General features: G+C 31.2%; 2 protein-coding genes across 4 annotated transcripts in view; one reads left to right on the top strand and one right to left on the bottom strand.

Moving 5' to 3' along the window:
• The window catches only part of LOC111613210 (regulator of microtubule dynamics protein 2-like), a 34238-nt gene extending 8103 nt beyond the window's left edge, over window positions 1–26135 (top strand). Inside the window, exons 3-9 of one of the 2 annotated variants that reach the window (XM_023354560.1) lie at window positions 900–1011; window positions 7580–7716; window positions 11093–11170; window positions 11250–11348; window positions 13164–13214; window positions 25123–25203; window positions 25274–26135. In XM_023354560.1, the coding sequence (XP_023210328.1) occupies window positions 900–1011; window positions 7580–7716; window positions 11093–11170; window positions 11250–11348; window positions 13164–13214; window positions 25123–25203; window positions 25274–25336 (621 nt within the window). In that variant the 3' untranslated portion in view covers window positions 25337–26135. Of the gene's footprint in view, window positions 1–899; window positions 1012–7579; window positions 7717–11092; window positions 11171–11249; window positions 11349–13163; window positions 13215–15972; window positions 16695–25122; window positions 25204–25273 lie in introns of those variants that run through there. The other variant, XM_023354561.1, reaches the window with a different exon arrangement.
• A 2342-nt stretch (window positions 26136–28477) lies between these two features.
• Window positions 28478–69915, bottom strand: LOC111613208 (crossover junction endonuclease MUS81-like). 2 transcript variants are annotated; one of them, XM_023354557.1, is made up of 18 exons: window positions 69782–69915; window positions 65737–65796; window positions 56954–57066; window positions 55771–55866; window positions 55651–55731; window positions 52453–52541; window positions 50959–51126; window positions 45405–45478; window positions 45211–45298; window positions 44120–44202; window positions 43928–44045; window positions 38345–38570; window positions 38107–38223; window positions 34494–34589; window positions 31939–32046; window positions 29124–29227; window positions 28981–29055; window positions 28478–28920 (listed from the first exon to the last, which is right to left on the bottom strand). In XM_023354557.1, exons 2-18 carry the CDS (start codon window positions 65777–65779, stop codon window positions 28791–28793), a joined length of 1809 nt encoding a protein of 602 aa, XP_023210325.1. In that variant the 5' UTR covers window positions 65780–65796; window positions 69782–69915; the 3' UTR covers window positions 28478–28790. The 2 variants fall into 2 exon arrangements, with proteins under 2 accessions (XP_023210325.1, XP_023210326.1); XM_023354558.1 differs by lacking the exon at window positions 28478–28920 and having other exon boundaries at window positions 29124–29229; window positions 31940–32046.
• Window positions 69916–72089: the final 2174 nt, after the last annotated feature.

Here is a 72089-nt window from a genome sequence, read left to right as displayed (position 1 = left end):
ACAGCGCACCGGAAGTGACTTACTCAAAGACGGGTTAACGTAACAACTATTTAATTGGTAACTATAGGCCATACAGGATATAAAATATATCAATTTGAAATATGCTAGCTGTTAGAGATCTCTGCTACAATTGATATTAGATATAGATAATAGACACTAAAATAGATCTAAGATTTTGGTTACAGTTCCACGGTTCTTGAGAGAGAGTTTACAGAAGTTGTGTGGCGATAAATACCTTGAGTTTTAGTGAGTTGCTAGTAGGTCTTGACAACGAAGTTAGTCCAGTTAGGCAATCAAGTATTTTGGGTCGATGTTAATCCAGAGAATAGGCACTTAAATAAGTCCGATGGTCCAGTGAAAAGCACAACGCACACGGAAAAAGATACAGAACTTGAGACTGATCTCTTTGAGGACAGGGCGACGACTGCATTACTCTGTTGTTCTGTTTTAATGTTGTACTGTTGAAATCGAGATAGTAGGTCAAAAGGTGATGAGAAAGCGTGGTTATTAGGCCTGAGAACTTAACAGATGTTTTTCTCCCAGGTGTGAAAGTTGACAGTTATTTATCAAGTTTATAGTTATGATGTGACGTTATGAACAAATGATGTAAACACACGGAAAGTCTGGATTCGGATCCTCACATAAGTCATTATTGATTCTAAGATGCATTTCTACTTCTAACAAGTAAAAAATAAGTTCAGAAAAGTACATCTAGATATACTTAAAATTAGAGATTCTAAACATTGGACTAAAAAATTGTTATATGTAAAATTTATTTTATCTTCTAGTGCATTTAAAACTATTCAATTTATCATTTTGCCAAATTGAATAGTGCTCAAAAAATTAGTTATTCTCTTATACGGCAAAAATGCATTGCTTAAAAAGCCAAACTCTTTCAGAATTCCGAAAATGACGAATATTTATGGCGGCTGGCTAAAGCAACTCATCTGCAGGGAATTATGGCACAGAAACAGGATGATTTTGAAAAGAAAAAAGAGTTAGCTTTCGAAGGTAAAATTTTTATATTATTTGAAGATGATATAGCATTATTTAAATTAATTTTTAAAAATTTAATAAAATTTATTTGAAATTTAGATTTCTAATTTTTTTGCTAATTAGTCCCAAATTACTATTTCAAAATATTTTTGTTCTCTGTCATAAAATAAATTTGAAAGCGATGCATATTATTGCTTAAAAGTAGTAAACTAATGTCAGATAAAAAGCTTAAAGCATGAAATATGTACACTGAGAGTAAATAAGAAAACCATATCTAAAAATGATAAATATTGAAAAAATGAAATTAATATGTTTACTTTAGCATTTCATAAACAGAGAGATGTATTGATTATTTATTCTTTTGAGAGAATAGACGACACGATAAAATATTAATCAAAGATTTTAACGATAAAGTTAACTATGTGTTTCAGTGTACCGAAATATATCAAAACATTTTATAAGAGGAATCTTATATAGAAATTTGGATACTTTTCAAAATTTTCTGCCTACAGGCACTAAGAAGGTCTTCCCCTTTGTGGGCATGTCTGGGCTAATGGTTAGATGGTTTTCAACACCCATATGCTGCTTGTGAAAATTTCCAAGCCGGCCAGGATACAAATCTTGTTCTCTAGAATTATGGACTGATGCATTTGGTGCTTTGCCATATGATCATCTCAGATGATTGGAGAAAACTTATATTTCAAGAGCAAATAATTTTTAAAATTAGCTGTTTTGGTACCATTAGTTATGCAAATTTCATACTTTTAAAATTATGTAAGAAATCACAGTGAATTGAGTTTATTTGTAACTTTTTTCATTTTTTGACTCTGTTTGCCTTGTGGGCTTTAAAAGAGCCTTTTAATCTTGCTGGTTTGCCGGGTCGGGCTCATGATAGGATGGCCAACTGGTAAGACATAGGGTTTGACATAGCCCGGTTAATCCACTCCTGAAAAATTTGAAGTGATTTAGACTGGAAACTATGACTTGGATTTTAGTCTGGGTTGGACAAATAGATAAACATCTTTGGCCCTCTGGTCACCTATGACCATTGCTTTGAGCATCTGGTCATCTCTGTAACTAAAACTGTGTTGTCAGCACCCTCTTAAACAAACAGCTTTTATATAAAGTAAAGGTATCATTGATGTTTACATGCTCCTGTCCAGAATAACCATTATTTGTTGCCAAAAGAAGTTTTGTAATAATTGATTTTACTCTGTGTGTATTTCTGAATTGCATGAATATGCATCATAGTGTTCCAATATATTATTTGGCATAAATTATCTTTTTTTCAGGAAATGATGAAGAACTTTGCATTCTGTTAACTTCACTCGAAATAGTAATCTCAACTACACCTGCAGCATTGGATAAAGTCAAGATTACCATTTTGGATGATTGTATAGCAATAATACTATACTACAAACTAAATGAACACTAATGACTAAAATTTGGGTTGACACATTTATGTCAAAACAGTATCCATTGACTATGAAAATAACTAATTTGCATATTTATGTATTAATGATATCTTGGAACTCGAATGTCCTAGAGCAGGGATGGCGAACCTTTTTGAGTCTGCGTGCCACATAGTAAGCATACTTTTCTTTAAAAATGATTATGCATGCAGAAGTTTTAGATTTCTAGTAACTATATTTAAATTTGGCGGAATGGCTGAGTGGTCAAAGTGATAGCTTATCGTTCTTGTGGACCCGAGATCTAAACCACAGAAAATTTTCATGTGGTGATTCGACTGTTCCATTTGGAGTTAGCTAAATAAAAAAGCCCTCTTAGTGCCCACAGGGCAAAAAGAGTTTTAAAAAACTATAATTAAATAAATAAAATAATATGCTGTAATTAGAGTAAATGTAAAGAACCTGATTGAAAAAGATAATAAACTGATATCGTATAATACGTTACTTGCTGGATGATTTCTTTGATGTGCCAATTTGGGCACGCGTGCCATAGGTTCGCCACCTCTGCCCTAGAGGTTGAACAACTTTGAATCTGAACACTTTTTTTTTTGAGGAAATTTTACCCTGACAGTTGAACTTGAAATAAATAAAAATGGTCATACTGTATGGTGTGTGTTATCTGTATGGGTATGCATGATTTGTCAGCATTTCCAGATTAGATTAATTTTTATTTTTGGCTACAACAATGAAAATCTGTTATTTTTCTAAATGCACGTTGCCCAGAAATACAATCCTGCACATAGTGGCCTAGGTTATGTACGGTAACTATAACACCATTGATACAAATTTGGGACACATACTGAACAGGTGGACTGACATTCTGAAAGCATCCTTGCATAAATTGGTTTCTTACTTGCTGTAATTTTGGTGCTTTTTTTTAAATAACACCCTGTGCATTTACCTAAGAAGAGTGTTGAGACTATGAAACCTCAGAGAAAGCTTGAAAGAGTGATAATTAAAGTAAAAAAAGAACTCATCACTAAGCATGAGAGTGGTGTGTCTGATCATGTGATTATGTATGGGATGCCAAAGTCAACTGTATATGTGCTGCATTGTTAACTTTTTCATTGTCTTGATCTATTTGTTTTCTGCATTAATTAGAGCATTTACTTGTGTTATGCTATTTTAGCTTAAATTATATTTTAGAATTAAAGTGGGCATTTTTGGGTTTTGGAATGGACTAATTCAACTTATAACTATAATAAACCTTATAAATAAACAAATGTTTTAGACATTTAAGATGTCGTCATCAGGTTTAGATAGAATGGAATTCAAAACAGAAGATAGAATACAATTTGAAAATTAAAGGTTATCTGATTGAATGAAACCTAAAATGTCATAGATGAGGTTGTTGCATTCAAAGGAAAATACCATGTGTTGAACTAAAAGGATTGATTTATCTACTTATTTTCGATTACAATAGGAAAAGCCTTGTGTCAATAGATTTCCTCCCACAAATTAACAGTAGATATTTTGAATAGAGTGAAATACCATGTGCTGGAAAAGGTCTCAGCCTTGCTATGGTTGATTGCAGGGTTGTTTGTATTACATCCAGTTCTAAGTTAATTGTGTTTCACTGTACATTATTCCTTACAGGAAAAATTACTTTGCAACTTGAATACCCTCTAGGAATGAATTGAATTCGAGATCCAAGGTGCCACTGTTTTTTTCGATGATTGCTTTCATAAACCAGTTGAAACTATTATGTTAATCAGAAGTTTACATTACTTTGATAATTTGTTAAATTGGAACATTATTATATCAAGATGTATAATACGAGAAATTGGCAGGGAATCAAAAATAAATTTATTTTACCAACAGTTTCATTTGTACTGGTGTTTGTTACAATGACATTTTATGGTAACAATGTGAAAACAAATGCTCACAATTACTTTTAGTAAACATTGTTGGGTTTCATTGAAATTTAAGTGTATGCGTGTACATGTCACAATAAAATAAAAGTTACATATACTAAAATATTTAAAAACTGATAATTAAACATAATCTGATATTAACATTATTCATGATATAATAAGTTTGCACTTTACGCCGACGTATACTATTATTAGAACACTTACATGCAGTGGCGTTACAGGAGTGGAATTCCTGATCCGGAAATTATCTGACTTTTGGAGAAAGGTTTTCCGCTGGCACTTTCAGTAGTGTAAAACTACCATCATCAGGCGGTATATAGAATTCGATAGTTTAAGCTTTCTGAACGATGTTCCGACGGTTTTTAAAAAAATTTTTTTCAATATCGAATATTTCGAACAATATTTCTGATGGTTCGGCTGATTTTGGTTTTTGAATATTATTTAAAGGTTCTTATGTCATAGCGCGTAGAAATGATGATAAATAAATATTAACGTGAGAAATGTCTGTTAATGAACATAGTTCGTTCAAGTATGCGCACCAATGCAAAATAAACATATAAGCAACGAAGGAGTATTTTTATCTTGAGTTGAGTTGTTTGAACGCTGTTATCCAAATTTGTAGGAGCTCAAGAGTTGGGGAGTTGCATGGTATTCAATTTCGCCTGAAGATGACGGTTGTAAACTGTCGAAAGTACTAGCGAGCACGTCTGGAATTTAACAAATCGCTGTCAATAACGCCACAACATGGAAGTGTCAAATTTTTAACATGGTATAGTAGTAGAAATATAGTGTGTCTCCCAAATAAATAGCTCTTTTTGTTCGTTGCAGCATTTTAGTAATTTTGTTTCATTCCATAGAAACTGGTAGTTGTGGTCGAGTACTTTCTTTGCTAATTCTGTGACTGGCCTATTATTTTTAATGTCTTCTTGATGTTCATGGATTCGTGAACTTAATTTTCTAGCAGTAGCTCCTATATAATTAATCTCTTCACCAGTTAGTGTGTGCTTTAGCAGGATTTGGTGGATACCGGATTTTTCATTCAACTGGTACTTATCCCTATCGTTACATAGCAGTCTTCTTAGATTTGGTTGCGGTGTAATTGGTAGAATATAACCATTACTTCTAAAAAGATGTGCAATTTTTAAGGAGATAGGGCCTAAGTAGGGTATCGGGGGTGCACTATTTTTAAGTCTTCCTTATTGGAAAGGAAAGATTGTGGAAATAAACTGTTTTTTACACGATTTTTTAGAAAAATGAATTTTGAATGTGAGTAACCTGCTTTTAACATGGTAGATTGAATAATGGATAATTCATTTTCAACTAGCACCTGCGTAGAAGGGAGAAAGTAAGCTCTCCGTATTAGCGAAGATATAGCTGAGTTTTTGTAATGTGGTGGTTGGTAAGTGGCGGCTGGAATGATTTGTGGAGTATTATTATTTGGATGATGGACGGAAAATATAAGCTCCGGAGATGTATGTATATCTAAGTCCAGGAAAGATATTCTATTATTTTCTTGCTCTTTGACAGTAAAATTAATTGTAGGATAAATAGAAGCTAATATTTGAGTAAATTAAAGCAAGTCCTCATTGGAACTATCCCACGCAATTAGCACATCATCAACGTACTGTAGATACATGAGAGGATATTGGATTGTTAAAGGGGCATTGAAAACCCGATGTTCTATATTTCTCACGACCAGTTTGGCTAGAATAGGAGATAATGGGGAGCCCATTGGTACGCCTTGTGTTTGTTTATATATATGTTCATTAACAGACATTTCTCACGTTAATATTTATTTATCATCATTTCTACGCACTATGATGTAAGAACCTTTAAATAATATTCGAAAACCAAAATCAGCCAAACTGTCAGAAATATCGTTTGAAATATTTGATATTGAAAAAAATTTTTTAAAAAACCGTTGGAACATCGTTCGGAAAGCTTAAACTATCGAATTCTATGTACCGCCTGATGATGGTAGTTTTACACTACTGAAAGTGCTAGCGGAAAAACCTTTCTCCAAAAGTCGGATAAATTTCCGGATCGGGAATTCCACTCCTGTAATGCCACTGCACGTAAGTGTTCTAATAATAACATTATTCATTTGTGAGCTTTTTCATGTATTCATAATTTTGCATATACTGGACAAGGAGTTTGCATTTTATAGGTTGATATGGTTGCCCATATATTTTTGTTTGACAATATCTTTTCTCTGCTCACAATTAGCTGAATGTGGATTTTGAATTGCTCATGATTGATATTCATGGCTTAGTCCCTTGGTCTTTTGTAAACATTTACATCTCAAAAACCTTTTTCCATTTCTTAAAAGAATTTCTTTTGTATCTTCATAATTCATTTTGTGTTTATGGCATCAAAATTAAGCAGTTTTTCTGTATTTTTAGATGTTAACATACTTTTGACTCTAAAGTTAAAACACCATCCTATCATCATAAAATTGTTGTGCAAAAATGGTTTTATTACTGCTTGTGCAATTGTGTGTTCTGTTTTAACCTCCTTTTGTTTTATTCTTTGTATTTATATGCCCATAAATATGTAAATTTTATTGTACGATACAATCATACCTATATGTAATTTTATACACTTAATGTTTGTTACATTGTACTAGGTAAGAGTGCATTTAATAATAAATAAGCAATTCCAAGTGTTACAAGTATGATTTTTTTTGTGATTGGCTCCAAGCTGGCCAGTGGCAAATAATGAACACTACATGGTGTATAAAGCATAGAGGAGAAAGTGTGTATTTTGCTGCTTTTAAGTTTTAACAACTTGGATACAATAGCAATGAAAAAACTTCATTTAATATGATTTTCCTTAACTTTTAAGATAGTATTGCCCCACATATTTATGCAGGCATCTGTATTGCATGTTATATTTTTATCATCCAAATGATCATGCCCTGTTTTAATATTGTTCAGTAGTTTTACAGTATCATTTTCTTTGGTTTATTCCTTATTCACAATGCCTAATACTAATAAATCCCTTTTTATGAGTATACTTCTAAGAAAATGCATCATTCATTTAGTATTGTACTTTTTTGCCATTTGTTCTCTTTTGTTGTTCTGTAATTCTCACTGTCTTACTAATATATTAATATAATTATTACTAAATAAGTATATTTATATTGAAATGCTTGTTTAATAAATAATTAAATATTATTCTTACTTGTTTTTATTGGCAAGTACCGATTTCACTAACCGATAGTCTCTTTATTGTATTTAGCATTTAAGTATGCCGAAAAGGCTCTCAAACAAAATAGCATAAATCCCGAAGTGCATAAATGGTATGCCATTACGATCGGGTCTTTAGCGGAATATGTTGGTGTTCAAGAAAAAATTCAAAATGGTTATACTTTTAAGGTGAATATTTTTATATTATTTCTTATTCTTCATTCACACAAAGTTTATCCTGGAAATGTTAATGCTGATCATTTTATATATATATATTATATAAACTGCTGCTATTATCTCTCTTCTGTAAGGAGAATAATGGCATCTAGTCAGTGATCCAACAAAGGGACTACTTGCTTACTATATTGACATGTAATATTTTATTGACTGTTGACTAAAATTTTGATCTTTTTTAATTTTCTGTTATAATAATAATTTAAATGTTTCTGTAACAATATGTTCCCTTAATACTATAATATCATTATTACAACAAAATGCTCAATTGTGCATCCCATTTGATCCCTAGATGAGAGGAAAAGTGGATGGATAAAACTGAATACTGGGTTTGTGTCTGGCCAACAGGCTAGCCACATGAAGTTTTCTTCACGTTTGTAACACCTAAATAGGGAATGGTTTCCTATAGAAAGTTTTCCTGGGAGGCAGCCCCCTCAGCAGATCACCCACATGTCACATTGCCATATACAAATCAAACTAAATGTATGCATCTTTTATTGATACAATTTAAAACTGAAATGAAGTATATTATATGGGTTGTTTGTTTGTTTAATAATTACTTAGTCTTTTACAGATTAATTTTACATAAAAACATGACAATACATCTTATTTTCAGAACAAAATACAGAAAGATATGACTAAACTTGAAATCATTTTCAATGCGACATGAATGCCTCTCCCCGTACATCAGAATGATCTGGATTCATTCCTCATGCATTAGATGCACTCAGCATTGATTTGACACATCCGATAAAGGAGAAACTGGTTAGATTCATTTCTTCAAAACCTTCTACAAATTAAAATTAGGTACAGAAAAATTGCACCATATCATTTTGAAATTCTGTTTTCATTTCACATATCGCACAACTCGATTCCCATTTAAATATTTTGAGGTAAATTAGAGATTGTGTCCGTCCAACCTACTTGCACAAAGACCGTTGCCCTAGGCATAACATATTTATATCGTGTCAAAATTTCCTCCATCCAACTCTGATTTACGTGTGTGTTAAATGACTTTTGACTCGCCCTGTATAACAAACGATTATATAAGTAAAAATCACAAATAAACTATACAGTATTTTAAAAATAAACTTTTTAATAGCTTCATCACACACACAATCTAACACCATAATATTGCAGTCTTTCGTTACTTTTCTGCTTAAACTGGAGCAGAAGCAAATGGAAGAATTTAGATCCTTTGAATTGAATGAGTGTCGAAAGTTACCCAACATGCTATTCTAGAATGCAGAGAATTGGTTTAACTTTAAATCATGGCAGACGTATTCCAAACAACATTAGGAATTCGAAAAGTTCGTTTTGGTATTGGGGCTCAAGAGACAAATGAAGAAAGTCAAAAAGTGGTTAGTCATTTTGGTGGTGGTTTGTTTCTACAGACGCAAGTTTAAATAGAAAGGTAACAAAATAACTTTGTCCCATTTTGCATTCATATTAAAAAGAAAATACTTTATTCACTGTAATAGAAATGTTATATATATATATATTACACATATATACAGTAATTACCTGTATGTAGAAAACAGCCCAAACCTTAATTAGCCAAGTTATAGCCCAATAATAAATTTGATAATTAAGTATAACATAAAACAAGCTACTTATGATTGGTGAACATCAGATAAATGATGTCAAAGCACATGATTTTTGAATCAAAGTAGATTTACTTTTATAAACATCAATTTTTTTTGTACTAAAATATCTAAAGAATATCCTTGCCAAGTAGCCAATTACTTACCTTTTTATATTGAAATAAATCCTTGTCTATTGAGTTTAAAAACACATGTAAGTCTTATAAGAACTTTATCAAATTAGAAAAATATAATTAAGATTGAAATGAGAGTCAAACCGATAAATTTAGTCTTTCTTAATGAATGCTCTATTTGATTCATTAGTGAGGTTGAGGTTGTGTACGTTGTATGTTCAATGCCACTTTCCTGTAAGCCTAGAAGTTTGACAATGGTGTTTGGAATGTCGAGCATGATTCCACTGACTATCCAAACATCATTGTCAAACTTCCTAGGCTTACAAGAAAGTGGAGCTGAACGTCCGACATAAACGTTTTCACGTTTAAAACTTCAGCCTCAACCTCGCTTTTTATATGTTTGGTCTACTTGTAATCGGACATTTTTGTTGATAATTATGAAAATCTCTACTATAAAATGTGGAAACTTTGTTGTTCAACCTCCATATTTTGTTGTCTTCTTATCCACTGTAATGAATGAGTGTCATGTGACTGGACGTGCTGGAATTTTGTTTACCACTTTTGAGATTTTTAATTGTACATTTGATATTGTAAAATGTTTCATGTCTAAGAAGGATAGAAAATAACAGCATGTGGATTATAGACTAAATTATTTATCAAAAAAGACAAACTTTATATTATTCATGGATAAAATATTAATACATTTTTGTATTAATATTTTTATAATGTTAGCATTTTGAGTTTCCTATTTTATTTCAAACTTCTGTGTTAAACATTGAAGGTTATGGAAGTGGTGATGAGTTGAAGGATTTTTTTCATTAACTTATGTACAGTAGCCTCCACTTATTGTAATCGTGGATCATAAGTTCTTTTCGTGCTATCGGCCTGTGTCCTAACAACATGCAATTGTTATCAATCTTAACAACATTGTTTTAATTGTTACTTCTTGCCATACGTAACAATACGATAGTGTAACAGTAGCAATTTAAGCTATTGTTAAAGTTAGTACTAATGTACAATACCAGTCAGATTAGATATTAATTAATAAATCTCCAAGCTGTATAGTTTTAATTGTTTTAGCAAGCCCTTTCTAATGTTAGAGTTAGTGAAATCAGAATAATCTGTAATTGTAGTATTACTTATTGGTTCAGGCAAGTCCCAGACTAAATAACATTAAGCAAAGTGATTATAAACACAGTAGATTCTGCTTATTGTAATGTTTATAGTTGTTCATCATGTGACATTATTTGAGGATTTTCATTTGTTCTTTCTGGAAAAACATTTTTTGCAAGAATGGATTTACAAATTCAGATCAAGACTTTAATGTTTGGCCAAAGATTTTTTGGATGGTGCTAAATTAGAATAATTCAATATTACAGACAGATAATACTACAAATCAATGTATTACTAAATAATAAATAAAATTATTTGGTTATAAATTTGATTTTTGAAATGTTTATTTTACTAAGTTAATGCCGTAACATGCTTGTGTCAAATTTTAGTTTCTGTTAAATTAAATTGGATAAACTTTATCTTAATTTCCACGAATGAATAAAATGTATTTTAATGCCGATAACTTTGCCGTATCATCACACGAATGTTTGTATTTTGTAGAAACACGTCGATGAAGCACTAAGATTAAAGCCATTGGATCCCACTCTCCACCATATGTTAGGAAGATGGTGCTATGAGGAATTTTAACATTTCTTTAAAATTCTTACTAATTCTTACAAAGTAATTTTAATTAGTAATTAAAGATTATTTACTACAGGTAGCGATGCTGACGTGGATAGAAAGAAAGATAGCTTCAACATTGTTTTCTACGCCTCCTGAAGCAACTCTTTCCGAAGCCAGGCAGCATCTCATTAACGTAAGTTTGTTAATTAATTATTACTTAAATATCTTAAGTTAAAAATACATTTGGAACATTATAAAAGTATTCAAATTTACTAATACTTTTGAAATGTACAAGTTTGATATTAAAATTTTTTGAAAGGAAGCAAGTATATTCATATATAAAACTCGTAGCAATTCAAACAACAAAATACTTTAATGGAATAATAAACACATTTAAACACACAAAATTGATAAGCACTTCCATATCGTAACTCATTTTGGACTGAATTTGTTGTCATTATGCATTGTTTATGTGAGGATCCATGGCCATTATTTTTTATAATTTGAGGAATTATAAAATTCCTCAAATTATCAACTAAGCTAGGAATTGTAAATTTAAACAGGAAAGATTTTCTCTCTGATTTCATCTCTGTCAAATATGACACATCTTCCCGAGATTGCTACTAATCAGGGAAACTGTTTAAAATGAAATTGGTCACATGACACCTCGGTTGCATTAGCATAAAGCTGTTTTAAGAAACTACAAACTCAAGTTTGTTTTTAACCATTTCTGAAAAATTCTTAAAAAGTCTGTTTCAAGATTTTTTGTCAACCAAGGCTTAGCTTCAGTTGCTACTAAACCTCAGTAGCATAATCATGTGTTATTTTGAAAATTAGGAACCAGAAATTCAGTTTTAAAGGTGAGCTGTGAAGTGATTTTATTATTCCATTAAAGCACTTTATTGTATAAAATTTTGTATTTTGAATTTCTGCATGTTTAACACATTAATTCTTAACATTTTATGATTAAAATTAGCAATAGTTTATTCTTCAAATATTTTCATAGGAATAATTACTTAACTGATTTACAATTGACATAGAATGTAAGTTTTTAATAATCATTTAATGTGCACATAGTAAAACTGCTATTGCATTTCTTAAATACTATTCTATTAGAAATGGGTGTTAAAAAAAAATCACACAAATATGTGAAACACATTTAATTGTGCTTCCAGTACTCTCACTTCTTACATTGTTCCATTCCATTCTCAACTTTTATAAGACTGCAAACTTCTTTAGGAATTTTAAAAGAACATTTCTTAATGGAAGGCAGTGGATGACAGTTTGTTCCATTCCATTTTGACTCCTGAAGAAGTTTACGATGTAATGAGCAAGGTACTTGAAGTCTGATTAAATCTGTCCATTCACATTTGTCAGATTTCCTTTTATGCATTTCTTATGTATTAATTACAGAAATCAGCGGAGACATACACCACAAACTACTTGTTTCATATGGGCGTTCCTAAAAATGTGTATAAGTCGAGCAGTTGAGCTAGAAATAAATATTTACTGTAAAAACATGAGACACTTTTATAAATTATTTTAAATGTTCTTAAGAAGAAAAAGATTTAAAGAGAAATATTTTACAAGTAGATGAAACAGACTAATTTTATAATTCCTGCAAAAATCATAAAAGCAAACATAATTTTTATTCACAAGTGCATCTTTAAAGTCTTCTGGACTCTTAACTTCTTTTTATAACTAACAAACCCTTACTTCATTCAAAATAATTGTATTAAGGATTCATTAATTCCTTATTTTAAAAATCTTAATTTTCTGATTCCCTATTGTTAACATTGGCAAAATTTTTTTTGATAAAATTAAAATCTTTATTTGTAGTTTCTCTTAGCTTTGTATGAAACATTTCATTCGGTCTAGGAAATCAAGTTAGAGAGATATTTCATCATATAAAAATTTTATTTGCTGACCATTTTATTGATTTATTTAAAATATTTTTAGATTTAAGAAATGAATGATAAATTTTTACATTGTACAAATTTAATTTCAGGCAGATAATATAAAATCAGATTGGAAAGAAAACATTCTTTTTATTGCTAAAGTAAGTTACTTTGTATTTTTGTTTTAGATATTACATAATTATTGAAATAAATATCTGAATGAAGAATAACATTAAGTTTAATTTTATAATTGATTCACCATTAATCTTGATTACTTTGAGCAAGTGTTAATTTACTATTATATAAATTTCCAATAATTACCAATTATGTGGTTGAGTCTTTTGAGAGCCGTGGATGTGCAATGTCCTAGTTTGGCATGGCAATCCCATTTGAATATTAACAAATTGTTGTAACCCTAGCATTGAACTTTGGAGTTCAATTTTTCCTTCAAAAAATAACACAATTATTTTGGATCTGAATTGTTGTCTGATAGCTTTAACATATCAGTGAAATTGCATGCTGAAATACTAGAATTAGCACACATGGCAAAGATTATAAATAAAATAAAATGCAAGACTACTTGAATTGAGATTCAACTTTTGAAGTAGTTGGCTAGATTTTTTCCAAATGGGACGATTAGTTTCGACTAATGTCGAAAGCTCTAAGCTTTTTGTTTGCTAAAGTTTTGCTACACGTTATACAAAAATCCACGTTCTAGAAATCCTTTGGGTTGTCTTTTTGGATAATTTAGTTATTTTTCAGTGTATTTTTTGCATTATTTTGGTTTTGTTTTTGTGGTTGGTGGAAGTTGTTCTTCATAATTATCTGCTTATGTTTCTGAATAAAGCATATATGTTAATTTAATTCAAATAAGAAAAGTATGTAAGTCTTTATTATTCCATAAGTGCAGACAAAAAATACATAAAATATTTTGTAAAAATAATAATACAAACATGAAAATGTATAGAAGTCAAAAGAGCTTCAGGTGTAATTGAGCATCACCATTTCACTATGTGTAAAGCTTGCTGATTTAAAGCACCAAAAAAATACCCATATTGCATATTTCTATTTATACAAATCTAGTGGAGTCACCCAAATAAAATGATGTCAGTGAATCATATGAGTGTTTTCACACACAAATAAAATGTCAGTCAATCAGTGCATGCGGAAACCAAGTTTTAGGCCAATAATTGCACAGAAGTGTCAAAAAAATTATTTTCATTACCAAATAATTATTAATAATATTTTATTCTATATTCAAGTGCAAATAAACTGATTATTTTTTTTATTGTAAATTGAAATCTTCTCCAATTGAGTGATGCTAAGATTACTTAGTATCTAGATTGACCACAGTTGGTAGAATTGCAGTTGCTGTTTTCTTTATGAGTGACTACACTTTTCCAAAATAAGAAACAGTCATTACTAGCAGAATCAGTGTTATCAATGAAAATTCCTAATGAAAATAAAATTTGAAACTGGCACTATTCCCATTTTAAAATCTTTTAATGTTTCTGAAATGTTAAAGCATGTCAGAGATCTAAGTAGCATAACTAGTAATGCATCTGCATGGTATGTGGATTCGAGTCCCACTCTGGATCAATCTTTCCAGAAGCAATTAACCCTTCGGTGGGCGCCCCCGCGGCAAATTGCCGCAAAATAATAATAAATTCGTTTGTTTGACGTTGTACTTAATTATTGTGGAAATACGTCATAGTATTCTCTCTTCATATTACAAGTTACAATTTATCTTTGAAATCGGGTCAGTTATGCTAACCGTTTAGCTGTTACTGGACTTTGAATCAAGTCGTACCTAATTTGCATTGTAATTGCCGCTACGCGCCCTGTCATGTAACTAAAATATCAGTATACGTTTATATATATGTGTTTAATTTTTTTAATAAAATAAGTCAATATTTGCAAGTTTATTAAATAAATATATTAAATTAACACTATTGTAAGTTTCTATAAATTTTTAAATTTATATTAGTTTATATTTTTCAAAAATATAAGGGAAACAAAGAGCAATCCAAAGTAGCGGCAAAAACCTAGAATTTGTTTTATTTGTGGCATACTCAAAAACAATAGGAAAAAATCAATTTGTCAGAAATGAGTAGAAATATTTGCAAGAAGAATCGGAATATGGTGATTATATGTGCCATGTGTGAAAGTGAACATCTCATGAATATATAGTGACTATTTTTATTATCTAAATATTTTATAAACAATTTGTTCATTAAAATGCCATAAAAATAGTTTTCTGGTATATCTGAATCATATTTTCAAAACGATAATTAATTATTGACTTAAATCAAGTAATATTACATATGCGGTGCAATTGCCGTGACGCGCCCTCTCATGAGATCCTGAAAGGCGCGTTCCCCGAAGGGTTAAATTTGTTTACCAGCCATAATCATGTTTTTTTTTCAAGATATTAATTAATAACAACAACTCAATAAAATTTGTATTAAATTTCATTAATTAGTTTTTTGAAAAATTCTGGATTTATCAATTTCTTATCACAACAGAATTCCTCCTATAAATCTTTTTGATGCTCAAGAATTTTAAACACAATCATTTTGACCAAACTTATTAGACAGAGAAGCTAAAAAGTTTTGTACAAGTTTTACTCTCAATTGTAATTACTAAATGTGTATCATTGCATTTCCTAGTTCTCATCTGGTAGTAAAGTGCATTTGCTTTTTTTAACAAATTGACAAAATCTTGTATTCTTCCACTTTTAAATAAACTTTGTAATGAAGAAGAAACAAAAACAAACATTAAATTAAGTTATGATTTATTAGTAATAAATAAATTTTGTGTGAGAATGCTCGATAGAGATAATTTATTTTATATTAATATATGAAAGTTAAGCTGTATAATATAGTTTAATTAATAACAAGACATTACCAAATCTTAAAGGTTCTTGATCCTCTAGTTTATACTACAAGTTCTTAATCATAAGAAAGAAAATTAGTAGCAAGTCTGCAACAGGTTGACATTCAAAAATCCAGACATAAATAATCTGGTTCCTTCAGATTTCCAGCATGGATTTCGGAGCACATTTTCAAATTTAGTTAGGCAACTCCAGAAAACAATGTGGTAAAATTCTGTAGAACTGTTTTATTTAGTTGAAGAACATTAAAATTTAATTTGCTTTTCATTTAGTGTTTAATTTTCTTTCTTTAAAGGATTATACAAGTAATCATTTCCTGTTAAATATATACAGAATACATAACTATAAAAATCCAGCATGCCTTGTGTCTGGAGGTTGCCAGATTTTTTAATTTCAACCTATTTTGTTTTAACATTTTCTTTTTTTTGCATTGTTTGATAGCATAATAATTAACACAAGAAAAAATTCAGAATGAGACAAAATCTCAAAAATATATTCAAAAGATCAGTTGCCTAACATTAACATTTTTTAAAATGTCCACAGATGAAAATCTGTGATCATCAAAAGTCAGTGGGCACAACATTTTATTAAAACCAAAACGATGCTAAGTTTGCACATTCCCCAGGCAACTGGAAATTCAAGGGACAAAATAATTGCAACTTCAAATTATCGAGTTTAGAATTATCCAAGATTTGACATTTTGTGCAGAAAATATGTAAATGTCATATAATTGAAGTAATTTATTAAGGTAACTTTCTGTATATGTAGCTGTATTCTATATTCATTAATTAATAATATAAACAAACAGCACGTGTTCGGTGAGAACTTCACGGGTTCCATATAAATTTCACAAAGAACAGAATTCCTCAAAATGTAGCCCAAAAACTAATTATGTTGTCCAAATGTAGTAGTCTAAAGCAGTGTTCCTCAACCTTTTTCTACTGGCGGCACACCAAAATGTTATTCCCCTCAAAAACGTATGATATGATACTATTAATAGAATTTCATAATGCCATAAACCTATTATTATGTTGCATTTTGTGAGTTACGCTCAGTTGACACCGATGGCTGTGTACTATGCCAGACCAGAGTCAAGGCATAGTAACTTCAAAACAAGACAGAAATTAAATAAGTGTGTCAGTGTGTGTCTGTATTCAAGAATTTCCTAACAATATGACACGTATTCAATATAGTGGCTTTCTGTAGTGTGATGTATGTGTTTCTATTCAATTAATTGTAATGTTCCCAGGCTTTTGTGTAGCGTGTGCGGTATGACACCTGTAGAGGAGAAAACGACAGGTACAATAAGCACCCTATCCATCTTCCATAGATGCCTTATTTCCTGGGTGAGTTCTGTGTACAGTACTTGCTGATTTTTTCGGTGCATGTGTTTTGTATATTGTAAGTGTTTGGAATGGATACGTCTATAATGTATATGATTTTATTGTGTTTGTCAACGAGTGTGATGTCTGGTCTGTTGTGGTAAATTGTTTTATCTGTGATTATGGATGATTATGTACATTTTGTGCGTATCGTTTTCCAATACTGTCTGTTGAATGTATTTGTAGTATGGTTCATGGATGTCTAATAATTTATGTTTCATTGCAAGCTTTTGATGTATTTGCTACTTGATTATGTCTATGTAAATTGTGCCAAGAGCTTGCAACCAGAAGTGATATGTTGTATGGTTTCCGGCATGATGTGACATTTTCTGCATGTGTCATTTGTGAGTGTTGTATCTTTGAGTATGTGTTTTCTGTAGTTGTTAGTATTTATGACCTGATCCTGTATGGCAATCATGAATCCTTCCGTCTCCCCAAAGAGGCATCCCCGATCTAACCAGCTGTTTGACGCAGTTTTGCCAACAAAATTCTGGGCCAGGTCATAAGGATGCCTGCCATGGAGTGCGTTTCGAGCCCATGATTGCTTAATGGTGTCTATGCTTTTTATATGTTGTGTCAAGTCTGTACGATGTGAGTGTAAGTTTAATGGTGTGTTATTTGAGTCTGCTAGAGTTACTGCTTTATGTAACTGTGATGTTTCTTGTTTCCTGTAGAAAAACTCTTGCAGTGACTATTTGTTTGTAGTGGAGGTTAACTATATCGATCAGGCCACGTCCGCCATCTTTATGTGGAAGGGTTAATCTTTCTATGGCAGATTTAGGATGATGTTTATGCTTAGTAAGTGTTGTTCTTGTTTTCATTTGGAGTTGCTTGAGATCTGTGTATCAATGTATAACTCCAAAAGAATAAGTGTGTACTGGGACGACATATGTGTTTATTGTTTTATCATCATCTTATTTCATCAGTGAATGAAATACAAACATAAGAAATACAACTGTGATAAAACTTGAAATTAATAGAATATTTTTATTTATATATGTAAAAGTTCATGTCACACCTTTCACCTTGTGACAGAACACTGACTGGTCTAGAGCTCTACAAATAACTCACTTTTCTACTTGTAGCCCAATTTTTTGGTCCCAAAGCTCAGCCGTATTTTATGAAATGAGAGAAAAAGGAATAGTTTATGAGTAAGGTGATATCCGGAAATGTGTTACTGGAAAAGCAAAGCCATGTTGACAGTTTTTGGTCTATTGTTATTTTATAGTATGGAGACACTTCAATCTAAACAAACAAGTTAACATACGCATACCACACTTCAAATTTTGAAGTGAAAAGTCTGTCCAAAGTACCCATATTTCAAACTAACCGAATTCCTTAATGTGTAAATTTCTATATCTCCGGTCGGGATGAATAGTACAGTTATGAACTAATGGGGCTTTGAACTATTTGAGTTCAAATTTACAAGGATTTCCTGTAGCAAATTAAAACTTATGACAAGAGGAACAAATTGTTTTCCAACTTGAGACTGGTATCAGAGGATGGGTCATTAATTAACCAATTCCCTCCAAAGTAAGAAGTGCATTTTTGTGGCATGCATTATAACTTACAGCAGAGTGAAATTCAAGTTTTGCATAAACAATAAGACACTGCTAATTATAAAAAGTATTACATTATCGAAAACAGTGTTATCAGCAAGAACTACATCAAATTTGAGAAGGTAATAATCTGTGCTAACATGTAATAGGTATTTAGCCAAAGTGTAATTTTCTGGCTTGTAGACTCAAAATGGATACCATTGTGTTCCTCTTGTTTTAATTTGATATCTAGTTTGGGCATTCCCCAGGATGACTGAAAATTGCTCCAAACTTCATGTTAAAGTAATGATTATTATTTTGATTATCCTTAAATTCAAATGCTTCATTAGATAGAAATTGAACCAAATATGTAGACAAAGCCCAACAGCTTTAACACACATAGTCTAAAAAAGTAGTCATTTTCTTTCTTGCTTGGGCACCATACCACATAAGTCTGGAAACATTAGTGCTTTATAATAGCATGCATTTTACATATAGTAATAGCTTGTTCCGTAGTTACACTGACCTTGATCCAGTATATATGCCATATAGGATATTCTCCACTTCCGTTTTAGAACAATGTTTTATTATTACAGTGGCAATCACCATAATAATAAAACATTGTCTGATATTATTTCTCTCTCCTTTAGAACAATGCCTTACTGTTAAAATTTGCTTTGGTAATTCCTCTTGCTTTACAGTCCTTCCAACAATAATAGTGATTGCCTAGAAACTTTATTATTTTTATGTATGTTTGATAGCAAAATATTAACTATTATTGCACAAGTTTGGAGAAAAATGATTAATAAACAAACAAGCTAGATATTATTAGCAAAAATAGAATGCCCAACATTAATAGAACATCTTGACTTATGATAGCAAAATCAACTACTAATTTTAAGATACCATTTTTGGGAACAAGCTAAAAAATGCAATTATATATTGAATTAATCAAGATTGCAATTATTCTTGTGGAATATTTTCCCATGCCTCCATGAGAGCAGCCTTTAGTTCATTGGCAGTCCTATATTGCTTTCCACTGCTATACATTTGGAAAACCAAGTCACCCCAAAGATTTTTAATTGGGTTTAAATCTGCATTGAGGGGTGGTCAGTCCAACAGTCGAATGTTCTTGCTCTGAAAAAAGGATAAGGTTGATTTTGATAATGGAAGCTTGCATTATCCTTCAGGAATTCAAAGATCTGTCAAGCAATTTCCTGTTCTTAAGTTTGGAGCTGCCTTCAGACAAGCTCCTGACAAGTTTGAGAGTTGTTTTGACCTTCAATCTGTCTTTCCATTCTGTCCAATCCCCACCCAAGTTATGAGTGTACCACCACCAGCTACTGTCTTTGAGTACAGCTTTTGATCTAGTCTTTTGTCTGCCCAACAATACTTAAAACCATCAAGATCATTGAGATTCCACTTTTTCTCATCCAAGAAAATTACTTTTCACTATCCTTCTCCTCTTTCAAAGTTGTTTCTGGCAAACTGTAGTCGAAGTTGGTTGTCTGCATTTTGATGGAAGAAACATTGCTTGTTGTTCTCAAAACATTGTGTACTGTTGTTTTACTGCAGCTCAACTTCAATTCATTTTTGATTTTATGAATGGACGTGTTTCCTTGCAATGCATGTCGAATAACTGCACATTGCTGTCTCGGTGTTGTTGAACTCGTGCCCACTGTTTTGTTTTCCTGTTCATTACTAAGGAAAAATTCTGCATGTTGGAGCAGGATCTAAACAACTGTAGTTTGGAGGTTGTTGGCATGCCGACACTTCAGAATGAGAATTTAACAGAAATAGAATATAAAATTTTTTTGTTTGTTGATGATAATTTTAATCAATCATGTCTATTGAATGCCTATAGAATTAAATCCATTAATAACAAAAGAAAAGAATTCAAAACTAGATTGCAACCAATTATAGTGAAATGTGCCAATTCAGTTGTCAAACAAAAAATTATAAATAATATTAAAAATAAGAAGTTAAAAATAACTACAAATGCATGTCATATTATAAATGAGGAATATAGAATATATATAAATGAACATCTTACTCCATATTATAGAAATATTTTCTATAAAACCAGAATGCTAAAAAAACAAGGAAAAATATTAAACACTTGGACAAATAACGGAAATGTGTATTTAAAAAAGGATACTTCTTCTCCAACAATTCGAATACCAACATTGGACAGTTTAGAGAAAATTTTTCGGAATGATTGAATTATTAACACACACAAAGATAGACGACTTCTCCAAAAAGCGCATATTTGTTTTTTGTTGCAACGTAAGAGGCTTAAATAATAAATATTTAGAAATACTTAAAACAATCGAGGAATATAACTGCAACTTTGATGTATTAGCTTTTTGCAAGACTTGGACAAATGATGTAAATCCTCCACCATATATAAAAGACTATCAGCTAGAAAAAATAGAAAGAGAACCTAATCAGCATGGAGGTATTGTAATATATATACATAGTGATAAACATTACGAAGTTGTTTCAGATCTAACTTTTACAAGAAATTATATAGATATAATTACGATAGTTGTAGGTAATTTGATGCTGGTAATAGTCTATTGTTCCCCATCTACAAACTACAGGATTTTCTTGGATGTTATAAATGAAATACTATTACATAAATCAACTAAATATGGAAAATATAAATTGCAAATAATTGGGGATTTTAACATCGATTTACTTAAAAATAACTCCTCTGACACATCCGAACTGGTAAATCTTTGCTTTGCTGAAAATTTAACAATTCTGGCTGATTTGAATCAACCAACTAGATATGGAAAAAATATTCACTCTTTGATAGACTTTGGTCTAACAAACGATAGTGTGTGTCAATTTTTAATACATCAAAATTTGATATCTGACCATCTACCTATCATCGTCTTTACCCCTGAAAAAGACCTTGATACGAGGATGAAGAACAAAGCATTCTACCATAGAATCAATAATTCCTCAATTTGCCGTTAACGTTACGCTTTGTTGTCTTGTTTCTCTCATTACCATACTTCAAGTTTGACAACTGACCAATTAGCTGACTATTTATACACCATTTTACTCATTTTTATTGATAAATATCTTCCGACTAAAGAATATGTGAAAAAAAATAAAACTAGCAGGAAAGACTTCTTAAAGAATTTTATATCTGAACATACGCTTGCATTAATTAAACATAAGAAAACTTTACTTAAAACAGTCAAAAATAAAAGTTGGATGACTTTCGAAGAACGAAACAAACATTTAGAAGATATAAATTGAATAAACATTGAATACCTTGAATAAACAAATCAGAAAAAATATCCGTAATGAAGAGAAAAACTATTATAGTCTTCTGTTATCTAATGTTAAATCTCCTTCTGACTTCTGGAAAAGCATTAAGACGTTATCCTTTCAGGTAACCAGGACAAAGAATAAGGCTAAAATAGATCATTTGAATTACAAAGGAAAAATGATAAATGATGAGTGCACTTTTAGTGATATTTTTGCCGAGCACTACAGGTCCTTGAACGGCTTTACTCCAGATGTCTTTGGCAATATCAATTCGGAGCAACATAGAACAAATGTTAGTACAGTAGAGCGTCGTTTATCCGAATCAATTAGGGACTGGGGTTGTTCGGATAACGAATCATGTACGAAAAAATATATTAATTTATCCCATGTTGAAATTTTTCTCCGTTGCGTGTCGCTTCGCGTTGAATTTTTGTCGATGTTAAGCCTAATGAAGACTATTGTATCGTTAAAAATTATTTTTTTATTTTGTACAAATAAAATAAATATATTGAAAAATATAAAAACAATAAAAAATTATACTTCAGATGTTAATTTAGTATCAAAAACGTAAAATATTTGAGTAACCCAAGAAATAGCTGTAGATTGCAGTGCCACAGCACTAGCGAAAATTTAAATTTGCCGAGTGGAATGCTTTCGGATAACAGACGTTTCGGATAACCAGCTTTCGGATAAACGATGCTCTACTGTATTTCTAATACTTTCTTTTTGGAAAACACAACAGCCTTAGAAGTCTATAATACTATAGAAGGTTTGAAAAACAGCACTCCAGACATCAGTTTCTTAAATTTTGAAATCTTAAAACACATCTGATATTTTAGCTTAACCATTATCGTATCTGATAGATAAATCTTTTTAAAACGGTTACTTTCTGGAAAAACTAAATAAAAACTTAGTTTTGCCATTATATTAAAATAAAGGATCAAAAAGTGAAATTGAAAATTATCGCCCCATAATATAATAATAGTGTCAGTGTTGGCTAAAATTTTTGTGAAGATTTTTTACAAGAGATTTTCAACTTTTATAGACAGATTCCAGGTTATTCACAGAAACCAATACGCTTATAAACGAGGATTTTCGACGGTAAATGCATTGTTGCATTTGAAACAATCAATAATGTCACAACTTGACAAATCGAAAATAGCAATATCAGTTTTTGTGGACCTTTCAAAAGGCATTTGATAGCTTAAATCATAAACTTTTGTATCAAAAATTGCAAACTGTTCGTCTAAGAGGGACTCCTCTAAGCTGGTTAAAATCATACTTGTCAAACAGAATTTACTTTGTAAAAATTGGACAGATTATCTCTAGCTCTTTCAGGCCAAACAAGGGCATTCCTCAAGGTTCAATCCTGGGTCCACTGCTTTTCAATATATATATTAATGATTTGTTTAATTATATACCAAAAGAGAATATACTGATGTACGCTGACGATCTAGTGATAACTTATTCTCATACGAACGTTATAATTCTTCAGGATAATTTAAATCACATTTAAAAAATTTTAAATAGTTATATGGAAAACAATGGATTAGTAATAAACAAAAATAAAACTAAATTCCTCTGCTTTGCAAATAGGAATCCACATCACCTAAAAATTAAAATAACCGATTATAACATAGAAAAAGTAAATGCTATTAAGTTTTTGGGAGTAACTTTTGATGACAATCTGCATTGGAATAAACATATAGATGATGATGCACTTTCCCTGGCAAAGTATACTGGGATAAATAAGAAAATTCAAGCTTTTTTAAGTACATCACTCTTGAAACAGCTGTACCACACTTGCATTGAATCTAGAATAAGATATGGTATCGCTCTGTGGGAAACTGCATCTCTATATGCTGTTAACAAACTTCAGATGGCACAAAATCATTACATGAGTTCAATTTATAATTTAAACTTTATGGAATCAGTATCTGAACTCTACCGCACCGATAATATTGACAAGATTAGTGAAATTTGCAAGAAACAGATTCTATTGGAAAGCTTCAAATACATAAAAGAAAAAAAAGAAAACAGCTTTCTCGGAATTGGTATAGGTGAATGTCGCAGATCAACGGGAGATACTCGTTTAAATCGTGAATATAGTCTCCCAATTGTTAAACTAGAGGTGGAGAAATCTGCACCGATCTTTCAATTAATCTTCTATCGGAATAGTCTGTGCAACGATTTGCATAACATATTAAGTTATGAAATCTTCAGAAAAAATGTAAAAAAAACAGAAAAAACTTAAGATGCAATGATATTTGTTGTTAATTAATTTTCTTTCTCAGCTCGCGTCCTGTTTTTGTATTGTTTTGTGTTGGTTTTGTTGTTTTACTGTAAGATGCTTGAAAAAGGCCAACAGTGTCTTTTGAGAAATAAAATAAAAAAAAAATAAAATAAATTACTCTATTATTGAGATACTTTGAGTTTGTTGAATGAGGTCTTCCCAAACTTTTAGCAATCCAATTAATTTACTCCCTTCTTGGTGAAATACATCAATTTTGATCATCTTTCCTACAATACAGTTCTTCCCTTGTCCCATTTTTAATAGTAAGGAATTATGCAATTTACTAAATCTTTCTTTTCAATTGATGATCATATTTTTTTGCAAATTTCATGGATTTCAATCATTACTTTTTGTAATTAATTCCAATTAATACATGTTCTATTAATGTTGGACATCCTATTTTTGATGATAATATCTAACTCTTTTGTTTATTAATCATTTTTCTCTAAATTTGTGCAATAATAGTTAATATTTTGCTATCAAGCATACTAGAAAATTTCACCAAACTTACATGAAAATAATAGTTTCTAGGCCATCACTATGTTCTATTATTGTTGGAAGGACTATATCAATTCTGATTATTTATTTTTCCCCATTAGTTGTTAACCATCATGGAAAATGAATAGATTAAATTGTCTAACATGATTAAGTTCCTTATTCTCTGTTTCATTTCTACAGTGTTACATTGGAGAAGGTGACTACGCCTCGGCTCTGGACTGGATTGAAAGAGCCATGAAATTACCATGTCTCAGCGAAGACGTAAGTATGGATTTGTCAGCAAAACTATCCCATATTTAAACATTAAGTAAGAGATTTATTTTGTTGGCAGGACGAAATAGCACAAACTGAACTGGAGACTCTCTGGAACACATACCAGAGTTACAGACAATAATTAGAATCTTTGAGACCTCGAGGATCACAATCATTCCATTACCCAATTCTTCTTTTATGTAACATCCAATAGAAATTTTTACGACCGAATTTTTTACCGTTTAGATTTTATTTTTTTAAATAACTCTACCCGTTTGCGTCTGCAGTACTAGTTAAAAATAGAATCTGGAGATTTTTGTGCTGAGGGAGTGTTATGTTAATAGGCAGCCAATTTGTGATTGAAGAAATAAAAAGGCCATTTTATGGAAGAACATACATCCTGTAGACGATAGTAGAATTAATTCTGAAACATTTATTGGAATCTTTTAATTTGTCTGGCTGATCACAGAATTCAAACCATTGACATTTCTCTTTGTGGCACTGCTTATGTAAAAAAATTTTTTTTTTGTATTTACTGCTTCTGTTTCGCTTATCCATCAAATGGAAAATGATGTAACTATAAAAATAGTAGTAATACCCATTAACTTAAAATTTTTAACTATTTTGCCAGACTTGAAGTTGTTTTGTTTGGAAGATTTTTTCAGCTATCGCATGTAATCATTGTAAATAGTGCAGTGGGTGACTGATACATTTATTTTCTTATGTTCTTTTTGTTACCAGACTGGAAAAAGAGAAAAAGTTTTGAATTTTATGTAAATATTAGCCACCGGGAACAAATTAAAGTCACAGAAAGTGGGCACGGAAGACCGTGGCTGCCACAAAAAAAGAGGGACGATTATAGGTTTTTTCCATTTACTGAGCATCAAAATCCGGCTGTAAAATTTTCTATCATATTGTATTAATAAAATTTACTTTATTAATTCTGCACGTTGCTTATTTATAGAATATTGGAGCATGAAATATTGAGACTTTTGTTCAGTCGTCACACCTATTTCATTATTTAATAATGGACAGTTCTTTGTACTGCATAAATAGGGCCAAATTTCCTGGACTGTCTTAAGGCTATGAACAAATTGGATAATGAACACTTTCGCAAAAGATTTTTATGTTCAGACAATGAACATCTTGCAGAACAAACTCAAGACGAAGCAATGCAAAATAATGAATACTGATTGGTCTTCCCTTGTCTTCAAGCAACAATTCGAAACTTTTCTAGTGCGAGAGACGTTGACATCAACGCTCAACCCATTATATGCTGACTGGATAGTACTTCTCCGAACTTTAAAACTCTCCCTTGTAATTCCAGCCTTTTGTTTTTCTGACAGAAACAATCCATTTATAGTATTTGCAAGACTGTTGGGCAGGCACTTGTTAAGTTTTGCATTGGTTTTTATTTTTGAAAGGTGAGAGTATAATAGCAAAGGTAGAGAGTGGGCAGAAGATGTCTGATGTTGCTGGGCAGTATGGCTTGAACAGGTCTACGGTAGGCCACAGTTCAATCTCATTTAAGAAAAATACTGTATAATCAAGAAGACTCAAGCAGCTAAAAGAGTAATGAAAATCACATCTGAGAAATAAAGAACATTGAAGAGATCATAATGGAACCTGAAACGGATCTGATGACAGAAGAACACCAAGAACACTTAAATGAAGAACACAAAAAAAAAAACTCGGCAAGATATATTTTTTTCTGAAAAAGAGGATTAATGCCAATATTTGCTATTAAAGATCTTTTGAAGTAGGAGGATGTCAGAACAACAGTCTTAGAATGGCATCCAAACCAAGTTGAGGTTAATATGCTTGGGGATCTCTACAATTACAATGCTATTAATTCATTCTGAAAAATCCTGAAGAAGAGAGAAAAGAAACCGACATTAGACAGATTCTTTAACCCCCACCACGAACAGAAAAAACATGACTAATAAAAATGCAAGATTGTGTATATATGTATTACATAGTGAGAAAGAATATTTTTTTTATTTTTTGGGGTATCCAGAACAAATTAATCAAATTCCCATAAAATCCTATGGTAAATCATTAACCGATTAATGAACAATTTGTACAGCAAACAAAGTCTTGGAATGGATTATGTTTGTTAACCGATCACCCACTGTATTTAATTTGAACAATAGTTTCACAAACAAAAACAGATAGAATACCAGGGATCTGTCTATTCTCTGAACAAGAACTAAGATGAAAATCCCCTCAGACCAGGATCCCAAAACTTGAAACAAATACAGTGGAACCTTGCTTAACGAGCAAAACAAATTGTAAAAAACAACTCTCTTAATGAGCAATGTTCCACATAATGAGTGATGAGAGGGGAAGTCCTGGATTGTACACATGTTCCATCAGCATTTGTTTCACTAGGATCTTAGTGTCACTTGTGATGAAACATTTTTCCAAATTTGTGTTCACACATATTACATATAAACAGCAACAACCATAGCACGTTATATAATAAACACACCACATGGTATGTGAAATTCTTGGGCTATGTTAAGGCTATAATTAGTCAAATTAATTAATTTCTAATATTTAAAGGTAGGCAGTTATGCTGCCATCTTTTATTAAATTTAATGACCAATTTCAAATTAAATTTTAGAAATGTCTAAATTAAAAATTATTTATTTATAATTATTAAATTTTAATATGAGACGGCAGCATAACTGCCTACCTCTAGTCAAATTAATTAATTTCTAATAGAGAGGTTGCAGCCAACGTTTTTGTCTCTAAAACATGAATGTTGAGTGCTGCCATCTCGTAAGCCTAGAAGTTTGACAATGGCATTTGGAACATTGAGCATGATTCCAATGATGTTCTGCCCAAGAATTTGGCATATCTATTGGCGTCTTTATCAAACATATTAACTGCGATTTTTTTTTGTTTTCTAAAAATCAAATTTGCATTACAGGTTGGTTTATTCCATTCTAGAAGAAATTATGATGATTCATGCTCCTTAACAATGTATGTTGTATTTTTTTGGCATGGAACACATTATCATATTTTACATTAATTTATATGGGAAAAATTGTTTCGCATTACGAGTAAGATTCTGGAATGAATTATGTTCGTTAAGCAAGGTTCCACTGTATATAACTATGTTTAGTAGCATTTTTTATTTTAAAATATAAGATTTTCATTAAAAAAATATATAGTATAATGTTGTTCTTTTTCACATATGACATGCATATCAATGCCATTCTAGTGGTTGGTCACACCATTCCAATAGTCAATAAAATGATAATAGATTATTCTGACATTGGATGTGTATCTTGCATTTAATCAATTGAGTGGACTGTAACAGTTCTAAATTAGCATCTCTAACTGGCTGCAAATGCCACTGTTTTCCATAGAACAGTTCTACATTTTCACCACCACCAAAACCCAAGTAGAATCAGACCTCTATAATGAGAATGGTTACAATGAAGAAAGATGGCATTTCTGCTGTAACATACATTATTTTCTTTTCGAGGTCAGTTTAAGAATTAGCCAAGGAGACTTACAATAAAGACTTGTTGATACTTCAGCAAATCTTTGTTTTCCAATGTCCATTTTTCTTTCTCATCTGATAACTATTGCTCCTGAGACGAAGAAGGATTATCTTTCTTGTTTTCTTCTATTTGAGGAGCCAACCAAGAGAAACGGGGACAGAGATCACCGTAGAGCTGGAAGACGATTTGGCTGATCTTGGGTCCGATTTTTCTGCCAGGCCAAAAATAGATGAGAACAGAAACTGGAAGTTGAGGGAAAATCGACACTTACCTACGACTGCGGCCGTAGATGATTTCCGACAGAAGTCTCTCTCCTTCAGACGTCTTTTGGTATGCTTCTATCAATCTGTGGATAGGACATTAGGAAAAGACTTCAACAAAAGTAGACAAAAAGAAGTAGAGACTCATGCTTACCGGTTTGGCGTGGGATACATCTGGACCAGGGCATAGGCTTTGTCGGGTGAGATGCCACCTATCTGTATGAGGTGTTTGGCGAACATCTCTTTCAGTACCAATTGCTGCAAAAACACCCAAAACAATTTATCATCTTTTCACTACTCTTACAAACAATGCACACGTGTGGCACAGCAGCAAGAAGTGAAACTGCTAATGCTTTCGTATAGTTGCATAACAAACAATACACAAGTTATAATTTAAGGATATTGCCTTAAAACAGAGACAGAAAATGACAGAATGCTAATCATTTGAGTGAAATTTTCCATATTAAATTATGTTATTCAAATTGTCTTTTTTTGTTTCCATTGATAGGGGCCCTATAAAAGCTTCTACATTGAAAGAGCACATAGTTGTAATTTAACTGTTAGTTTGTATTACTAACAAGCAGGCCACATTTGTGATGTTTAGCAGAAAACACAAGTACTAATCAATGTAAAAGTATCGTTTGTGTTAAGTTAATGTAGACTGCTTTTGCTGTGAACACATGCTAGAATTTTCTTTTGATCATCACCCCTTACTAATTTGATTAGATTACGTGAGGGATATGTCTTCAAATAAACTATAAAATGGACAATGGTTGCAATGACAACAAAGTCTACAGATGGGCTAAGGGGTTTCAATACATTGGGGGTGCAAACACCCTTTTTGTTCAGGTTGTCCCTTTCCTAATCCCCAAGGAGGCCCCAAATTTCATTACTGACAAACAATAGGCTATTATGCAAATATAAAAGAAACTAGTGAACGATATTTGTCCATTGTCCTGTGAAGCTAAGTTTACAGTATGTAGTTATTTGTTTGGCATATGTCGATCACATTCCTCAGTTTTGAGACCAAGTTAGCCAGAGTGTGACCAGAGTCACTTCAGAGTGCCAATTTAATGTCAAATCATAGAGTTTGAAGCTTCTTGTATAATGTAAGATGCACTTTTTATAGTCTATAGGCACTGCCAGGTAGCCTAAATGTAAAGTAACAAGTCATCAGTTCTTCCACAATTCTGTTGTACTTTAATAGATAAGAATGTGGATCGTAATTGATGTCTGACTTAAAATGTTACTGCATAGGTAGTTATTTTCTTACATTCTCTTCTTGAGCATAACACTTCGGGACTTTTACAAAAACATCTCAATGTCTAGTATTTACTTGGTTTGTTGGTTGGAATTGGGGTTTTTTGTAGCACAAGGGTCTAGGTAGGCCAAAAAGTGCCAAGTCTTTAGCACATACAACAGAACAAATATATACAGTATTGATGCCATTGTAGATTGAATTTGTCCATTATTGTCTAATATATTCTGTAGAGCTTGGTCATCTGAAGATGTATGTTGTTACTTGGTTTGTCTAATTTGTTATATAATGTAAAGATGAATTTGAAAAGGAAGCAACAGAGATAAAATTTGGAACAAATGGGGCATGTTAATTCCAATATAATTGTTAAAGAAGTGCCTAAGATAGAGACCAAGGACCTACACCATCTTGTTATGAAAGTGTCGAAGCCGAAAAATGGCAAATTAAATCTGGGGGCCATGGAATGTATAGTATTGTTAATTATTGTGCTATGAAAGAAGCACTTATATAGTAATATTTCGTTTTGTATTTTAATAACTTTTTTTTTTGTAATTTTATTTTATGCATGTAAAAACATTATTCTGAGAAGGAGTCTGTGGAACAAAAATGGTCCACAGACTCCTCAGACAATCTAAGTTATTGAAAATGGGGATTTAAGCATGCGAGTAAAATTCCAGTGTAGAGGGCATTCTACATTTTCTGGTAAGCAAGACATGTGACATACGTGTTTCTTCAGACAAAAAATACTGCTGTGCAGTTACATTGAAACAAAGAGCAAAAATATTTCAAAGAAGGTCGAAATATTTTTGTTCTTCGTTTCATAGTTGAATCTCTATTTGGAGTTTGTTACTATGGTAGCATTTGGCTATTGGGGAGTTGTCCTGGGCTATTTTTGCAAGTGTCTGTTTTAATAGGTTAAGCCCACACCAAAATTTAATGATTTTGAATAGTCCAGTCATTGTTTAACACAGCGGTTCCCAAAGTGTTTGCCACAGTGCCCTAAGGCACCGCAGCTTCCTCACAGGGGCTCCACGAAATGTTATAAAATTTTTATAATTTTACTTAATTTAAAAAATATTGGCTACTTTGCAAATTGTACTTATTAGAATTTGACATAGGGTGCCTTGGGAAAATCTGGATTTAGCAAGGGTGCTGAAAATCAAAAAGTTTGGGAACCACTGGTCTAACATCTCAGTATCAGAAACTGAAAATTATAATATTTGGAAAATTGGCATTTAAAAATGCATAAATGTTTTCTAAATTTTTATCACAATCTTATTTAAAACTTTAAAAGAAAGCATGCAATCCCAACTTTAAAAGTTGGGATTGCATGCATTCCAGTGTGCCACATTTTACTATATTTATGCAACCAATGCCGAGGAGAGATGCCAGGTCATAACCTAGCAACTCTCCTGGGATTAGTTGGCTCTCAGCCAAATGACTTGCAAGGATCCATAAATTATTAAGCCATTCTATAGAAACCAATACACGAGCGGATTGATACAAAAGAATTGATAATGATTGCCGGATTGTTTTTCAAAACAACAAACTCAAATGCATTTAAATTTTTTAAATTGATTAACTATGCCTTAGGGGAATTTTTCTTTCTTTGATCAAAAAATGAAATTTTTCTTATGAACAAACACCAAAGCTGACTTCCCACCTCGATTATTTTGGATGATTGACCATAATGGGCAGATCCAAAACTTACCTTTTTTTTGACAGCAGACGAGTTAAATTCTTTGAAAGTCAAGAAACGGTTGGAATCTTTTGCTGAATTAATGTACTCTTCTCTATCACAGCACGTCAATTCTTTCTCCTATAATTGGTAAATTCCTATTGAATTTTCAATTAAACAATGGGTTTTTTAAATACATGCAAGTAAAGAACATTTGGTTAACAGAAATAATTAAAGACTAATTAACTAATTTTTTTGTGAGAAGTTTCCTAAATTTCCATTATAGAAATACGGAAGTGTAGCTAGGGCCATCCCAAGAGTTTAGGCACCCTCCCCTTTTACTAATAGATGTCCTATGTACAGTGCTAGAGCCATTACCTCTAGAGCCACTGCTCACCTATGTGCAGTGGCTCTAGAGGTATAAATGTCTAATTAAAATAATTGATAAATATTTCCTTTTAACTAAGGCTACACTAGGCAGTAGCCTAGTGGAGTTACAGCTTGGACTAGCCATGGGTGTAGTGGAGGATATAAGATGGCACACAACATATGTTTTTTATCATTTATTTCAAATAACCAAACCAACACTTTTAATTTTTATGAGTAAATGCTCATATTCTAGTACCAAGTTTAAATGTTACTTAGATGCAAATGTATGATCGAGCATATTTGGCAATGAGAGTTCTCTGTCACCTATGAGCATTCACAATAGAAATTGCATCATTCAACTCGATATTTCAAAGATCATCTCGGAACATTGCCCAATCTTGCTTGACTTCCTCCTTGTTTTTCATTAGAAGGTATGCAATCTTTGCACCGCAACAGATACCTTTGGCTCATTGGTGGCAGAGTGGATAAAACAGCTGAACACCGTAGTTGGCTGTGGAGGATTCATAACTTGCAATAGACTGACTGAAGTTTTCTGGATTTTCTTCATGTTAGTAACATCTAAATAGAGGCCATTTTCCCACAAAAAAAGACCTCCCGGAAGGCATCCCCTCAGCAGATCGCCCACATTTTGCATTGCCCTATACAAATGTGAGAGCTCAGATTTTATTATTGATTATAACTTTTTTATTAATTAAAAGAAAATTAACATTTAAATTTTATATTAACGCAAGAAAATTATACTAAAAATTTTTTCCCAACAATTAATAAAAGATGGAAGGATATGATGTGTTTTCCACCACATTCACTTCCTTCAAAGGGCGACACATCTTCAGAATGTGTCATCTGTAACTTTCACCTAAATTCATCTATTGGCCATGACCTATAACATTTCCAAAAAAGGACAAGAGGAAACACAAAAAAACCCCCCCAATAAAAGGGAGGGATGGAGGACGATCAATGTCATTGTCGCCAGAAGTTCATCTCGCTGAGTTGCCCCTCGTTTGGATATCTCCTGGATTCTCCTCCGTCTAGAGTAAACACCTTGAATAAGTGATTCCTTTAGACTGACTCCTTCAGAAAAAAGAACTCTTAAAAATAACTTCTTGAAAAGAATGCTTGAAAAAAGTGACTTCATCTAACCGCGAGCTCCATAAATCCAGTATTGAAGGTATCTATACAACTTATCTAGATGTAAGCTCTCTCTCAATGTAGAATGAGAATTTGTTAAATTGTAGACGCAACCTTTACTTTAAATATTAATCTTTGTATAATTAGCTAAATAAACGGATAATTGTTATTGTTTAATTTGGGTTTGGTGCACTTCCTTAAATGCATTGTCTCTTTCTCTCGTGTCTCCTCCATTCAGATCCAACTGCCTTCTATATGTAACCGCTTGCGCGAGAATGAGATCGCTATCATGATCGTATGTCGATTCCGACATACTGGTGTCATCTTGATGTGGTGCAGACCCTCCGGTCACACAAATAAAACTTAAAACCAAGTCAGCTGTATAGAACTTCATCATTTGTAATGTGGTCAGGTTAAGAGATTTGAAGAATTTTACATTGATGGAACATGTTTACTTATTTCACTATTCACTTTGTGTGTTTCCATGTTTCTTTAGCATAGTTCCATTGGTAGGATAATGGCATGACAGTAATTTAATAGACAATATGATGAAAATTTATGTCAATGTAAATTGGTTGCATTCATTGCAATACAGAAGATCTTTTCAGGTCAAAATTCTTCTGATGCGAAACGGAAAACGCTGTTTGTCGTCCCAAACCAAAAAACAGTAAATAAGCTATATTAAGCTTAATAATCTAGAATTTGGTTCCACACAATACATAAGCATCACTCAAAGGATTAAATTATGTATTTTGACCCAATCATTGCCACACTTCCAAGCACACACCACGGTAATGGAATTTACTCATAATTCCATTACTTAACCAAATTCCCCAATATTCAATTGCTTATTTAAACTTCACACAAAAAAGTTATAACTTTTAAGATTATTTCATTAAAAAAAGTTTAATAATTATAATTAAATCAATTTAATTTTGAGAGTAGAGACAAATTTTATAATAAAAAAAATTCTGGCAACATTCTATCTTTCATACAAAAGAAATTGTTTGTTTTGAAGACGATCTGTGTTCTGAAAATAATGAGAGTTAAATTTAAGAAACAATACCTACATTGTAGAAACATTGCAAATATCGCGTCATGGTCGTCAGGTAGTCGACTGTAGATTTGGCATTTTTAGTCTTTGTTATTAAGAATCCATCCACCACCTGAAAAAAAATTCAAATTTTTTTGGTTTTGTTACATTAAATGGAAGAGCAATTGGAAACTTTCTGGGAGAATTTTACACCTGAAATTCGAAAAGCTGTAGATTACATTTTAATTATGAAAGGACTGATTTGTTAGATTTTTACATTAGAATTTTGAATGATGGTTCGGTCCGCAAGTAGAAACAAACACAATACTAAATATTAATGGAAAATGCGGAAAACAAATTTCTTCGGATACCGAGCAATTTGAAAATGTGCAGTGTAGAAGCAGAGTTAAAAGTACCATATGTCAATATGTGCTAATGGGATGTCCAAGAATGTTGGCAAAACTCCATAAAAAGTTAAAGCAAAAAATGGAAGTAATATTGAAATGAAATGTGGTTTGCATTACGTGTATGTTGGCATTGTGGCTTTTGTCGATGATGGGAAAATTAGTTCCAAAAATTGCCAATAGGTGGCATTGATATACAAAAGATGACAACTAATAGACCCGCAAACTACAATGAAAATGACTCAATGCAATTTCTGGTTGTGGGGTTACTTAAATTTCCAAGTGTTTTGATCGGGTCCTTCTGTATTGTTGGAATTGAAAAATGCCATTCACTACGAGACATCTATCCAACTGGACCTGCCACATGTTGCAGTTGCAGGTAAAGTTACTTAGCTAAATTGTGTTATTCCTTTGGTGGAGGCAGTGTTGAACATTTACTTGTCTAATAAACACGTTGACAGTCATTTTCATTATAGTTTGTAGTCTATTGTTGTCTTTTGTATGTCAATGTCCCCTTTTGGTGATTTTTGAAAAATTTTTCCTGTCTACAAAACCACCTGTACTGACATTACTTACCATGCAAACTCCATTTCATTCTGATAATTCTCCCAATTTTATGAATGTTTAAAAGTTTTTACAAACTTTTTGCCCACCCTGTACTTTCTTTCTACAGTACATCTGTCATGAAATATACTGTTACATCATATACTTATGTTGTTTAGGCAACATTTGTAAAAAATTACACTTGTCTTAACGGAATACTTTATATGCTAACATATCTCCAGCTTTAGAGTTGTGGGCATTTTTTTACATTTTGGAGAAGAGACAATTGCTCCATTTGGTAATTTCACATATAAATAATTCTGGAAAATTTGGTATGGTATCAACCTGTTTTAAAATTCCTACTGATATTTATTCAAAACGTTTATATTTTGGATTTGAAAAATATAAGTAACTACAACTTTGGTAAATTGAATTTTGAGAGGAAAAAAAAAAAAATCATCAGACTTGCATGTAATGACTAGAAGTAGACAGACATGTAAAATACATTTAAAGCTGAGATTATTATTATTTTACAATTTTGGGTTAAATATGTGAATTGGCACTTCTAACAATCGTCATGCTTAAACTCTAGCCAGTTGCTGCAAACATTTCAACTAAAACTTATAACTGGTGTACGTTTTTTAACATTGAAATTGTGAGAATCCAGAATAATTGAATTTTATTAAGAATTTGTTAAAATATAAATTGATGCCAAATTTAACACATTTCTGTTAAATTCGTGGGAAGGGAAGTGAAACTTCCTTTGGGAGAGATGTTATCACACATCTCTGAGGAACATCTGTCTATTTGCATCAGAAATAATATCCCATCAGATGTTATGAATACTAAAACCCAATTGGAGAGGAATTTGGAATAAAAGGGAAAGAAATTGTAATCTCAGGGCAGCTGACAATAATCCAGTAACTACCATAGAGGAAGGCAGCAGTTGAGAGAGGAATGAACACTGCCACATGAAAGTATGGATGCCATAAAGAGTATATAGTCTCACTCTGGCTTTCCATCATCCATCTCTGTATCAGAGGTATTATTATATATATTATTGTAAACTCTCTCTCTCTCAATAGGCATGCTATTTATAGGTATATTTAGTAGATATGATAATTACAAAACAAAATAAACTATGTCTATTAAATTCTACTTATTGTTTGCTAATCCATTTGTCTGTTCTTTTGTTAAACGAATACCAATCAAACATACCTGCGACTCTCCCCACTAAATGACTATTAGCCCTCCTGAAATGCCATCCAGTGACCCAGTGAGCAGGTCCTAGCATCCCAATGGATTTATGAAAGGGTTTACAAGTCTAATCTTGAACCCTGTATTATCACAAAATTAATATAATCAGTATAAATTAACATACTTCATTGATGCTGATGACAGAGTGTAAACAAAGGCATATTGTAGTGTTCTATCACATATGTAACAAGTAATACTTTTGTAAACAATTATTATATTTTGGATGTTGACCTTAGCTTGAAAGTTTTATTGACAGAGCTGATGTACAATAGAGTTATTAATAACATAATTTGAAAAAGTTTAAAGTTAAGCAACTTTAAACTTTTTCAAATTGCTTGTAGCATAGCCTATTGACAGTATATTGAGTGTCTGAGAGCCAACTCGTGCCACAGGTCAATCTAAATTTTTGGCAAAAAAAAAATCTTGCATTCATTTATACTGGCATATGTGCAAAGCTGGCCCGAGAGTTTTTGGCTCCCTTCCCATTTTACTACTAGACGCCTCATGTATTTAATAGCTTACACACCTATGTGTGATGATCTGAATGTATACATAACATGTATAATTAAAACAACAGATATTTTCCTTTCACTGATGCTGGTTGTGGCATCCCTAAATTTCTGCACTCTAGGCAACTGCCTATTTTTAGCTTGGGCCATCCCTGTATATACACATCATTATCTAATAAACTATCATTGCATTTTCATGTGTTTCAAATAAATTTTTATCATGGTTCTATAGATGAATAACCAGCATAAGATTGGTGCTGTAACATTGTCATTTTCAGGTACGAAAATGAATAAAAGATTGCAACAACAAATTAATAAAGATGAAAACAAAATTTAAGTTCACAATTTAATATCACTAAATTAAAATTAAAAGTGTTTTATGACAGATTTTGGTATTTTTGAAACAGCAAACACAAATTGCTAAAAGATTATAAAGTGTAAACTCTCTTTGAGAAAAAGAATCAAATAGAAATATTGTCCAGTGAATTTAACCAGGTGTAATTATAAATATTTACCATATTTTCACACAAATGAGAGGCAGCTCCTATATGTAAAATCACTAGTTTTGCTTCACACATCTTGCTTCACTTATATAGCATGCTCTGATCCATGCCAGCTTGTTTTGGCATTGCACTGTTGTCTCAATGTAAATTAAATGTAAAGAAAGGTATTGATAAAATAACTATCGGTGACATAAATGTGATAATTAGAAGTAAAAAACTGCTTTTGAAACAGTTTTTTTCAAGACTAACAAGGTTATTTTAGGTATAATGTATTGCCATTTATACTGTGTGCCGTAAACGTAAGTATAAACATGTGCCATTACTTCAGAGATAATACAGTACATACATTTTTCAAACTATAGTTTAGATTATGCTTCTATTATTAAAACTGAAATTATTGTAATTAATAAATTGAAGTTTTCAACCAAACAAACCTGACAATTAACAATCGCTTGTTTTAAAGAGGCATCAGGCAGACCAAAGTACTGATTGGTTCCGTACTCTTCCACGAGATATATAGGATGTTTAATGCCAGTCTCTTTTATGCGAAACTAAAGAAAAAAAAAAAAAAAATATTTATAGAATCAACAATGGCAAGAATTTTAACAATTTCTTGTAATATATTCATATAAAAAAATTGCTTCAACGAGTGTTAAATGTTTAAATGTTTACTTTTTGCTCGCGAAATCGTCCATCCTTTATACTTCTTGCCAGATCATCCATTCTTTTCCTTTCTACTAAATAATCCAAAACTAATTCTTCTTCATAATTCTCCTTTACCAAATTACGTTTCCTGGCAATCCATAAGAAATCTCCCACATATAATTTACGCACTTCATGCATTACTCCCATTTTGGCTAGTTCTTTAAGAACTGCAATTCTGTGATCGTTAGATGAACTGAAAAATTATTAAAATTGGAATAAATATTAGAAGAAAAAATAAAAAATTAAATTTTAAAAAACAATTAAGTTTTTCTTTATTTGAAATTCATATTACATATGATGAAAAATGTGTCATTCAACAAATGGAATGACCAGTTCTTGTTTGTTAAATATTTCCATTTTTCATGTTCATATGTGGCAACATTCACTTTAAATATAACAATTGCATGCATATTTTCCTGTCAAAAGTTCTTTAAATTTTTTTTTAAAGCACTAAAATGAGTAAATAACTAATTTAAAATTACATTATAAAAAAGTATTTTAAAATTTACTTCAAACAAGGGTAATCTAGCAGAATGTATTATTTGAATATAAATAATCTTAACCAAAGAATCAGCAGTTTCAGATTCACAAAGATTTAATTCTTTGAAGATGAACAAAAACATTTGAATCTAAGTATACAGGACTAAAAATTAGTCACCCCTAACAGAAAAGACAGTAGGTAATTACTGGTTGCCAGGACAGAATTGTCAAGAGATAAATAGCACAGATGTGGTCTTTGAGGTCATTTCTGTCTCGTGAAGTGGCAAAAAGCAACATGAATGTCAAACTGGGTCTGCAATATGGCAGACTAGATAGTATGACAGACATTCCCAAGTGGCAAGAGGGAGTCATCACATCTACTGACATAAAATAAACGAAGTCGCCCAATTTGTTGATGCGTAAAAGCATACCATCCAGCAGGTCTAGAAATGGCATAGTAGTTCACAGTTGACTGAAAATCATCTGAATGTGCAACGAGGTCTGAATGTCACTAATTATTAGGTATATTCTGACAGGATGACTAATCTTTTTATCCAGTGTGCTTGTTTGGATGTGCAATTATTTACTATAATATATATAAGGCTCTCTAGTACGTAATACTTTCTCAGTAGCATGGTACAGTACATTAATATGAGTTACATACATTCCAAGTACAAGCAAAAACTGAATTTGGCAGACAAAACATCCAGTCCTGGAACAGCAATAGAATTATTAACATACTTTTATCTTGATGAAGATTCTTCCATGGACAACTGACAAAAATTTCCTACCCTTCTTATTCTCAAAAACTTCTTTCAAAACAACCTAAAGCTATTGGCTTTTTTTCAGTAACATATCACACAACGAACAGTTATCGATATAGGCTTTATTAATGGAAGAAATGCATTTCGGGTCTTAATGACATCTCTTCAGTCCTTTTCTTTTAAAATAATATAAACTGCTATTACCTGTAGATGGGTAAAAATTACAAAGTGGGTTATGTTTAAAAACTTCCAAAAAATATAAGACAAATTTTAAAAAATAAAACTGATAATTAGAAGTAAAGTGAATATTTAATGCTACAACACACAGTCACAACCATTGACTTCAGACCACCCTTAAATCCGTGCCAATAGCTTTAGGTTTTTTTGAAATAATCCACAGAAACCAGTAACGGAATGATCGATTAAAAACTTCTTTGTTAAATGAGCAGTAAAATAATCATATATGTCCCAGAGATTTCATATTTATGTTTGATTCTATCATTTCATAGAATTTCTGTCCTTAAACTGGTCAAATGAAATTTTACAGTTCCTTTTTTAGACTCCTCTTGACATTTTTTCACATCAAACATTGATAGAGTGACAAGTCTTTCTCCCTTACATAAAGCAAGGAAGCATTAAGATCAGAGACTTTTGAAGGAATGAATAACAGAAGCAGAATGAATCAAAATGAGTTACACATCGGGGAAAAATTAGCAAACTTCCTGCTTGATGAGTGTAGATAGTGTAATTGATAATATCTGCTTAGTTCATAGCAATTGTGGTAGTTACAGTTTTAGACACCACTCCATGCAAGATTACTTTAAATTATTCAATCATTAATTTCTAATTATTAAATTTAGTACAGAATTGTAATTAACACTTCTATAAATAGATAATGCCAAATTATGTTAATTGGTTATCCCATAAAAATATCTTATATTTTTGGTAATTTCTTCGGTTATTTTGAATATTGGTTTTTCTATTATATATATATAATTTTATTTTGTAAAATATATATATATTTTACAAAATAAAATTATTGGGTATTGTAAAATATACAATAATTTAGGCCATGTTTCTCAACCCAGTGATCTACAGTCCTTCATGGTGTGGGGGTGTTAGAAGTCTGTGACACTTGAAACAGAGAACCACTAGTTTTTAAGTATCTGTTAAAAAAATTAAGTGGAAAAAGTCTTTGGTTCTGAGTACATCTGCTAAACTATGTTATACTGTACTTACTTGTTAGATATAAATTTATGTGTATAAAATTCTACTCACCCAACACAAACTTCACAATTATCTACAATTAAAACGACATCAAAAGTGCCAGGGTAAAGAACCATCTCTTTATTTTTATAATTGTTGGAGCAAGACTGGTCAACATCAAGCAAATTTACTTAAAGTAATACAAATCCCGTTAATAAATTTTAATACCAAATGAAATATTTTGAAAGTAGTATTTATACTTACAACATACATTACCTGAAATGTCTCCATACTGATTGCAATCGCTTTTGTGAAGATAAGCATAAACATCTTCCCCTAACATTAATCTAATTAAAACAGAATGCAGAAACAACAGAAGAAAAAGTTTTAATTACATAGAATAACTTTTATACAAAATATTAATATTTCATATAAAACTTCATCTAATTGAAAGTTTTGTAGAAGTTTATATCATAACACATACATTGTACAGTAAAAATAAACAGTACTTTTAATTTCTTATTACTACAATCATCATCACATTCCTTTTCCCTCTCACAGGAGGGTTGAGCTTTGATGTGCTCATCCTCCAAATTATCCATTTTGAGCCATCTACACACTTAACTCTTTTAAATCTTTCCTAACTGCTAATTCCCAACTTTTATTTGGCCTACCAATACTTCTTTTAGTTCCTATGTCCATAACTCATTGAACTAACTCATCCTCTACTCTTCTAACCATATGCCCAAACCATCTATGTCTAATTTCCAATTTTCCACAAGCTTCTCTCTAGTGCTCATACTCCTAAACTATATACACTTATATGCACTCCAAATCCTATTCTCCATTATATGCTTGTTCCTAATCCTATCAGCTAACATAAACCTGAACATCCTCATATCTGCTACTGCACATTTTTTACCAAGATTTCTTCTCATAATTTCCTTAACAATTGACAAGGAATCTCAGTGTTTGCTATGACGATGACATCAGAAATGCACAAAATTGTTATCAAAGGAGGTTCTGGAGAATTAGTTAATAAAATAATAATAAAAATTACATTATAAAAAAGTATTTTAAAATTTACTTCAAACAAGGGTAATCTAGCAGAATGTATTATTTGAATATAAATAATCTTAACCAAAGAATCAGCAGTTTCAGATTCACAAAGATTTAATTCTTTGAAGATGAACAAAAACATTTGAATCTAAGTATACAGGACTAAAAATTAGTCACCCCTAACAGAAAAGACAGTAGGTAATTACTGGTTGCCAGGACAGAATTGTCAAGAGATAAATAGCACAGATGTGGTCTTTGAGGTCATTTCTGTCTCGTGAAGTGGCAAAAAGCAACATGAATGTCAAACTGGGTCTGCAATATGGCAGACTAGATAGTATGACAGACATTCCCAAGTGGCAAGAGGGAGTCATCACACCTACTGACATAAAATAAACGAAGTCGCCCAATTTGTTGATGCGTAAAAGCATACCATCCAGCAGGTCTAGAAATGGCATAGTAGTTCACAGTTGACTGAAAATCATCTGAATGTGCAACGAGGTCTGAATGTCACTAATTATTAGGTATATTCTGACAGGATGACTAATCTTTTTATCCAGTGTGCTTGTTTGGATGTGCAATTATTTACTATAATATATATAAGGCTCTCTAGTACGTAATACTTTCTCAGTAGCATGGTACAGTACATTAATATGAGTTACATACATTCCAAGTACAAGCAAAAACTGAATTTGGCAGACAAAACATCCAGTCCTGGAACAGCAATAGAATTATTAACATACTTTTATCTTGATGAAGATTCTTCCATGGACAACTGACAAAAATTTCCTACCCTTCTTATTCTCAAAAACTTCTTTCAAAACAACCTAAAGCTATTGGCTTTTTTTCAGTAACATATCACACAACGAACAGTTATCGATATAGGCTTTATTAATGGAAGAAATGCATTTCGGGTCTTAATGACATCTCTTCAGTCCTTTTCTTTTAAAATAATATAAACTGCTATTACCTGTAGATGGGTAAAAATTACAAAGTGGGTTATGTTTAAAAACTTCCAAAAAATATAAGACAAATTTTAAAAAATAAAACTGATAATTAGAAGTAAAGTGAATATTTAATGCTACAACACACAGTCACAACCATTGACTTCAGACCACCCTTAAATCCGTGCCAATAGCTTTAGGTTTTTTTGAAATAATCCACAGAAACCAGTAACGGAATGATCGATTAAAAACTTCTTTGTTAAATGAGCAGTAAAATAATCATATATGTCCCAGAGATTTCATATTTATGTTTGATTCTATCATTTCATAGAATTTCTGTCCTTAAACTGGTCAAATGAAATTTTACAGTTCCTTTTTTAGACTCCTCTTGACATTTTTTCACATCAAACATTGATAGAGTGACAAGTCTTTCTCCCTTACATAAAGCAAGGAAGCATTAAGATCAGAGACTTTTGAAGGAATGAATAACAGAAGCAGAATGAATCAAAATGAGTTACACATCGGGGAAAAATTAGCAAACTTCCTGCTTGATGAGTGTAGATAGTGTAATTGATAATATCTGCTTAGTTCATAGCAATTGTGGTAGTTACAGTTTTAGACACCACTCCATGCAAGATTACTTTAAATTATTCAATCATTAATTTCTAATTATTAAATTTAGTACAGAATTGTAATTAACACTTCTATAAATAGATAATGCCAAATTATGTTAATTGGTTATCCCATAAAAATATCTTATATTTTTGGTAATTTCTTCGGTTATTTTGAATATTGGTTTTTCTATTATATATATATAATTTTATTTTGTAAAATATATATATATTTTACAAAATAAAATTATTGGGTATTGTAAAATATACAATAATTTAGGCCATGTTTCTCAACCCAGTGATCTACAGTCCTTCATGGTGTGGGGGTGTTAGAAGTCTGTGACACTTGAAACAGAGAACCACTAGTTTTTAAGTATCTGTTAAAAAAATTAAGTGGAAAAAGTCTTTGGTTCTGAGTACATCTGCTAAACTATGTTATACTGTACTTACTTGTTAGATATAAATTTATGTGTATAAAATTCTACTCACCCAACACAAACTTCACAATTATCTACAATTAAAACGACATCAAAAGTGCCAGGGTAAAGAACCATCTCTTTATTTTTATAATTGTTGGAGCAAGACTGGTCAACATCAAGCAAATTTACTTAAAGTAATACAAATCCCGTTAATAAATTTTAATACCAAATGAAATATTTTGAAAGTAGTATTTATACTTACAACATACATTACCTGAAATGTCTCCATACTGATTGCAATCGCTTTTGTGAAGATAAGCATAAACATCTTCCCCTAACATTAATCTAATTAAAACAGAATGCAGAAACAACAGAAGAAAAAGTTTTAATTACATAGAATAACTTTTATACAAAATATTAATATTTCATATAAAACTTCATCTAATTGAAAGTTTTGTAGAAGTTTATATCATAACACATACATTGTACAGTAAAAATAAACAGTACTTTTAATTTCTTATTACTACAATCATCATCACATTCCTTTTCCCTCTCACAGGAGGGTTGAGCTTTGATGTGCTCATCCTCCAAATTATCCATTTTGAGCCATCTACACACTTAACTCTTTTAAATCTTTCCTAACTGCTAATTCCCAACTTTTATTTGGCCTACCAATACTTCTTTTAGTTCCTATGTCCATAACTCATTGAACTAACTCATCCTCTACTCTTCTAACCATATGCCCAAACCATCTATGTCTAATTTCCAATTTTCCACAAGCTTCTCTCTAGTGCTCATACTCCTAAACTATATACACTTATATGCACTCCAAATCCTATTCTCCATTATATGCTTGTTCCTAATCCTATCAGCTAACATAAACCTGAACATCCTCATATCTGCTACTGCACATTTTTTACCAAGATTTCTTCTCATAATTTCCTTAACAATTGACAAGGAATCTCAGTGTTTGCTATGACGATGACATCAGAAATGCACAAAATTGTTATCAAAGGAGGTTCTGGAGAATTAGTTAATAAAATAATAATAAAAAAAAAAAACTGTATTTCAGATACTGGCTTTTCTATTATATATAACATAAATTAATTTACTTTTCATAGAATTAATTATCCAAATACAGCAAAAAAAAAAAACTGGAACTTACCACAAGAATTTCAAATCACAGAATAAATTTAGAAATTAAATAAGATTAAACTTTCTACTACTTTTGTTTAAAAATTTTAAAATATATTGGAAAATAGCTGAGTGGTACCATCTGAGTAAAAAAGTGGCTTATACTGTTATAGCATTACATTTTCTTTTACCAAAATATCATTTTGTTCCCTTTCTTACCTAGTTTCATCAATTTTATGTCTCATGCCAGATTGAATCAAATCTTTTCTGTTGCACTTGATCAAATAGCCAATAAAACCTGATAAATCTATAAAAGAAAATATTAAATACTTAAAATATTTGATAATTAATCAAAATTAAATCATCAATAATTACTTAATAGTAATTAGTTAAAAGATAAACAGTAAAAATACCATCTTTTATCTGTAGTGCTTTTCTACAATCATCAGTTTCTTTACCATTAATATCGATAAATTTGTATTTCAACCTAAAAATGTTTGAATTTATTAGTTTATATTAAACAAATTCTTAGTTATTTCTACTTGAAAAATTCATTTGAAATGCAATAAAATTTTTTCATAACCACTAATAGAAGAAAATGAAGATTACAAAAGAGATTGCATGTACTTCATTTTGCTTTTAATATATATACAGAATAAATATAGATATAGATAAAATAATGTTATATTGCCTTTATAGGCATTTTTATGCATGAAATACAGCTAAACAGGTAAAAACAAAAGGTTTTGTTTTGGCATTAAGAATGTATTTCATATTATTTCTTATGGAAAAATTTGTTTCAGTTTTAGAAAAATCAATTCTCAAATAACTTTTAGGAATGAATTAAGTTCAAAACCCAAGGTTTGACTGTATCATTTTGCTGCAAACTTGTAAAAAGCTATAAAGATTATCATGATTGAAATCATAAATATAAGAACACTTTTTACTGGCTAATAAATTCTACTGCAGAAATGTTTAGCAATTGGATCCTCCAATGCCCATGTACTGTACAGATGCTTCTCATTTTTTAATGAAAACAAAGTTTGCAACAGTCAAACACTGTTTTAAAAAAATCTGTAATCGTTGCTTTGAATGCTCAAGACTTATCCTCTTGTGCAGAATGTGCTTTGTACATTTGTGTAACAAAAGGAGTTGCAAACATGATGACAATGAAAAAAAAAAAGCCAGATCAGAAAGTAAACATACAAACATATGCTGTGTCAGGAATAGAAGGCCAAAGCATTTCGGCCTGCAAGAACACACTGCTGATACTTCCAAAGTGAAATAAAACAGAAAAAGCAGACAGACATTAAAGCAATTGTGCAAACTATACAATACCATCTTTACAACATGGCTTTAAATGCTTACCTTTGATGTAAGAATTCATTACTGATGAATAAAATGCAGACACACTAGCTTATCTGGACATGAGGATGAAAGCATTGGCATGAGGAACTCTCATGTTTTGGAATTAATCCAAATTTAACCTGCATGAATCTGATAGCAAATCTTATGTTAGATATAGAAAAGGCAAGACATATAATAGGAATTGTTTGATGCTGAAAGCTAAGTTTCCTGTACTTCAAACGGTTTGGGATTCATATCCAGTGATGACAAACTATACTTTATAAATGAGTCTGTAAATGCAAATGCTACAAAAACATCTGCCAAGTTAATTCTATCAATCAAGGAACAATTTTTGTGTCGAAAATGCTGCATGTTTTGGGACAATTCCGTACCATGTCACTATAACAAGATAGTAAATAAAGTAAAATATGTCTGACAATAACTTAGTTAAAACTGGTGATTCTTAAATAGGAACAGTGGTGATATTCAGCGGGTTTTCATAGATTCGGCCTAACCCGTTGTTAACATTTTGAAAGTTTTCTGAACCTTGTTAAACACATGAACATTTCTCAGTGGTTTTGTTTCTTTTAAAAAATATATTAAAATATACGTATTATACTACGTAACACTACTAAATTAGAGTCTTATACCCCATTCACCTTGGTGCAACCTCCCTCGACTGTTTCAATCTTGACTGAAACGAGGTTTAATGGCGATCGACTCAAGAGAGTTCTTGAAACTAGATCCAGTCATAAGAGAGATCCCACAATCCCATGCACTTAAGAAAATACAAGATGGCTGCGGAACATGTGTCGGGCTATCGACAGCGAAATAAAAAAGATATTGTATTCGAGAGACAATGACATCTGTCTATTATTAGATATATCACAAGAAAAACTTTTGTATTTATTTCTAACCAAAACTTCCATTTTGTTTGTTGGTGTTCGGTAACTTACCGCATAGTTATGTCAGTTTTATCATCACGTGTAATATATATCTTTTTTATTTATATGGGTATCTTAAGGTCAGTTTTTGCGCTAAAGCACCATTTGAATGAAGAAATATTGTTAAGAAAAAATTTTCTGTTAGCAAACCCTTTGTTAAATATTTTGAATATCACCACTGGATAGGAACACAGACAAAATATCAAAACCAGTTGTAAAAGTCCAATATATTTACAAAACGAACATTTTTCGTCCACTTCAAACAAACATCAGCAGGTTACACAAGACTAATGCAGAATCAAAAAATATTTCAAACTAAAGAACAAAATTCAAATTGAATTTCAAATAAGCAAAAGCAAAGTTCACATATGTGCTATGGCACAAACAAGCAAACCTTACATTTATACCTAAAACATTGCTTTAAAAACTTAAAAAAAAAAAAAAAAGCATTAAAGGAGTCTTATGGAAGTTCATATGATACCCACCAAGCAGGTAAAAGAGTCAGTCTCCATATAATTAATGGCTGTATGATTATTGATGGCTCTATATCTCCAGATGTTAACAATCTTGTGTTTTCAAAATCAAGCTGGACTTCACAATCCCTAGTGTAAATGGCTAGCACTGTTGGCCAGATGGCCAAGCGATCAAGTTAGCTGTCTATCGCTCTGGGGAATTTGGGACTGAATCTGGACAGGTTGAAATAACCCCAGAAATTTTTTGAGTAGTGTCCAAATATGTTGGGCACAGTCCCTCGCCAACCCATTGTAGGCATGGCCAAACCCACAATGGGTTTGCCAAAAAAGACTATCTTAGTGCTCATACAGCAGAAAAAAATAGAGAGGGGCTAGCACCATGCTGGGTAATTTCTTCTTAATGCTATACTGATGTTCCTTGATTTTAGCAGAAATGACTCTAGTGTAGCACAGACAATTTTGAAAGCACAAGGGCTTGGTCTACTGACTTCACAGTCCTGATTTACATATGCTACTTTGCACATCTGTTGAACACTTTCTAGTGTATATCATAGGTGATACAATTTCCATGTCAGCTCCTGTAATCTCATTATGCACAAATCTTGTTATAAATAAACAAAACAATATCTGTTTATATTGTTTGAAAGGTTATTTCTGATCTTCCTCTCCTTGATCTATTGTTTCCAGCTGTGTAAACAAGAGTTAAGAGATTTGTGAGGGGTAATTCAATAGAGGTGATTTCTGCCATACACTGAATATTTATTATAAACAATTATGCAGTCTTCTGACAACATTGATTCTTTCCAGTTTAAATTTTAAACTAGACACAAGACACATTGTTCTGTTTATAGAGTAAGAGTTTCTCCATAAATTCAATGTACTTAGATTATCTAAATAATCAAATGATGAGTAAATTAAGTATGGATGCTTTTTAAATGCTTGTATTTAACAAACTTTAATACTTTTTTATATAAAAGAATAAATCCATACTTTTTTGGGGATATAAAATAAAAACCACATTAATATCAGTAAAATTTATAAATAATATGTTTTGCAAATGGACATTAATAAAATTTCTGCATAAATAATAGTGTTTTTCTCAAATTAGGGGCCGTCCATAAATTACATAAGGGTGATTTCAGCCATTCTAGACCCCCACCCACCTGTGTAAGAAACCGTAATATTTTCTTTGATCCCCCTATCTTACCTCCTATATTCCTTTGATCCCCCTATCCCCCTCCCTATCTTACGTAATATTTTGGCATGATTTTATGGAAAGATTTTAACCAAAAATATTTTTTTAATGAAAACTCTAAAAACCTTAGGTCCAAAATATATAATTATTAATTAGTTAATTAACATGTATTATTATTTATAAAAGACATTATATGAACAAATTTAAAAATATAAAAATTTAATGAATTCGAATGAACAATTTATTTTAAGAACTTTATTTTTTAATTATTAACATTATTATTATTATTCAACATCATAATATTTATTTTTATATTAATTTTAGTTTTCCAAAATGATGAAAAAAACTTTGCTAGATTGACTAGCTAGGGCATGTGTACAAAATAAAACAACAGAGAATAGAGAGAAACCACATTCCTTTACCATATTGATTACATGTTGGCTAAGGCCAAGAAAATAAACTACATGCAGCTAAAATGTGCTAGGTGCACCTGGGGACTAAATCATAAAGCTTATAAAACTCCATATAATACAACCAATGCTACTTTATGCGGGCTCTAAGCTGTGGTCATGTAACTAGTAAAAGTTCAGTAGCAAGTAAATTACTCTCTCTTTAAAGCCAGTTTGCCATCAGAATTTCAAAGTGATGCAGAACTGTTTTTACTAAAGCCGCTCTGATACTAGCAGAGCTCCTTCCTTTGCCTCTGTATTGTAGTAAAGGTTCTAAACTACTACATCAGAACTACAAGCGTCAAGGCTCAACAACGGTCTCTACTCCTATCTATGGCTGTTCATATGCTACCACATTGCAATTACCCTATTATCTCTGATCACCATCCTGTAAATAAGGTTATTTGGTGTCATCTGCTTCCTCCATGGATAATCATGCAAACATTAATATCTACACAGATGGGACAAAAGCTTCCTTCTTGTCAGCTCCAGTATCTGTATCTTCCTCTAAACTGACATATTTTGCCAAAAATATGTTAGAAGGTACAGATACCTCCCACATACCTCTATCTATCAAGCTGAAAAAGATGCTGACTACCAAGCTGTTCAGTGGGCCACTTCACTACCAAACAAAACTCTGTCTATCAGCATTTACAGTGATTCTCAGTCTGTCTTAAAAGCTCTATTAAATCCCAATTGCAATAGCAATAAAATCGCATATATCCAGCACCATATTAAAAATCTTTTAAATAAGATAACTTTTATATTTGTTCCTGGCCATACTGGCATACTAGGAAATGAAAAAGCCAACTTTGAGGCTAAGTCAGCACTGATTTGGACTACACTCGCATCCCTCTCACGTAGCAGCTTTAAAAATTATATTCATGACAACACTGTGCAAAAGTGAAATCAGTAAAAGTAGTTGAGCAGTAAAACTGGTAGAATAACAAGACTTTATTTTCCTAGTGTTAAATGTAGGTTATCATCATTACTTAGAGATTTAACATTTGCTACCGCTCAACTACTTACTGAGCATAGTAATTTTAGAAGCTACCTGGCAATGTATAACCCGGCAGAAACTGCTTCTTGCTTTTGCTCTACAGAAAACCTAGACACCATCGACAATATGATCTATCATTGTCCAATTTATGATCAAGATAGACTTATTCTGAAATTAGAAATTTTTATGCTTGGTTTCAGGTGGCCTTGTCCACTCGATAAGCTTGTTCAGAAACCACTGTTTAATGCTTTTTACAACTATGTTCAAAAAATATGGAAGAAAAGACTATTTATAATTTCTAGTTTCACATTTTAGTTTTAACTAAAAACTAAATACTAATTTTATGTTTACTTTGTATCATGTATTTTGGTTTATGTATTTTTACATAAACCAAAAAATAAAAATAAGAATATTATGTAAGACAAGATCTATTACCCCCTACCCCAGTAAGAAATCCTTGACACCCACCCACTTCAAAATACCTTATGTAATTTATGGACAGCCTCTTACTAGATTGATTTATTTTAAATATGTTAAAGCAATAATTTTGTAATTGTACCTCAATGTTTCAGTTTTCTTGCCTTGTGTTTCTTTTCTAATATCAGTATTTACTGCCCTCAAGCTGTCTTTGACCATTTCCTCCGTATTATTATTTTGGCACTCCGTACTACTCTCAGATTCCATTAAAGAAAGTGCAAGTATTCGTCCTCCTTCAGTAAGACTATATCTGAAAATATTTTATACATTTAATCCAAATACATAAAATTACAAATAAAGATACAAACATGTGATCAAGCAAAATTCTTAGTTGTTAGTAGTAGATTTGACATAGTGATTCAGTGGCATCTGACCAACTCATCACACTGGTCACAACAGCAATTATTGCTTATTCATTTAGAGTTTCAAATATTACCCTGAGTCTGTATTTTAAAACAGTTCTCACAAACTGCTGAATGGTAGACACAAGCATGCCTAGATCAAGACACTGCCAAATCTACTCCTACCAAGTAAACTTTCCATTTGATTACCCTGTATAAAACTGCAATAATTAATACTTTAAGTAATATATTTTATACAAAATGACAAATTACAGATCTAATCATCATGTCAAAAATCTCCATAAATGATTTCAATGATCCTAGATTTGACTAGTATTACACTCTATATTTACAATTTGATAAACGCTACTTAATTAAAATTGACTTTCATATCTTCAAAAAGTAATTTAAATTATTGTTAAACATGCAACTTTATTCCTAAGTATTTACAATTACTTAAAATATTTGACTTTTAATTTAATTAAAACAAGTTTTTCTTTTTGGAATGAGAGCCACTATTTTTAAGCACAACCAATTTAGTTTTTTCAGAGGTAATTTTTAGGCATATTTATAAATTCATTTTATTTTATTATGTTTACTACAATATGATTATGATTATAAAGTATACTTTGCCATATTTAGCTGTTTTAAGTATCAAGTTAAATAATTCAAAACGCACAAAATAACTTAATCAAAGACATGTGACAAGACGTGAAGAAATTTGCACACTTTTTGCACATAATACAATGTTTTTATCCATACAATCCTTGCACTATCTGACTGCTCATTTAACTCCTCAAGCAGCATTTTTTATATAGCATTCTCCATAAGGATCCATTTCTGCATAGAAACTCATCATAACTGTAGCAGTCGATAGTCAACAATCAACTAAATACAACCAATAGATGTATTGTTTTTTTTTAATTTTCAGTTGTCGGGTTGGCCGATCAAAAAGATTATGTTTACATATAGTTAAAAAGTTATTAACTTATTATCTTAGACTAGAAATTAGATACCACAGATACTAAGTGGGTACAAAATGGATCTGACATTTAAAAGCACTTTGAAGGATAATGAAAAAATGTTTGATCAGCCAAGAGAATACCTTAAGAACAATTACATAAGCTGCTAAACTTTTATATTTAGAGCATCAATAAATAATCATATGTACTGCCTGAGTACAATCTCTACTCAGTAAACAAATTAAGCATTAATTAAAGATGAATAATTCTTACTTTGCTGGATTTCCATATTTCGTTACCAAACCTTTCCTTATCAGATTTCCCATTGCACTCCAAGCAGTGTAATGGCTACCAGGTTCTGGCTAAAAAATTTACATTTTATAAGTGTAAAAAATAAATTAAAGAACAAAATTACATTGAAATTTTATAAAAATCTATACATTTATATTTATTTAAAGATTTACCAATTTACTAAAAGCTATCAATTTACTTTATAAAAAGTTATTCTAAACAAATGTAATATTGTTGGTAATTTTAATGCAAAACAATAAAACGATTTTGTGTTAAAAAATGATGAAAGTTCTTAAAAGCAGTTTATTAAAACTGAACTGAATACTCTGCATTTCATTTAACAGTTTTTGGTTTAAAAAGTTTATAATTTCTAGCTTATGTGAAATTTATTAAACCATCTTAAGCTAAGCTCCAACTTACACTTGAACATTTGACAGTGGTCAAAAATACATTTTCCAGCAACTATGTTATTCACTACTTTTAATAAATTATTATTATTCAAAATGTGAATCTATTATATAAAAATCTAAAAAGCCTATCTAAGTTCAAATGAAAAGAAATTAATATTCTTCAATTACATATTTAATGTTCTAATAAATATATTAAGTTATATCATCATAAGATGGTGTTTTTCAACTTTTTTCTAATAGGAGCAGCTTCAACATTTTGCAGTATCTCCTACTTTTTATATACTTTAACACAAATACATGTACAATTAGTTTAATTTTGTACAGTATTTTCAATAAAATGATTAAAAAGGTATTATATAATTTATAACTTTGATTACACACAAATATACATATTTGTGTGTAATCAAAGTTACAAAGTATATAATAGAGGCATGGCCAACATACAGCCTGCGGGCTGGATCCGGCCTGTCTAATGAATTTATGCGGCCCGTGATTAATCTTTCAATATTAGCTACTGAAATCCGAATAGCTCAATGAAAAATTCTGACGCCTAAATAAAAAAAAAGTCAACTCCTCATTGTGCATTTAGAGTTAACCCTCCATTACAAATCTCTTAAGTACAGCATAGAATGTTGATATAGCATGATAATGTGAAAAATTTATCTGTAATTTCTATGAACAATTTAATCTCTATGGGTGACACCACAATGAGATCTCACACCACCTCAAAATCTTCCTAGGACAACCTCTGGTTCGGTCGTGAAAAAAGTTCTCTTTCCAATTTGGCCTGGGAGCAAAAACTGTTGGCCACCCCTGATATAATATCTTTTTAATCATTTTATTGAAGATCACTGAAGGAAATAAATTCAATTAATCAATGTTACCATAGTAAAATCAATTATTTCATTTCTTAATACCCATATAATTTATTGAACATTTAATTTAGCATATGGTTTGTTAAATTCAGCACTGCTGCTTTCACTGCAATTTCTACTGTAGATTTTTTAACAATGTGCACAGTGCAGCACCAAAGTTCCAAAGTAAGAAATCTTGATGCAGATGTTGGAATGTTTTGCAAATATTTAATTTGAAACGTTTTAAAAATAATCATTTTTCTAATGCAGTGCCTTGTTTGGAAGGTAAAATTAATGAGCAATTATTTAGTATGACATCATCACAATGCCAGGCTGCAATTTTTAATCATATTTTTAGTTTATTTAATTTAAAATTCAGTGCAACCTCTATATTCGTAATATTTGATATTTGTCATATTTTGATTACTTCTCCCCATATTCGTCAGTATTTTCTGTATTCATCATCATTCCCAACACCAGCAGTGGCACTCCCACTGACACAAATCACATGCCCGCACCAATCAGCTAGTCATGTTAGCTTAGTGTTGCCAATTAAGCTAATTTTTTGCTAGATTTAATGGATTTATGAAAATCTAGCTATGTGAGTTACCTAAATTATAAAGGCCTAGCTACTTTTATAATGCTATCTAGCTATAAAAAAAATCAAACAATTTTAATGGAAACAATATGATTTGAATATTTTTATTAAATTGTCTAGCTACAAATTTGAATTTTGAGTTGGCAACACTATGTTAGCTAGCTGTAGTTAATCAGTCTACTTTGTGTGGTTGTTGTGTGTGTTCTTGGTTTCTTGCACTGATTATTTTCAAAAACTCAAGTACCAATCACTCCAACAAAGCACAGTGAAGAAAAATAGCAAAAAAGGAATGTGTTAGAACAACAATAGAGATACAAAAAAATTATTGTTAAGTCTGAAAATGGACAAAGTAGAGAGATCGTGGCCAAAGTTTTAATCTCTAAAACGTGATGTCAAATGTTGAGCACCACCATCTTATAAGCCTAAAAGTTTGACAATGACATTTGGAATGTCAAGTATGATTCCAATGATGTTTCAAATGCCACTGTAGTATTTCCAACTTAGCCAAAGAATTTAATATGCTGAGATCATAATTGAAATTACTTAATGTTTTAATTGATGGTACGTCTTCTAAACAATAATAACCTTACTCCTCTTCCCCTTCTACCACTATACCATATTTGTTTAGTACAATAATGATAAAGTTTTACAAAAATAACATAATTTTTATTCTTGTACTTTTTTTTAGGATGAGAACGAATTAATCGAATATCAGTTATTTATTGTGAGAAAAATTGCTTCTATATTCATCATTTTCCATATTCGTTAGGTCTTTAGGAATGGATTAATGACAAATATAGAGGTTCCACTGTATATGCTCTCCACCTCAAATCAGTATTGTCTTGCCCCCATACATCATACTTTTCCTTTAACAATAGAGTCATGTCAATCATCTATTAATTAATTTCAGGAGAAAGTTTTTGAACTGAAATAATGTGACTTCTGGTTTGCATCGCAAGTTCATATATAGTTAATTGAGACTTACTGCCCTGAAGGTTTCCACATCTAGTCTTGTCTTTTTTCTGTCTAACTCCATTCTCAAGGTTAAGGAAAGATAAATGAACAAACAGACAGACAACAGAGAGAATTTATAGGTCTACAATTTTATCAAACTGCAGTTCAATCATTTTTCATAACTATGATCAAATTAAATACTGATTTTTCTTACATTTTAAATAAAATTTCAAAATACTCAATATAATTGATTTGATTTAATACAAACCCTTAAAAATTTTTAATTCAAGTTTTTTAAAACAAAAAAAAATTAGTTTTAAAAAATAAACAGTAAATAGAAATAATTTTTACTTAACATACCCACCCTAGTAAAAGATGAATTGCAAAGTAACTGAGCAGAATCAATAACATCTTGCTTCTTCATAAAAGATTCATTTGTGTCAATCTAATCATTAATAAGATAAATATTTTATAATAGANCCACCTTATTTTTCATAAGAGTAACAAGAATGGCATAGCTTCCCGATCCAGGTACGGGTATGTATTTTTTAGTACACATTCTCTTTTGCTTAGGATTACTCTAAAAACAAATCCAACCATATTTCATAACAGGGAAAGATAAATCACTTCATGTAATGTAAGTTATTAAAAAAATTATTTATCTTGAATTAACTTATTTTTTATATTATTATAAACTGTAAAATATGAAAAAAGTCAACTTGTAAGCAAAAATTTGGAGTGATTTTTGAATCGTGTCAACACAACTTGGCAATTACCAAGTTTTATAATTGGCAAAAGGTGACAATCTTGAAAGCAGATGTCTGATTTAATTAGCAGTTTATCCGAAACATATTCAGCTTTTTATAACCCACTTTCTATAATTCTAATTTAATATCCCAACTCTTCTATTCCGAATACTGGTATTTTGAAAAATCTTGTACTCACTCGTTTACCTTTATCGTCCGGTACTTCTTAACCATTCATAAAACAAACGTTTTTGGCCTCAGTCGAGGTCTGCATCAGGTTAATAGAACAATTGGATTCCAATCTTAGAACAAATGATTTTTAAAAAATTATATTTGAACATATGTGCATGTTACGTATCATCATCATTTCCTTCTTCTTCACATACGTAGCACCAAGCATAGGAAAGTGCGTTGCCATCTTTGGTGTTAATACATCTCCCTGCTTCTTTTAACCTGATGCAGACCTTAACTGAGGCTGAAAACGTTTGTTTTACGAATGGTTAAGAAGTACCGGACAATAAAGGTAAACAAGTGAGTATAAGAATTTTCAAATTTAATAGATTACATTTTACATTACTTTTATTTTTTGCAAATCACAGTTGAAACGATTCAGCTAGACTATTTAACTGAATTTTACCTATTAGAGGTGCTAAATCATTTTCTTTGACATTCAACATTAAATCATTGATAATGAATAAACAATATTTCTGCTTCACTCCATAAGCTTTTAAAAGACACAATTGCTGTTATTTTGTTTTATTTTTGATTTACTTTTCTTTTATGTATTAACAAAATACAAGTTTTAAATTAAGATATTACAAACTTGTAGCTCAGCTTTATTAAAGATGAGATATAAAGGGTTTTTAGGATAGCATGTGTTAAAACAGATTGCCTTAGGTCAGTTATTCTCAAAAAGTTTACCGGTAAATGAGAATTATCACTTTCGTCTTCATCCTTTCTCAAACAACGTTTTGTACCACTATTTGACATTGATTCTTTTTCAGAAGTCTCGGCTACTTGAGATTCTCCCATATCTGAAATATATAAAAATAATCCATATTTTATATTATTGAACATTATAAATAACAATATGCTAAAGCTAGCCATTAATACAGATCAATTTAGATTTTCAATCACATATCAAAAATGTAGTAGTCAATATGTAATTTATGCTTATGGTATATGTCTATGTGAGAAACACTAATAATATACTTGGAGAAAAAACTGAGAAAAGCTTTTCTTCAGGTAATTTTGAATTTAATGATCATTTATTATTATTATTAACAATGATTAATGATCAGGATGTACTGTACTTTAAAGTCAGTTCAGTGAATTGCACTATCTGAAGTTTGGCAGCTGATTGGACTGTTCAGTGAACACCCATAAAGATGTTTGTCAAGTAGACAGCGGAAACTTCGTTGATGGTTTTTTCTAGTTTATTTACTAGTTCTGGAGGCAGAGTTTGCTTTCCACCTGAACTCAAACCTTTCATTCTGATAAGCCTAGAAATCAATAGAGCATAGTTGGAGGACATTTAATGGGTTATTTTCTTTTTGGACATAGCAAACCTCTAACTTTTCAAATTTTGATGAAGTGATGTCACAGTGCACTGAGGTTAATCAGGCCAAAATATCTGTTACCATATGGGTAATTTTGCCATATGACAGAGCCAGACAAGCTTTGATACACTTTTTAGTACATGTTTCATAATTAATTGCACCCTTCAAAATCATAAAAAAGACAGAGGGTTCCTTTAGACAAAGATTTTGATCCAAATTTTTCTTTCCTTTGAATTTTAGGTTCAGTTTAACCTCTTTCCATTTCTGGAAGTTCTTGAACTTATTAAAGGTGAAGGAAACATGTCATCATCCATGTGATTTTATCCATTTTAAATGACTCTGTCCTTTTAAAAAGAGCTGTCAAACACTGACATCACCTTTTGTTCTGATCTGGGATGACTTTGAGTGCTGATTTGTGAGATTTTTCTTCATACCTAATGCTCTCAACAATCTACTCCATTATTATGTCCAAATATCCAAAGTTTCTTGCCATTCTTTGGTAACTTACACTTACTGATATCAAGGTGTGTTCCAGAAATCTTTGTTAGTTTTAGTTCAATGTTGCAATTAGATGACATGATCCTTTCAATTAATTCTGTTAACTTCCATGAGCTTCTTTACTACTTTGTAGATCCATGAACAACAATAACTTTTGTCGACAAAAACTTTAATTCTGAAAACAGCAAGTCAGAATAATCCCACTTTTTGTCTTTATCTTTTGTTTGCTGATAGCCATTTGTCATCTGTGATTAGTGTATGTGCAAATTCATTATTAAATAAACATTACCACCAGAAGGCAGCAATTGGTTGCAGAACACTGGTGGTATTTTCCAATTCTAAAGTTAATCGAGAGGTTGCGGCTGACATTTTTATTGCGAAAACGTGAACGTCAGACATCGAGCGCCAGCATATGGCAAGTCTAGGTGGTTGATAATGGTGTTTGCTATGTCTAGCTTAGTGAATAGAAGTTCGGCTTAAACTTCATTTTTCTGTGTTTGGGATTAAAATTATGATGTATTTTATTAAAATAATGATAATTTAAGCATTTATGAATAATATTGTAAAGAAACAGACAATTTTTATCCAGAAATTATTTAATTATTCAATTTTTTTTGCAAGTGATGTGAAGTGCCTATAGAATTTACATATATTTGTCTTCATAATAGTTTATCATAATTCTGTAGGAGTAGGTTTGTTCTTTCACAGCATCTTCTACCATCAACAGCGTAATATGTTCGTAAATTTTCTAATAATAATTTCCCAAGCTGCTTTCTGATTTACATAAGCCACTACTTCCATCAACAAAAGTATGTCATGAGAAATATACAGGAGGAGACATGATGCTAAATAATTACTTTTGACTTTAATTAGTGTTATTAAACATTCTATAAAAACTTTAAAATAGTTTAATTTGTTTATTTACCTTTGCTGGTAACACTCATCATTGTTAAACGTTTCCGCCATTTTTCAACAATATCCCATGAGTCTGCGTAATGGGAATGTGTGGCGCAATGTGTTTTACATGGGAGTTCAAACATCAAATGTGTACTTCTGCTTGCCATACAAGTTTAACATTTGAACTTCGACCACAACCTCTCTAATGTGTCACAGATTGCCAAACCTTGTCTCAGCTTATTTCTTCAAGTACTATACATTATTCTTTTCAACATGCCTTGATAAGATATAGGATTGTCATCCTAAATAAAAAGAAAAATGATGGCCAGATGTCAAGTTAATGTGTCACCTACTTCTCTGAGAACCAGGAATAAATCTGAGAGTCAAAAAATCCCAAGAACTTTCGGAAGGTGGTCCAGTTTACAGAGGGGAAAAAAATAATATACTAATCCAAATATATTTATAATTGAAAAATTTAAATAATATACAAAATTCTTTTAGTGTAAATACTCTAATAAGAATATTCAACATCTAAATTTATACATTGAAATTTTAAAGTTGATTTATTAATTCTTTCGGCAAATTCTTTTTATAGTTTGTAATTTGTCTCATTTTATAAATATAAATATACTATAAATATAATTGCTCTCCTTTCTCATCTATTTGTCACAACTTGAGTCTTTCTGAGACAACACTTTACATCAAAGAGTTTTCAGAAAAATTAACATAGATGATTTGTCACTCCTTCCCTGTGCTTTAGCCAGACACATGGAATGTCATGGGATAGTGTCATAAAAGCCTTTCACCTTGCAGGAAAGCAATAGCACTCAATAAAAAAAGACAAGATTCTCATAGTTTTCATTTGTTTTTTTGGAAACAGTACAAAAGTTGTCAACACACTAGAAGGTATTGTATTAGATTTGTCAGGAGAAATTATGAGAGGTATGGGGATATATGATGCATCTCCTGAAGTGTAGGGGTTTTTGGATTTCTCAACCATTTTGGAAGCACTGCTCGCAGCACTTAGTTTAACAAGAAGCCAACAGTCTTAGTGAGAATAGCATTCTCTTGTTTAAGTGGATGGAATAGACAGGATGGAAGAGCTTCAATACATAAAGTTGCTGAAGAATGTGGATATACCTCTAATACCATTGAACCTATAATTAAACAATATCAAAATAGCATTTCCAATAAGTTGTAAAAGATACAAAGGTGAATATAGTATGGTTGGCTACAACAGGAATTTAAAGGGCTTGTGTTAAGGAGATCAATATGGCACATGGAAGATCCATACATTACAAAAGGAATCCAACAGCAACACTTCTTAGAAATGATAAGGATCTGCTAGATAAGCTTCATTGCCAAGGATATACTCAATTCCAACAAAGCTGTGGTCACACCTTGCAATTTCCAGCCAAGCAGGCAACTGCAACAGTGACGGCTGTTCTTGTTAAAATATTTAGCTTGTTTTCTTGTCATAAAAGACTATAGGTTTATGTAAATTTTTCTCTCTGCTCTTGATGGAAGTTAGTTTTAAAGTTTGAATTGATGGGCATACACAAGCAAGAAATATACAAAATCAGCCTGCTACTAGTTTAAATGAAATAATTAATGTCCTGGCAAGCATTGCCATCAATCCTCATTCATCTGTGCAATAAAAAAACTGCAGATTGAGGTCTGTTGGTAAAGTTGCTTTGTTATATTTTAAAAACAAACTGCATCCTTACAAGTAGCACAAGAACATTTAAATTAAAGAATATCTATAGTGACTGGATTTAAAATTGATGAATAATTTATGCTATTGGTTACATTCAAAATATTTCTTGGAATGGCTTGTGTAATTTTAAATATATAATCCTATCCATTAACATGCATTACTAATTGAATCAATATATGAGAACCCATAAAACTAATAATTAAAAAGTTAAAATACAAAACAAAAATCAACAAAGAATGAATGAACTAAAACCACATTAAAAATATGTAAAAAGCAGCCATGAGTTGTACCAATCCTTAAGGAATTTTGTAATACAACCTCTATGCATATGAAAAAATTGTCCGCATAAAGTTTATAGCTTACTATTCCACGAGGATTAACAAATTTCCAACTCTTTCAAACATTTAAGGTTGCTCTTGTTGTGCACCACTCATAATCTTGGGCTCTCCCAATCCCATCTTTACATTCTAGTCCATTGCAGAAGTTTCTTGGCCATTCCAGGTGGCTTTTTTCATATTGTGACATTATGTCCTACCACTCTTGCTTTGAGGACATATGTGACTCCGATTAATTCAAGACCCTTACTGAATATTATCTCTTAAGCCATAGTCACATCATGCGATTTCCAGCTGTGCAGGTGACTGCAACTGCAACATCATCTTATGGTCACACATTGTTTGCTAACATTTCAACTCAAACACATGATCCTGTAATCTATATATATATATATATAAATGGACGTGTGTGTCCCTATATTTCACTTTTCAGCCAAAACTACACATCGCACATGAATGGTGTTTGTATGTTGTAGTAGCCCCAAGTCTCCATTTGTGCACTATGGTGGTTGCGTGTCGATAGCTATAAGGGTGCGGGAAATATGAGGTTGAAAGTGGTTGAAAGTGGAAGATTTTCTATTTCGATTTTAAAAATTTTCTAATTCGAATTGATTCGATTATAGAACGATTGTAAACATTCCAGAAAATTGATCAAATTGAAAATAGTTCATTTGACTGGACGTAAAAATTCTCTAATTAGTCTGGAAACGGGGGACCTAATTCTTGCATTCTGTGAAAACGGGTAGGATTGGCTATAATGTAATTATCTTAATCTTCACTATCGTTACTTTTTGCCCAGCAAAGTGGATCCTTGCAGCTAGATTCTAGATTACTTAGAAAAACAGTCTTTTATATATAAAAAAACTATATTACATACAAATAAAAACCCAGCGAAGCGGGTCTTTGCAGCTAGTAAACCAATAAAATTACAGTAGCTTGTTTTTGACTACTTTAATGAGTTTACTGACATTTTACATTCTACTTGAAAGTATTTATGGAATTTTAGCCATTTTTCTTATTAAAATGGCAAGCAGTTTGTTTTCTGCAATGAATAAAAGAAAAAAAGATGATCATTTTGTTAGAGCCGGCGAGAATACATGAAAAGATAAAATCTCCGATAAAACAAATAATTAAAATCCCACAGGCATTCATAAGCCTGAATAAGCTCTATCAATCTCGATTCTGTAAAGGTATCAATCCTCTTACTTTCTGCTGTGATAAACTATTTTCATTGTTGCCACTGAATGACGTGGCACAAAGGCATTTGATGATTGGATGCGTGTTTGCAATCAGCATGAATAGAACAAACTTTGTTTCTAGTTGTGATTGCAGTTGTGCCAGTTTTTGAGGAGGTTTACTAGTCAACTCTTTGCTGCCAATTGCGACGCCTCCTTGTTTAAGTTTATTTTGTAAAACAGGCAATATTAGTAAATCTGGCAATATTATTTTAAAAATTCACCAAAAATTAAATTATTATTATATTCATATGAAAAAAAATTACATACATTTACTAATATCTTTAAATAATTTAAATGCACAAGTTAAATTAGTTAAATTTTCCACTGGCACAGTACACCAATTAAATGCTAAATATAATAATGTAANGTGAAATTAAACAAAAATGAAAATATTTCTGATAAAAATATGATCATCATAAAACGTACATGTAACATATGTTGATTTTTACATCAAAATTTAACATCAAAACAAAAAAAAAAAAGGAAAAAAGTAGAAATAAAACACATCTGTGATGTTGCCAGGACCAAATCTGTAAGAGAGTATTATTTATTGCATTTGCTGCATGATGATAATGCATGTAAATATAATGTAAATTGTTTGATCAGAATTATATCACATACCTATCCTATCAGCAATGATGCTTTGGGTAACGTTCAGGATGTAACCCCTTGAAACAAGAGTGCATGGCCAGGATATGCCCTTGAGACAACGATTCTTGATCTCATCTTCAATCCCATACTTGTGCAGACACAGCACCTTGACTCCTTTTTTTCAGGTAACTTCCTGAGTTCCCTTGGTCCTTGAGGATCTTCAGGAAGTTTTTTGTTGCCATCCACCCACCCCCACCCTCCAAGCTCTATTATTGATATGTAGAACGTGTACCTAGATTTTACTTTTCCCAGGCCTCCGAAATTCTCTTTGTATAGTAGATATGAGTTCAACACCATCCTGGCTATGTTGTTGAACACAACCTTTTTCCAGTATTTCACGGTCTTTTTCTCATCCAAGTACACATACAACAACATGCCTAATGTATTGACCCCACCCATAAATTTATTATATTGTAATATTATTTGTGGCTTTGACTTAGCCATTCTGCACCTAACAATTTGTTCTTCACATGCTCTCACATGATTGGATAATAGCAGGACCAGATTTTTTTGTGAGGATTTTTCTCAGAAGCCACAGGCTAACAACGGGCCAGATCTAAAATGATGTTTGGCCGACAGAAAACTTAGATTTCAGTGGGGCAGGTAAATATTTTCTGTTTTGTCAAACTGTGCCAGTGATGTAGATACCCAGTGAATATAAATATCAAATAAGAGGAACTGACATGAAGAAATTATCTACAAAAAGATGATAACCTTTATTCAGGTACAACCCCGTCTCAAGCAGTTTTTTACAACGCTGTACCCTAGACCAAATTTAGAATTGTTGTCCTCTTCCTGCTGAGACCTGGCCCCTCTAAATGAAAAAATCAAGCAGTACTTAGAGACCGAGTCATACAGCATCCAAAATTTTATGCCCCACTGATGATGATATTTTTTTGGAAGGTACTGTACTTCATGAGGGAGGTTCTATTTTTGGTACCAGCAAGGCTCTCATCCACACAAATTTGCTGGTGTGGCATGCAGTAATGTCAAAACACTGTTAGTATGATCAACCAGTGGTTGATATTTTGTACAAGGATTGTACTCTTCTTCCACTGGGCCAGATAACTTAAGAGTTATTGACAAGATGGAAAAAACGTAACAAGTTCTTGGAAACATTTTCCAAGAACTTGTTACGTTTTTTCCATCTTGGAAGAAGTGGACCAGTAAGATGTTGTGGTAGGCTTTTTGACTAATCCCATGTTCAATATACATCCTATAAACCTCTTTATTTCTACAACCAAAAGTTTGGACCAGTTCTTCAGAGTGAATGGTACATTATCCCCTATGCCATTTATGACTTGTTGCATGTAACGATTTGATTCCGTTACAATTAAATTGAGTAAAGTCATTGTAAAAAAAAGATTGAAATACTCAATCGGGGATGAATCTGGAGGTGGCATGTGCTTAGGGCCAGCTAGCTCTAGAAAAGTGAAAGGAAGTGAAGAAGGTTGCACTGGAGATAGAACCTCCTGATAGTCCTCATCATCATCATTCCTGGATTGCATAAACTGATTAGAGAAGCTTGGAGAGGTCAAATCATCAGAATCGTTATCAGACTCTTCATACATACTAATCTCAGGGTCAGAGTCAGACTCTGAAATCACATCTGAGAAATTCTCCATATATTCTAGGAGGTCAGAGTCATCTAACATTTTTTTAACTTTAGATGTCGACACCATTATAGTACAATAAATGTTAATGAAAATTGATAAATCTAATTTAAAAAAAATAAACTATATGTAACGACATGTTACAATATAAAATTAAAAGTAATAATAAATAAAATTACGATAACTGAATCGAAAATATAAAATAAAACAATTACAAATAACTCATTAAAAATATGATTCGATATAGGATCAAAATTTATATTTAAAATTATGAAAAATATATCATATATATCTTAGAAAGTAAATCACTTTATTTTATATAGAAAACTAAATAGAAAAATGAAAGAATGATTGAATAAAATGAACAACGAAAAGGTATGGAACCTTACCTGTAACATAGACAACAGTAGTCTTCGAGCGAAAAAGCAAAAGTGAATTCCAAAAATTCCAAATAATGGCTTTATAGATCAACAAAATACCATCTGGACACAAATATGTGAAACAGAGGGTAAACAAGACGTTGCCATCAAGTACTGACATCTGTTGTCGATAAATTTCAAAAAAATTTATTTTTAACAAGGTGCCTATGAATCAGCACCCTGGTAATCCCCATTAACAATGGGGTTGCTCTAAATGAACACAAAAAGAAAGAAATTTTTAAAGATTTCTTATGCAAATGCAAGCAAATAAAAATCAGATTTTATAAAAAGATGTAGAGAAAAATCAAGATGTTGCTGATACTTCGGCTTACGATTAATAGGAAAGCTCAGAAGATTACAATATTTTGCCAAAAAAGAAACCATCCTTGTTTAATGATGTTTAGCAGTGAAGAAAAAATTAATATTAACATGCAATAGTTTTGGTTGTGATTGTATGTTAATTATTGATTACTTTAATAAACATATATCTCTTAATTACGAAAAAGAATAGTATACTTTTATAACTTTTTGTATCTAGCCCTATGTTTTGTGTTAGTCCTTTATTTCATATAGCATGGATTTGCATAACACTGTAGTTTTTTGGAATCTAACTACCATGTTACATGAGGGTAATTGTATATTAAAACACAAGTTCATAAATGTAAAAAAAATGAAACAAATATTAATTAAAACCCTAGTTTTTCATAAATGATATATTTTATGTACAAAGACTGCCATATTTATGTCAAATATTTTAAAAAATTTATTTATACTAACTCTGTATATTTTCACCATGCTCCTTTAGCTTATCTTCTAACATTTTGCAGATTTTATCACCTAAAAATATATTAAGAAAAAAAAAGTTCAAATCCTGTAAATTTTTTTTATAATGTCTCTATACACTGTATTAAGTATAAACAAAATCCTTAATAATTAAAAAAACATTTTGAATAAATTTTTATTTTTTGTTTTTAATGGTATGTCTGGGTTGCATCACAAAGGAATATGCAATTGAATAAAAAGGATCATGAAATGGTATTCAATGTCCTTTTACTGATATATAAAATAGCCTATATTAAATTATAGAGAGAGAGAGAATGTGCTGCATAAGAATCTGGGCTGCAAAGTCAGAAGTAAATTTGTTGATAGAAGAATCTATAGAAATAGACCAACTTCAAACTCCTCTCTTTTTTATTATGTACTTTATATTAAGCTCCTAATAGAGAAGTTGCATGAACGTCATCTCATGTGACCAAGTCGTCATCGCTCTGCCTCCTATGCCATATTTGTGCCATGTCGTTCGTGGAGATGTATATAGTCTGGCTTGTATGGATGTTTATCACGTTTAGAACATGGAAAAATGCATTTTACTTTCCCAGCCCTGTTATATATAACAGTAGGGAAACTGGAAACATTTTTACATTTTTGGACACACAGGGACCATGGAACATTGAGAAATGCAAGAAAAACAAAAAATAATTAAATATTTTATCTGTATCTATGGATGTGTGGGAGGAACAATTTTGTTCACCCAATTTGAAGCTGAATTATTTCCATTACTTTTATCAAAAATTTTTGAAATTTTGCAGGAAGGTTTGTATATTAGGGGATTCAATGTTATTAAATTTTGGTAGTTAAAGGTCAAAGAGATGGTGGATCGTATCTCAAGTAGGGTCGGACTTCATAAAGATTATACTCGTTATTAACGCTTACAATTTTTTATAAAATTCATCTGTACCCTCAAAACTTTTGCCATTTTATAACAACTAAAAATATCAAAAGTTTTTTTTTATAACAAAATCTCATAAATAATGGTGCCCCACACAAATTTATTTATGTTTAATAATTTACAATTTATTTTTTTTAAATAAATATCTCATAACATATTGAAAAAGTTATGCAACTTTTTGCTGGATTTTTTTACTAGGTTATTTAACAACTCTTACTAGTCAAGATACTGACTGGTAGAGAAGTAACATTTTATGAATTCATTCTTAGAGGATCACAGTTCATGACTGAAGGTAGAATATGGTGACACCTTTCTTAATAATCCGATTTTTAACTCTTAATTAATTTAATCACACAAAAGAATACAGATCACTTAAGAGTCAGTTTTGTATCAAGTGGTTGGGTTGATCCAAAGATTTTGATAAAGTTCTTCAGAACCTAAATTTCTTTTGTTAGGAAAGGTAAGTATAACAAACTATGACACTTGGTCATAGTATCATTGTACTATAATAATTAAAAATGTATGTTTTATGAGTTTTATTGACCATTGCATAACATCACTTCTAAATACTGAGTGGTAAATTTTCTTTTTTTTCTTTGTAATTGTTGAATTTGTTTTATTCTGTTTTAAAATTTACTTACACTGTACCTCTTCATTAAGTGAGCCACTCAAGGTTTATGCTTTCCCCTGTTTGGTTACTCTGTCATGTATCAGGTAAGGTTAAAACAGAACAGAAATGTCACAAATATAGCACCGGTAAGATGCACATGCAGGAATACAATACATCACATGCAAATTGTCTATAAGGGCATTAGCCTCCTATCTTACATTATAAAGGCCTCCCATAAATCAAGATCTTATTTTATGATGTTTTCCCTACTTTTTTTAATAATTAAATTTCCTATTTAAATACAATTTCACACTTTACTCCCCTCTCTCTTGGGTGTTATGCTTTTTAAATTATATTTATATAAAGCAAAAAAAAACAATTTGATAAAAATGATTTTGTTTTTGTTCTTTTTCATTTAGTATATGTAACGCACAAAAAATATCTGCCATCAATAATTAATCAATCTTTTGTTGCATATCACTAATTACCTTTTTCTTATCAGAAATCTATATTCAAATAGATTTGGTGCTAGCTACTTCTAAATTTTTATTGTAAAAAAAGATCCATACAAAATGGCTAAGATGATTCAGGTTAAATCTACTGAATACTTTACTATAACGATAGATGGAGAATATTGTGTGGATGTTGATGAATGATAATAAAATGTGAAAAAAAGATAAATGCTCTCAGTTTTAATAAAAATGCTGGATGATTCATTTGGTAGTGATGAAATGTCATTATGTGTTCATATAACCAAAGTATGTTTTAAACTATTATTTAGAGGCAGAAATCAGACCTCTTGAAATCCACAAGTTGGTGTTTGAGTCAGACCTAAAATTCTTGTAGAATTTTAGAAGATTCAAAGTTGGGTGCTTGGTCTAACAACTTCATAGCATTGATTAAAATACATTAATAAAGATTCTAAATATTGTTTGATACTTAAATATTTTAAAAGTTTTTGATTCCATTAATTAATAATTAAATTTCCTATTTAAATACAATTTCACACTTTTCTCCCCTCTCTCTTGGGTGTTATGCTTTTTAAATTATATTTATATAAAGCAAAAAAAAAAAAATTTGATAAAAATGATTTTGTTTTTGTTCTTTTTCATTTAGTATATGTAATGCACAAAAAATATCTGCCATCAATAATTTATTCTGTAAAATGTAACTTTTGTTTTATAAAAGGTTCCATAGATCAGATATCTTAGTATCTAAATAATAAATTTATTATTATTAAAACAGTTCTTTAATCATCCTATTTTTATAATTCACATTTTTCTGTACTTTTCACTTTCTCTTTCAGATTTTCTAGAGTGTTCTTAAGATAAACACACAAACTTCTTTAGTTGAATAAACTTAATAAATCAAGAAGGAAAACCTTTACCTATCTAGCATATTTAGATATTTAAGCTCATATTCAGGACAAAAATAGTTCTTAAAATACAAATTCTTCAAAAATTGAGGGGCTTTGTATTTATTAAAGTTATTAAGCAAAAATTATAGATATACCTGCACATTGTTATGAAGTAGTCAATTAAAAAAGTCAACTGCAAATATTAAACACCAAAAATTTCAGCAAAAACACAAAGAAAAGCAATTTTTGCCTTAACTTCACTATATAGATAGCAAAGCTCATTCCTTAAAATGAAGAGTATCAGAGTATAAGTAAAGTTGCAAATACAACAAAATTGACCAATTTTTTTTTTTTATTAATGACTGGGACATGCTTTGGGAGACTCAGTAGAAGTAAAGGCAATAGATTATTTAGTCATAACAATAGTAGTACAGCAAACATGAAGCTGCAGTTCATAAAATAGTGAGGTTGTGACTGAAGTTTTCAACACAAAAATGTGAACATCGGACATTCAGCGCCGCCTTCCTGTAAGCCTAGAAGTTTGACAATGGCATTTGGAACATCAAGCATGATTCCACTGACGTTTCAAACGCCATTGTCAAACTTCTAGGCTTACAGGAGGGCAACGCTAAATGTCCAACATTCACATTGAAAATTTCGGCCACAACCTTGCTAATATCTAAATTAGATAACCAATCAATGGTAGCATTAATTATCTGATAGATCTTGGTCAACATACACTGATTAGAACCAAATCTTGGATATGATGCATTGTCTGGAAGGCTCCATAATCACAGTTGGTGAATGAGAATAAGTTCCATTTGTACAGAAAAATACTTTAGGGCTGCATTTTGTTATAAAGCATTCTTCATGTTCAAATGTTAACTGAAGAAGCACAAAATTAGTTTAGGTAAAAAATGCCTTTGTTTTTATAACATTTCTTCTATTTAATATTGAAGATGACTTTTTATCATCTAATTATTTATAATCATCATCATTTGTATCTTAGTGATATTATATCTTATTAGGCATAAAAATTTAAATAATATTCTGTTTAAAAAGAAAATTTTTCTAATAAAATTTTGAAATAACTAATTAAGAGTAAATTGAATAATTCACTGCTTACCAAAATAATTAAGATAACATTTTGCTTCCCATGGTGATTTTAATGGTAATGGATATTTTTCTAATGACTTAAGGGCCTATAAAATATAAATTTTGTAAAATGATTAATTTAGTTTAGAAAATACATGTGTGCACAACTGTTTAGTAAAATAATTACATATCGATCAATGTTTGTTGATTTATATGAATCATTATGTATTATATAATAATATATGAAAAGTAAATATAATTCTTACCTTATGACATTTAAGTTTCTAGTTCTGTTAATTATATTCAAATAAAACATTTGAGATGTAAAAAAACTTTCTCCAAGTAAAAACTTGTGACAATTTAGATGACTGTCAAAAATTTTTTTAGGAGTTTTTCTCTGGTAAAAATAAGGTTGGCACTTGCAGGCAAAATGTAAGTAAAAATATTGTGGGTACTGCTTCCAAGTGCTAAACATATCTTTACCAAAGAAAAATTTCTAAAAAAAATTTTGACTGTCATCTAACTTGTCATAAGTTTTTACTTGGCAAAATTTTTTTACATCTCAGATGTTTTTGTTTGGATATCAATTGTTTTTGTTTAATAATTGTGTTATTATGTCAAGACATATGATTGGTCGGCATTCGGTGACCATTGACTGAACGTGTCGCCAACCAAATGCTTTCAATATTCATTTTGGTTGGTGCCAACTGAACATGTCACCAACCAACACATCACCAATTGAATGCATCACTGACTGACACTTTCAATATGCCATTTAGAATAATCATTATAAAACATTTTAATTGGCATAAATTTGAACTTTTGTAATTCTGAGTAACATTTTGAATAAAATTTGTTTGTTTCTAAGCAATTTTATCTTTATAAGCATAAAATTAAGCTGTAAAACTGAATTAGCTCTACGGAAAACTTCTATGATCTTTGACAAATTGACCTGGAAGTTTCACCAGCACATCACTGATAACAAGAAATGCTTAAGTTTAAAATTTGAGCTTTCTAGACCCAGTAGTTTTTTCTATATGAGCATCTGCAGTGCTGGATGAAAAAGAGGAGATAAAATACAGCTTTTTTTTTCCAATTTTTGCACTTTTCAATTGTTTATATTTTGGCAACTGCTTTATAGACAATCTTGAAATTTTGCACATTACCTAAGAAAATAATTTTCTTTCAAATGAGATATTTGGAATTACTTCAGGTGTTTGGAGGCAAAGAAATAGACCACCTAAAATAAGCAACTTTGATTCTTGAATATATAGCCAGTCAGCGACTTTTTTTACTTGGCGGGGAATCATGGGAGTAACTCCCCACCAAATAAATTACTTATAACTGAAGTGTAATCATAAACAAGCAATATACAAATATTGATTAAATTTTAACATCTTGTATAGATTAATATAGTAGCATAAACTAATAATATATTTAAAGTTAAAATTTAAACCTTTAAAATTTTTATAAATAGGTCTTATATTGTATAGAACATGGTATTTTTTTACAACATTGACAGACTCCTAAGAATAATAGATGATTCCAAGGGAGTCAGTTCTTACTGATTCTTGGAAAGTATCCACCACCTGAAGATGTTAGAGGGGATTAAACTCATTAGTCGATTGATGGTGCAGGACATAATTCAGATTTGAGCAATACACTTGAGTTGTTAGCCCAATATACAGTTGACTTTGTGGATGCTAGTGGAAGTAATGAAAAATATAGATATAGAAGATTTATGCAGAATATTTTTCTCATATGCTTTTATCATTACTTCCAATCTAATCAAATACTAATCAAATCCTAAACAATTGATATGTATATGCAAGAATCAGGACTGATACAAGTAAGATTCTTTATATACAAAAATTGTGGTTATGGTCATAACCTATTTGAACTATATCATTATCATATCACTCCCACTGCAGGTAAAGAAACATTATACAGGTCATGCATGATTTCATGATCAATGTCATATCCAATTTTTGAGGAGAAAGTTTTGCACAGTGAGGAGTTGCTTAATATCAGCATGAATATCATTGCTCATACAATAGCTACAGCATCCTTCTGCAATGATCTACAGAAATATCAGATCATAAACAAAGCTTAGACTTTGTGTAAACATGAATTTCCATACTGAGTGCAATTTACACAGTGATTTCTGTAATAGTGTGTACCTTAAGTTGAGATGGTATTTTTCATAGACAAAGTGTTATATATGAAAAAGAGGATTATCAACTTGCAAAACAGTCATGTGGTGTAAGGAGAATCCCTATATTCACAGGCATCAACAGAAATTCATGAGTGTTGATATCATTAGTAGCTATTTAATTGGA

This window comes from Centruroides sculpturatus, unplaced genomic scaffold, assembly GCF_000671375.1.
Source record: "Centruroides sculpturatus isolate CEXI.00-Female unplaced genomic scaffold, Cexi_2.0 scaffold1936, whole genome shotgun sequence".
In the NCBI taxonomy this organism is placed as follows: domain Eukaryota; kingdom Metazoa; phylum Arthropoda; class Arachnida; order Scorpiones; family Buthidae; genus Centruroides; species Centruroides sculpturatus.
Note: the sequence above shows the minus strand (reverse complement) of the source record. Positions and strands in the feature narration are given on the sequence as shown.

Excerpts from the sequence above, each read along its gene's own strand:
- LOC111613208 (XM_023354557.1), bottom strand. The coding sequence starts at position 65,779 with ATGTTAGAAGATAAGCTAAAGGAGCATGGTGAAAATATACAGA. Across the intron at positions 45,479-50,958 it reads AAGAAAACTGAAACATTGAG|GTTGAAATACAAATTTATCG; the intron begins GTACAATTACAA and ends AAACATTTTTAG. Across the intron at positions 32,047-34,493 it reads ATTTGCAATGTTTCTACAAT|GAGAAAGAATTGACGTGCTG; the intron begins GTAGGTATTGTT and ends TACCAATTATAG.